Here is a 72,089-nt window from a genome sequence, read left to right as displayed (position 1 = left end):
GGCCTAGACTCTTCATCAGAGAGAGGTCCTGAGGTGCTGCTTGGCCTGCTGTGTTCATCCAGCTCCACACTTTGTTATCTTGGATTCTCCAGTATCTGCAGTTCCCATTATCCTTGTTAACAGGTGGTTTATTTTAAGGCTTTCTGTGTGGAGGGAAGAAGCCATTGTCTTTGAGCCAGTGTTTGTGTTATTCTAATTGCTGGGAATATTTCTCGCTGTGCAATATAGAGGGTGATGCATCACAACACTCGGTTTCTTGTTCAATTCCTTTTTTGAGTGAAATCCAGGTCACTGATCACATCATGAGTTTTATATTAGATACAGCCTTCCACAGTTCAGTGAAATGAAAGTGTTGAAGTATTGATGTCAGCAGAGGTTGACTGAGCTCGGAGTTTTCTCTCTGGAGAGAAGGAGGAAGAGAGGTGACCTGATCGAGGTGTACAAGGTAATGAGAGGCATGGATAGAGTCGATAGCCAGAGACTTTCCCCAGGGCAGGATTGACTGCCACGAGGGGTCATCGTTTTAAGGTGTTAGGAGGAAGGTATAGAGGAGACGTCAGAGGGAGGTTCTTCACCCAGAGAGTTGTGAGCGCATGGAATAGTTTACCAGTGGTAGACGTGGAAGCGGAGTCATTAGTGACATTTAAGCGACTGCTGGACATGCACATGGACAGCAGTGAATTGAGGTGAATGTAGGTTAGGTTATTTTATTTTTGGATTAGGATTATTCCACAGCACAACATCGTGGGCCAAAGGGCCTGTACTATGCTGTACTTTTCTATGTTCTGTAACCACAAGATTTTCACTGTTTTTATAAAGCAAACTCTATCACTGTCAAGGGATAACGGGAACTGCAGATGCTGGAGAATCCAAGATAACAGAGTGTGAAGCTGGATGAACACAGCAGGCCAAGCAGCATCTCAGGAGCACTGAGATGTTGCTTGGCCTGCTGTGTTTATCCAGCTTCACACTTCGTTATCTCTCACTGTCAATTTCACTTTAAAGTCAGAAGCGACATGAGACCAGGTTACAGTCCAACGGGTTTTTTTGAAATCACAGGCTTTTGGAGAGCAGCCCCTTTGTCGGGTGCAGTGGGTGAGAAGAGTACACAGACAGATTTTATAGGCAGAGAGATCAAGGGAGGAGAGATCAAAAGATCATACAACTTGTATGAGTGAAGTGTCAGATAATAAGTCTGCAGATGATCAAGAGTGCTAAACACTGTGAGTAAAGTGTTTACAATGTCAATATCAGTGCTGTGCTGGCATGACAATCAGGCAGTGATAGGAATATACAAAAGGTGCCATCTCAGGTCAGACACTGAATTGTAGGTGTGAGGCTTTATTCAGAATCTGTCTCAGAGTTTTAACCTGGAATCAGGTAGGTTGGTTTAATCCGAAAACAGGAATTTAAAAGATGCTGCATTGACTGACTGTGACTACAAATTGTGTGCTTTTTGAACTCACTGCACCTGACGAAGGGTCTGTGCTTTGAAAGCCCGAGTGATTCCAAATAAACCTGTTGAACTATAACCTGGTGTCATGTGACTTCTGACTTTGTCCACCCTAATGCAACATCAGCACCTCTACATCAATCTCACTTTAATGCAACACTCCCAGGATGAGACATTCCACTCCAGTACATCCCAGATGTCCTCGTTCTTCAAGGTGGAGAGGAGAGTATGGGTGGGGAGGTAGGGAGGGGATAGGTCAGAGCGGGGAGGACGGACAGGTCAAGGAGGTGGGATGAAGTTGGTAGGTAGGAAATGGAGGTGTGGCTTGAGGTGGGAGGAGGGGATAGGGGAGAGGAAGAACAGGTTAGGGAGGCAGAGACAGGTTGGGCTGGTTTTGGGATGCAGTGGGGGGAGGGGAGATTTGCAGTGGTCGAGAACGCCCTTGACCGCGTCTCCCACATTTCCCGCAACACATCCCTCACACCCTGTCCCCCGCAACAACTGCCAAAAGAGAATCCACCTCGTCCTCACATACCATTCCACCAACACACGGATAAAATGAATCATCCTCTGACACTTCCGCCATCTACAATCTGACCCCACCACCAAAAACAGTTTTCCATCCCACCCTTGTCTGCCTTCTGGAGGGACCAGTCTCTCCGAGACTCCCTTGTCTGTTCCACACTGCCCTCCAACCCCACCAAACCCGGCGCTTTCTCCTGCAACCACAGGAAGTGCTACTCTTGTCCCCACACCTCCTCCCTCACCCCCATCCCAGGCCCCAAGATGACTTCCCATATCAAGCAGATGTTCACCTGCACATCAGCCAATGTGATATACTGCATCCGCTGTACCCGTGGTAGCTTCCTCTACATTGGGGAAACCAAGCGGAGGCTTGGGGACCGCTTTGCAGTACACCGCCGCTCGGTTCGCAATAAACAACTGCACCTCCCAGTCGCGAATCATTTTAACAACCCCCTCCCATTCCTTGATCGACATGTCCATCCTGGGCCTCCTGCAGTGCCACAGTGATGCCACCCGAAGGTTGCAGGAACAGCAACTCATATTCCGCTTGGGAACCCTGCAGCCCAATGGTATCAATGTGGACTTCACAAGCTTCAAAATCTCCCCTCCCCCCACTGCATCCCAAAACCAGCCCAACTTGTCCCTGCCTCCCTAACCTGTTCTTCTTCTCCCCTACCCCCTCCTCCCATCTCAAGCCACACCTCCATTTCCTACCTACTAACCTCATCCCGCCTCCTTGACCTGTCTGTCCTCCCCGCTCTGACCTATCCCCTCCCTACCTCCCCACCCATACTCTCCTCTCCACCTATCTTGTCCTCTATCCATCTTCAGTCCGCCTCCCCCTCTCTCCCTAATTATTTCTGAATCCTCTCCCATTCCCCTTTTCTGATGAAGGTTCTAAGCCCGAAACATCAGCTTTTGTGCTCCTGAGATGCTGCTTGGCCTGCTGTGTTCATCCAGCTTCACGCTTTGTTATCTTTGAGTAGGTAGGTACCTAGTTTCAGATCTTGACTACAAAATTGGAGGGGGGGGGGAGCGCATAAAGAAATAAGTCTTTCCACCAAAATAAAACAAAGAAGAAAAAGAGAATTGAAGATAAAATCCACTTATTCCATTTTAGAGCCATAGGCTTGAGGACCCGAAACCCTCCAAAACCCAGAATCCCTGTCCCAGACCCAACAGAAAACTCCGCATGAAGTCACAAAGAAGCGGCCCCAAGGAGACCCAGACTGACACAAATAGAAAGCGGTGCTGAAAGGAAACCCCTCCCAGGATGGACCAGGCCAACAATGCTACAGCCAAGATGGTGCACACGTCTCAACAAAAACCCAAGATAACAAAGTGTGAAGCTGGATGAACACAGCAGGCCAAGCAGCATCTCACTGCTTGGCCTGCTGTGTTCATCCAGCTTCACACTTTGTTACCTTGGATTCTCCAGCATCTGCAGTTCCCATTATCTCTGATCTCAACAAAAAGCTAGGCCATTGCAATCCGGGACCTGAAGCCACCCAGGCCAAAGCGGCCGAGTCAATGGGCTCTCTCCCCAGGATGAGGGTTGCTGCCACACGAATGGCTGGATCCACTCTGCTGCTGCTGCAGCAGTTTCCTGGAACCTCCTTCCCCATCCACAGCTGCCAAAAGGGCGAAAGTTAAACTTCATGCTGAGCCGACTGTAGGAATACCTTAGCAATGTTGCTGCGAGACTCCTATTCATCATGTTCAATACCATCGCCGGGACCGAGCTCTTCACCAATAATCTAAGCAAAAGAAAACAGAATAAAATGGGGGAGAAAAAATAAGAGAGTGAAAAACATTAAGAAATGTGGACGGAGCGCACAAGCCCAGCACTCAGAAGCCCTCTTTCAACGTGGAGGTCATCATATAATAGAACACACACACACACACACACACACACACACACACACACACACACACACACACACACACACAAAGGCAATTCTTTACTCTAGTGCGGAGCTGGAGGAAGACAGCAGGCCAGGCAACATCAGAGGAGCAGGAAAGTTTCGGGTCGGGACTCTTCTTCAGATTGTCTCCAAACTGCGTTATCTCTGACTCCAGCAATCTGCGGTTCTTGCTGTCTCTCAATTCCTTACTCCCTTCTTCGTCAGAGACTGCATTCTAACCCGAAGCAGAAAACTGCATTTCACGGTTGCGAACCTTCTGCATGAGGTTTCCTCCCCTGACTGCAGTGTTTGTGAGCCTTGGCTACTTCCTCCCACCACTCACTGTCAACCGCCCTGGCGCTGTGGCCCCAAGTATGAGGCTTTGCTTTTTCTGGGTAAGGAGACCAGAATTATGCATACAACTGTGGGTCAGTACAATGTGGGGGCAGGACAAATGGGTTCTGATTAAGCACATTTAACTACTCGGAAATATGGTAAATGCAGCAGAAATTTCCACAAAGCTTGCATTCGGAATCTTTCTAAAAGGTATTTCATAAAAACTATGCTTTTCATACCATTACATCTCCAATCAAACAGCTTGTTTTCCTGATCCAAGTCCTTCAGGAATACAGGCAATTGTTCTTCATACTGTTGCTCATCAAATGAATTGTGAAACGTTCTTCAACAGTATTATGAATACAGACATTTTTAATTCACATTCCTCATGACAAAACCTGCCTAGATCAGAGTAGATTAACAGGGCAATAGGAACATGTGACAGCCATTCAGATCATTGACAACCCTCCTCCATTCAGCTCAGCCCCAGCTACAGCACTGTAGTTGATAACGTAGCAGAATGCGCAGATACATGGCAGGTGGAATTTAGGACAGAGAAGAGTGAGGTGAGGAGAAAGGGATGTTGGGAATCATTATAGAGTGAATGGCGCAGTTCTGAAGAGTGTGCAGGAACAGGGGGATCTGAGGTGCATTGATCATTGAAGGAGGCAGCACTCATTGAGAAAACTTTGAGCTTCACAATTAGAGGTATTGAGTACAAGTGGAGGGAAGTCATGCTGAAGCTTTGAGCCGGTTAAGTCACAGAGAATTGCGTGAGGTGATGATCACCCACACTTTAGGAAAGATGTGTGGGTCCTTGTGAGGGTGCGGAGGTGTCTTGCTGGAATGTTTGCAGGAATGTCTTTTTTATTTGTTCAGGGCATGTGATGTTGCTGGAATTGCCCATCCTTAATTGTCCAGAAGGCAGTGAAAAGTCAGCCACATTGCTGTGGATCTGGGCTCACATGTTGTTAAGGACGGCAGATGCCCTTCCCTCAAGGACATTTATGAACTGCGTGTATTCTTACGATAATCAACAGTGATCTCTTGGTTGCTTTGGACCAGTTTTTTTATTCTTGGTCTTACTGAAATAAAACTGTACCACGTACTGTATTGTGACTGAAACTGATGTGCCTTCAGCATATGCTTGGGGCCCTGGATGTCATCCAGTAACTTTATCACTGCCTGACCTTCAATTTTGGTAACAGGGTTCAGTTGGAGAAGCTAAGGTCATTCTGCTTTGAGCAAAGGAGTTTTCCTGAAATATTTCTCCTTAGTGTGGGACCCTTGAAGGACATAACTGGGGAACTGGGATGGGTAAGTGGAAATTGCAGATCATTTAATCAACATGGATCTTCACAGTAAGGGACACTATAAACATCCTAATTATAACAGATAAGGAAGGAGCAAATGGGAGGAAAGATCTTGTGACAGTCTAGCACAAGGCACAAAGTATTTAACAAACTAATGAGTTTAAAGGCAGACAATTTGCCTGGATATGATAGCCTGCATCCCAGTGTTATTATAGCGCTATTATATCCTCTTATACCACCACCCCTGCCAGCACATTCCAGGAATCTCCCACCCTCTGTGCAAAAATTTGCCTCGCACATCTCCTTCAAACATTACCCTTCTCACCTTAAACGTGTGCCTTCTAGTACTTGAAGAAAAGTTTTGTACAGCTGCAATGTGACTTGCCAACTCTTTTATACTCAGTGACCCAACAGATGAAGGCACACATACTGTAAACTTTCTTTACCACCTTATCCACTTATGTTGCCACTTTCAGGGAGCAATGCACATGCACACAAAGATCCCTCTGTATATCATTGTTCCAAAGGGCCTGCCTTTTTACTGTGTACTTTTCTCTTGCATTTGACCTCCCAAAGTACATCACCCCTCGTTTATCCAGATGAAAATTCATCTGCCATTTCTCCAGCCCCTTTCCAACTGATCTATATCCTGCTTTGATAACCATCCTCTCTATCCACAACTCTACCAATTTCCTTGTGGTCTGCAAACTTATTAATCAGATCACCAACACTTTCTTCCAAATCACTGATAAATATTACAAACAATAGGGATCCCATTACTGATCCTGTGGAACACCACTGATCACAGACCTCCAGCCAGAGAAACATCCCTCCACAACTACCTTCTCTCTTTATGCCTAAGCGTATTTTGTATCCGACTTGCCAACTCACTATGGATCCCATGTAACTTCATCTTCAGGACCAACCTACCATAAGGGGCTTTGTCAAATGCTTTAGTCAAATCCATGTAGACTAGTGCGGTGTGGTGGTTCAGTTGTTAACACTGCTGCCTCACAGAGCCAGGGACCTAGGATTGATTCCACCCTCAGGCGACTACATGGAGTTTGCACATTCTCCCGGTGTCTGCATGGATTTCCTCTGGGTGCTCCGGTTTCCTCCCATAATCAAAAGATGTGCAGGCTAGCTGGATTTGCCATGCTAAATTGCCTGTAGTGTTCATGCATGTGTAGATTAGGTGGTAATAGGGGTAAGGGTCTGGATGGGATACTTGTAGGGTCAGTGTGAACTTGTTGGGCCAAAGGGCCTGTTTCCACACTGTAGGGTTTCTAAATCCACTGCCTTACCTTCTTAAACCATCATCATCACTTCCTCAAAAAAACTAAAAAAATTGGGACAAGACCTTCCCCACATAAAGTCATGCTCACTATCTCTCATATTGGCAGGTGACAGGAAAATTGGCAGAGTTCTGGATAGTGAGGAAGGTTGTCAAATGATACAGCAGGATGTAGATCAGTTGGAAAGTTGGGTGGAGAATTGGAACTTGGAATTTCAACTGGACTGTTGTGGTGTGACACATTTTGGGAGGTCATATGGAAGAGGGCAGCACGGCAGCTTAGTGGCTGTCACTGCTGCCTTGCAGCACAAGGGATTCGATTTGATTCCAGCCTTGGGTGACTGTCTGTGTGGGGTTTCTACACCTCTTACTCTGCTACAATGATGACTGTATTGGTGCGGCATCGTGCTCCACAAGGACCTCAAAAATTCTTCCACTTCACCAACAGCTTTTATCCCGACTCAAATTCACTTGGACAATCCCTGACACCTCTCCACCTTCTTGGACCTCTCTGTCTCCAACTCTGGCAACTGGCTTTGCGCTGACATCCATTTCAAACCCACTGAGCCCCGCAGCTACCTTGATTATCCCTTGTCTCATGCACTCTCTTGCAAGACTGCGATCCCGTGCTCCTAATTCCTCCGCCTCTACCGCATCTGCTCATGGGAAGGGCAGTCCACTCCTGGACATCCCAGATGTCCTCCTACTTCAAGGACCGTAACTTCCCCTCTCCTGTGATTCATAATGTTGTCAACTGCATACCACCCTTCTGCCCTCAAACCACCATCTCCACAAGAACATTAAGGAAAGAATGCCCCTGGCCATCACATACCAGCCCACCAATCTCCAAATACAACACATCATCCTCTGCCATTTTCTCCTCTTGCAGTTAGACCCCACCAGCACAAATACATTTCGTTCCCTATCCTTATCTGCTTTCCATAGGGACCACTCACTCCGTGCCTCCTTCGTCAGCACTGCACATCCCACCAACCCTTCCACCACCCCCCCCTCAAGCCGCTTTCACAGCAACTGCAGAATGTGCAAACCTGCCCCTACACCTTCCCCCCTCACCTCCATCCAAGACCCCTAACAATCATTCCAGATCCAGCAGGAATTCACTAGTATGTCTTCTAACCAGGGCTGTTATATCCTATGCTCTAGCTGTGGGTTGTTCTATATCAGAGAGGTCAAGTGCAGACTTGGTGACTGATTCGTGGAGCATCTGTGTTCTGTACACTCCAAGCAACACCACATTCCAGTTGCCAGCTATTTCAACTCCCCCTGCCACTCCCTTGGTGACACATCAATTCTGGCCCTGACCCACTGTCAAATGAGGCCACATGTAAACTGGAGGAACAACACCTTATATTCTGCCACGTGAGCCTACAGCCCAATGACCTCAACATAGAATTCACCAGCTTCGAAATCTCCCCACCCCAGCCCTCCCTGTCATTCCCGCCTTCTTGACCTGATATAACCTGGTCATCTTGCTTTTCACCTCTCCATTCCACCCTTCCCATTGACCAATCTCAACAACCACCGACTTGCATCCACCTATCACCATCTCACCTACCATCCTCCAGCCCCACACTCGCCCCCCCATTTATTTCTGAGCTCCCATCCGCCTCCCCAGTCTTCGTGAAGGGTCAGGACCCGAAGCATCGACTTTCCTCCTCCTCAGATGCTGTCTGAGTTGCTGTGCTTTTCCAGCTTCATAGCTTATCGAACATATCTGTCATGATTGTATTAAATGGGTGGATCTGGATCAAGGATCTGAATAGCGGGACTGTTCCCACTTTGTGAGGATGGATGTATGGGCCTTTCCCAAATTAACTGTCTGGCCAGCCATCGGCTTCACTTCCACACCACAAACAAGGTGTTGTAATGCATCACCCTTTATTTCACAGTGAGTATATATTCCCAGCAATTAGGAAAACAACAGATATGCAAAGGCTAGAAAATAATGGCTCATTTCCTCCACAAGAGAAACCTGTGAGTGGGTCAAATTTAACAGGAAAATAAAACTTTTTCTTAATTGTATATTTGGTCAGTCTGTTTTCCAAATGCAAAAATACTTTTGTGGAAATCAGAATGGTGTTTCATTTTCAGTCTCTGGATGATAAAATGGACCAATTTTAAAGTACTTCATTCTAGAGTTTCAAACACATTCGGTGTCCCATTGGCAGGTTTCTCAGTGAATATATTGCCCTTCATATTGTACACAGTCTAGGATCGATACAATTATATTTGTCCAGTTGTATTTTCATGGTACAGAAGTCCGAACTATTAACACATGGATTGAAATTTTTCCAGTTGTGGTAAAAAAAATTCTCTGTACCTTTACACAGTTTAAACATTCTCTTGTCAGCAAATAATTCAATCTGAAAGGAACTGAGAGTGAGAGAGCCCAAGTCCAATCTCACATCTGACAATGCTCATGATTTTACATGTAACAGCTTCAACACTCTGTGCTCTGCAACACCTCCCATTCTCTATAAATTTGTTTCACATCAACTTTAAACATTCTGATGAGCATGACTGGGATCAACAAATGTAATCCAGTGCTGTGTGAAGATAGAACATTATGGAATGAGACCTGTCACCAAAATCTTCTCAATCACACTTTGGAGCCAATTTATTACAGACAAGCATAGAGAAAAGAAAGATTGCTGAATGACCCAATGGAGGGTCTCCCACCCATGTACAATTGGAGTTAGTCCAATGTGTGTGTGTAGTACGGGGACGTTTAGATCATATCACCAGAGGAATCACTAAAATCTTTCCACTCTTCCTAAAATCCATGCATCATAAATGAACCCAGCACAGTGAAGTCAAACCGTTGCTTTATAAGTATTCACTATCGCTTCCTTGCCTTTGTGCTCTCTGCAATTTATTTAATTGGGTAGTGACAGGAGTGCAGTCCCTTGTGAGAATCAAGATCCCCCTCCCTAAGATTATGTTGTGACACTTTGAACTGAACTCACGGTAAAAAAGCTTATTAAACGAATTAGACTAAAAATATCTGAACAGTGAATTTAGAACAATGTCAGAAAAGGCAAAACCCACGTGACTGTCGAAGTTAAGAGAGCTGAATAAAGCTCCATGTCAAAATGAGGCAGTGTGGGTTGGAGACAAATCCTTCTCACTGCTGGTGGAGGGCAGTGTTTATTAACAGGACCATCGGGGTCTGAAGAGAGGAGATTGGGGAAGTTGTTCAAACACCAAATACTGACACATACGCAGACTGAAATCCAATGTGTACCAGATGGGAGATCAAAAAGTTTAGAACCATACAATAGAAATAAGCACATCTCACTGTTTGATGTCTGAACGATTCAGAACAATTTCAAATTTTCTTTTGAAAGGCAACTTCCATTAGCCCATGTCCATTAAACCAACCAATATAAAAGAAAGTTTTGTCAAAGGGTCTGTTGTCTGCTTCCAAAGCCTTCATCAATTGGAACACTCGGCCTTCATATTGTTCGCTGCTAAGGTTACTCCCATCACTTTCATCAAATGCCCTGCAACAGAATTAAGACAATGTACGTTTACTCTGGAGCATTTAGAGAGTGAAAAGAAGAGCAAGAGCAGGCCTTTCAGCTCCTTCAGCACTTAAAGCACCGTTTGAAATGATTGTAATCAAACAGAACATCAGATGTCACAGTGAAACGATGTATTTTGGGTGAGGCACTGGTCAAAGAGAGTGAAAGCGTCCTTGACACTTCGAAAGCCTGTGTTTTCACACAGACCTGTTGGGCTATAACCTGGTGCCATGTGATTTTTGACGCCGTCCACCCCAGTCCAACACCAGCGCTTCCACATCAGAAAAACGCAAAATGAAACATTTGTGAGAATGACGGAAAGAACATGAGCCACCTTTGGGTGAACTGAATCATTTGAACGGGGAGTTACAACCATGTTCTCAGAAGAAGAAGCTAAAGGATTTGTAATGTATCGATTCATGAAAAGGTTCACATTGACCAGCTTCTGCACCTGATGTCAACAGCCCCATGAATCGCAGAGGAGAGTATAGGTGGGGAGGTAGGGAGGGGATAGGTCAGTCCAGGGAAGACGGACAGGTCAAGGAGGTGGGATGAGGTTAGTAGGTAGGAGATGAAGGTGCGGCTTGGGGTGGGAGGAAGGGATGGGTGAGAGGAAGAACAGGTTAGGGAGGCAGAGACTGGTTGGACTGGTTTTGGGATGCAGTGGGTGGAGGGGAAGAGCTGGGCTGGTTGTGTGGTGCAGTGGGGGGAGGGGACGAACAGGGCTGGTTTTGGGATGCGGTGGGGGAGGGGGAGATTTTGAAGCTGGTGAAGCCCACATTGATACCATTGGGCTGCAGGGTTCCCAAGCGGAATATGAGTTGCTGTTCCTGCAACCTCCGGGTGGCATCATTGTGGCAGTGCAGGAGGTCCATGATGGACATGACATCAAGAGAATGGGAGGGGGAGTGAATAGTTTGCGACTGGGAGTTGCAGTTGTTTATTGCGAACCGAGCGGACGTGTTCTGCAAAGTGGTCCCCAAGCCTCCACTTGGTTTCCCCAATGTAGAGGAAGCCACACCGGGTACAGTGGATGCAGTATACCACATTGGCAGACGTGCAGGTGAACCTCTGCTTAATGTGGAAAGTCATCTTGGAGCCTGGGACAGGGGTGAGGGAGGAGGTGTGGGGGCAAGTGTAGCATTTCCTGCGGTTACAGGGGAAGGTGCTGGGTGGTGGGGTTGGAGGGCAGTGTGGAGCGAACAAGGGATCACGGAGAGAGTGGTCTCTCCGGAAAGCAGACAGGGGTGGGGATGGAAAAATGTCTTGGGTGGTGGGGTTGGATTGTAGATGGCGGAAGTGTCAGAGGATGATGCGTTGTATCCGGAGGTTGGTGGGGTGGTGTGTGAGAACGAGGGGGATCCTCTTTGGGCGGTTGTGGCGAGGGCGGGGTGTGAGGGATGTGTTGCGGGAAATGCGGGAGACGCGGTCAAGGGCGTTCTCAACCACTGTCGGGGTAAAGTTGTGGTCCTTGAAGAACTTGGACATCTGGGATGTGTGGGAGTGGAATGCTTCATCCTGGGAGCAGATGCGGCGAAGGCGGAGGAATTGGGAATAGGGGATGGAATTTTTGCCGGAGGGTGGGTGGGAGGAGGTGTATTCTAGGTAGCTGTGGGGGTCGGTGGGCTTGAAATGGACATCAGTTACAAGCTGGTTGCCTGAGATGGAGACTGAGAGATCCAGGAAGGTGAGGGATGTGCTGGAGATGGCCCAGGTGAACTGAAGGTTGGGGTGGCAGGTGTTGGTGAAGTGGATGAACTGTTCGAGCTCCTCTGGGGAACAAGAGGCGGCGCCGATACAGTCATCAATGTAATGGAGGAAGAGGTGGGGTTTGGGACCTGTGTAGGTGCGGAAGAGGGACTGTTCCACGTAACCTACAAAGAGGCAGGCATAGTTGGGGCCCATGCGGGTGCCCATGGCCACCCCCTTAGTATGTAGGAAGTGGGAGGAAACGAAAGAGAATTTGTTGAGGGTGAGGACGAGTTCGGTCAGGCATAGCTGGGGCCCATGCGGGTGCCCATGGCCACCCGCTTAGTCTGTAGGAAGTGGGAGGAATCGAAAGAGAATTTGTTGAGGGTGAGGACGAGTTCGGGCAGGCATAGCTGGGGCCCATGCGGGTGCCCATGGCCACCCCTTTAGACTGTAGGAAGTGGGAGGAATCGGCAGGCATAGCTGGGGCCCATGCAGGTGCCCATGGCCACCCCCTTTTGGTTTAGGTGGTTCTCTGGCTTGAGGAGATAATATCACGAATAATTTGAAATTATTTTGTATTTTGCCATCTTCTATGTATCCAATGACTCCCCAGGGTGGAGTGAGGGGAACAATTGTTTCTGCAGAAAAAAAAAGAAACACAGTTGCAGCATTTTACAAGGTGGTAAGTAGTAGCATTGCATACAGCGATTTCGAAGTTACAAATTGGGGAAGGGTGATGAATTGGCTAAGAGCGCACACATCTATCATTCTCTGGAAATACCTGTCGCCCTTGATTGACAGCTCTGACTGTGAGCACAACTGTCAACGTCAGTATATTTATTTACACAAGTTTAAGAGATTCAATTGACTACAATAAAGGCTTTGAAGGGTTTTGATGACTGCCACTGTTCACTTCGGTCAGAGAAAGAGGAGTGTACGGTGGGTAAATAGGCAATAGTGCCCCATAGCACTGGGGAATTGAGGGACTACGGAGTTTGTTTGAGGGGCATTCCTTACCTGGGGGATTGTGAGAAACTGTCATGGTTGCTTGTGGCCTGGATGGGATGTTGTTTGGGGGTTGGAGGTGCTGGGATGGGGTGCAGTTGGGGGTTGTGTTAGGACAAGGGTGCAGTGTCTTTCTGCTTTTATTGGAACTGGGGAGAAAAAGCCGCTTCCAATCTTTTTCCCAGGTTCATGGCCTGGCTGCAGCCGAGAGCTGACTCCAGAATTTCTTCATTTTTTTGCCCAGGGCGCAGGAGACAACTCTTAGCCTTCAGTTGAGGATGAAAACCCAGTTCTGAATCCCAAGATTTTTCAGCCAATTTCAATACATTCACATTTTCAAGTGTCATCACAAGGTTGTCCCTTTCAATGGAATCAACTCCTTCCAATATGTGGAGCCTCAACACTGATATCTGGAGCATCTAATAATTATGCACAGCCAAATGAAAATGCTACTTTCATTTCTATTTCCTGTTTTCTCTTCATGAACCAATCCTGCATCCATGCTAATAATTTACCTCCAGTGCTCACTTTCAAATTAGTCTTTTGTGAATAAACTTATCAAAAGACTTTGGAAGTTTGAGTATTTTTCACATATTGATTCCCTTTTTTCCTAACTCACTAATTACAACCTCAAAAAACTAAATAATTTCACAAGGATCTTTAAACATTATGCATTTTGATCAGATGTTGTGTTTCTAACTTTATTATTCAGCTTTCCTTAACTATCAGTTCCAATTTTCTACCAATACCCTGTCGTTCTTTGCTTTCTGTCACCTTTCTTGGAAAAACAATCTTATTTCCATTTCCTCATTTCCATTTTATAGAAATTTGTGCAACAGCTGACAGTGGAGAAGGTTATCTAAAATTCCAAAGGGATCTTGATCAATTGGACCAATGTGGAGTGGAAGTTGGAAGTTAATTTGGAAAAAGACGAGCTCTTCTATTTTAGAAAAGCGAGCCAGGGCAGGACCTGCGCTGTTATTGGTAGGGCCCTGGGTCGTGTTGTCAAACAGTGAAAACTTGTGGTTCACATACAGAGTTCTTTAAAAGTCACAGACAGACTGGGTGGTGAAGAAAGCATCTAACACGCTTGCCTTCATTGCTGAGGCCAGTGAGTACAGGAATTGGGACATCAGGTTTTACAGGATATTGGTGAGGCCTCTTCTGGAGTACTGTGTGCAGTTCTGGTCACCCTGTCAGAGGAAGGATATGATTAAATTGGAAAGGGTACAGAAATGGTTTCTCAGGATGTTGCCAAGTCAAGAGGTTTTGAGTTATAAGGAGTGGGAGAATAGACTGGGACTTTTTTTCCCTGGGAGGAGGATGAGAGGTGACCCTATAAAGGTTTCTAAAATCACCAAGGGCATCAATATGGTAAATAGCAAAGTCCTTTCCTGAGGATGAGTGTGCTCAAAAGATGGGGGCATGTTTTTAAGGTGAGAGGAGAAAGATTCAAAAGGATCCCAAGCGGCGCCGTTTTTACAAACCGGGTGGTTCATCTGTGGAATAAACTGCCAGAGGAAGTGATCGATGCAGGTTCAGTTATAACAAACAAAAGATATTTGGACAGGTCCATGAATAGGGAACGCTTAGAGGGATATGGGCCAAATGCAGGCAAGTGGGACTAGTTTAGTTTGGGAAACTTGGTCAGCATGGATGAGTTGGAACAAAGTGTCTGTTTCTGTGATATATGACGAGAACGCTTTTACTCTATTTCAGCATCTGGCAGGTTTTGGATAATTACATTTGGCTGTTCCGTTTTTCAGAACCCTCAGCGTTGGCAGTCCTGCCGAAGGGTTTCAGCCTGACACTTTGACTTCCCTGGTCCTCGGATGCAGTCTGACCTGCTGTGATTTTCCAGCTCCATATTTATTGACCCTTAGGTTTGGCAATCACATTTGGCAATTTTAGGTCCTGTAAATTTCACCAAAATGTTTTGTCTTCTCAAATGAACTCTGATCGGCTCTCCTGTGCTCACCATTTCCTTTAAATTTTTTCCATTATTTTTCTCTCCTCTTTTGGTTTGAACTTTCTCTGCCTGCATGCTCCTGAATAGTAGAGTTGCAGAGTGAGCTGGCCAAGTCCTGTGGAGAACCAGAGTGAACAGGCCCAGTCCCACAGGGACCAGAGTGAACGGGCCCAGTCCCGCAGGGACCAGAGTGAGTGGGCCCAGTCCCACAGAATTGTACCGAGGCGCTTGTACTGGAGGTGTCACATTCAGAAGGCAGACATTGTGAAGGTTTTTCACTGCTCTCCTGCAATGGAGTGTATGTGACAATAAACTGATTTTGCATTGAGTAAGTTTTATTTGGTTTCCCTGTATTTCTGGTGTCCAATTTATATCTTCCACTTTGAAGACTGAGACAAAATGTTTTTTTCACTTACGCCTTGAATGTTCCTCACAGGAGAAATATCACAGCTAGGGAATGATAGAGGCAATGTCTCTTTTAGTTCCTCTTTACATTTCTACAAAAGCGAATTCACAAACTGTTTATCCTTCTTTGATAATAAGGTGTGGCGCTGGATGAACACAGGAGGCCAAGCAGCATCAGGGGAGCAGGAAGGCTGACGTTTTGGGCCTAGACCCTTCTTCCGAAAATCCTGTCAACCTTCCTGCTCCTCTGATGCTGCTTGGCCTGCTGCGCTCATCCAGCTCTGCACCTTATTTTCTCAGATTCTCCAGCATCTGCAATTCTTACTATCTCTTTTATTCCTTCTGATGTCTTTGGTCACACAACTCTTTCTGAAATACTCTCAATTCTGAGGTTTATTGTTGTTATTTGCAACCTTAGAAAATTATTCTTTTCATTGTAATTCTGTCATTAAATTCAGTAACAAACTGTTGATGAAGCTTTCTTGCTGAATTTTTAATTTTGTGTCTGTTCTTAATTATATTTTTAAAAGTCTCACAAAGTTTGGTAATGGCCGTACAGTTTTGTCCCGTTAACAAATTTATTTTTACCAATCCTCTTGTCATGCCAATGTCATTGTCTTTCACTGTGTTCAATGTTCTTGTCTGGGACCAAATAATATCATTTTCAAACTTATTGTGCAATTCAGTTCTATTCTGATCATTGTTTTTTCATTGAAGTTGTGAGCTGTAAAGCAATGAATACAAGTTTGGGAAGTGAAATATTTGAAGTCTTCCCACAGGCATTTGTTATTCCTAATCTCCATCGATACTGATTTTCCTTCTGAAAATTCTGAACCAGGATCCTTTCTCACCACTGCTCTTTGTCACCCTTTAATTTCAGGGCAGCTCCTTTCATATTCCCTTGATTTTTGTGAAAGTTCGCAGACTCTAGAATATTTACTTCCCAGCATCGGTGACTTTTCATTAATACATCTAGGGTATTGGATTTGTTTTTCTTTACTCTATTGATGTCGCCAGTTCATCTCATGTGCTTTGCATGTTAAAATAAAGTGTCTTTAATTTTCTTCCTGATAATCTTTACATTGACCTTATTCACTGATACACTATTCCCATGAGATGCTCTGTCTCTTGCTGTGCCACTTGACTTGCCCTTTCCCAGCTCACTCCTCTGCCCCGTTGCCTTGATTTTGGTCCTGACGTTAGAAAACATTCCTTCATCCCACTTAATTCTGGCCGGATAACTTTGTCATGCCCAATGTCAAATGGGAGATCATGATTGGAATGGGAAAGTGAACTTAGTGTCCCACTGCATGCATGTGGGGACAGCTTCCACAGATTCCAGTGGGTTAGTAATGGAGGGCACAATGCGCAACATCCTGGAGCACATACTAAATCCAGCAAATCTGGAATCAATTGGTCAGTGTGTATCTCCACACAGAAAGTTTCAAATGAGCCAGGCCAAATAGTGAAGTGTTAGCTCCTATTCCAATGTCACATTGACAGAACAGCAAACAGGACTTTAATCCAAAACAGTACCTGAAAGTCTATCGAGGCCAGTCTTCACTTCATTTTTTAAATCCATTCCAATGACTGCTGTTTCAACCCATGGAGAAGGCTTAAATGTTACTTCTTCATAACCCTCGAACAAGAAAATAAATTGTATGAGCACATGATATGGCTGAAGTGTCGCTGTAAATAATTCTGTTTGGAGGACTGTCCCAAGCGTCTGGATGAAACATTGGCATCAATCAAACTTTGAGTTTGAAAGAGAATTGGGAGATTTTGTAGTAAATCTTGCTGTTAATTCATCTTGTTTTCCATTCAACTATTTCACCTTGGTCATTTTTTGCATAATGGATCATTTTCTCCCTTCTGTTGTCAGTATTAAAACAACAGGATGTTGTTGAAAATCTTCCATACGAAGTTAATGCAGATGTACGTGAGACCAAGAGAAATTTCAATGGAATTCAATTTGGGCCTCATTTCTCTTTCAGAATTTGGGACAAAAACAAACCAATTTCAACAGAATATCCAACAATAGACACAGGAGCGAGGCAGAAATATTGGAGCTGCTCTTTGACTTGAACTTCACGTTCTTACTTTGTTCTGATACTTTCTCATCTCAGTCCTAAATGGCTTGTTCCCTTATTCTGAGACTGTGTTCTGTGATTCTCGAATCCAAGCCAGCAGTAACACCCTTCCTGCATCTACCCTTGCCAGCCCTTTAAGAGTTTTGGAATTGTCAATGAGGTGACCGCTCAGTCTTACAATCTCCACAGAGTATGCACCGAATCTGTTGTCAATGAGACCTGAGGATAAGCTTCAGTTCCCTCACATGTTTCATAACTGAGGTGTGGGCTCCTTCTTGGCTACAGGTTAGAGAATTGAAAGCAGTCATTAAATAATTTCCACTGGTACAAAAATGACAAAATGCAATGAACCTTGAACTGTACTCACGTTCTCCATAATGGTGGACTCTGGTTCGGAACAATCAGTTTCTTCACAGAAGTTGTCCACTTTTTCCACGACTTCCCGAGCAGCAACTTGATGTCCGAAGAGGACAGACACAGTTAAAAAGAGTGTCAGCATCTTGGTTTCTGCTCCGATCCCTGTTGAACGCACTGAATGACTATCAGCACCTTCAGCAGGCCAAGCAGCATCAGAGGAGCAGGAAAGCTGACGTTTCAGGAGTAGACCCTTCTTCAGAAATGCATTTCAGAGTAGCAGGTGGCTCCCCTTTTCAAATCTGACAATTGTTCACAAGCTATTCAGTCTCCCTGCAAATAATATTCAGCAGAAATTAAACTAACTATATCATTGCCATTGTATTGTTTTTCCCTTCCTGGGACATGATTATTATTGACAGGCTAACATTTATTACCCTTTCCCTGTGTCTCCTTTAGCAAGTTGTAATGTCGACCTGCTGTAGTCTGCATTGTGACTATTTGTAGGGAGATGGTAGGGTGACCTTTTCTGGATAAGAAACTGGTTAGACCTCAGTCGGAGGATTGTGCACAGTCAGTGGTGGCACATTAGCAGAGGAATGTAGGACAGTGTGCAGAAGTGATTTCTAAGAATGGTCCCAGGAATTAGAAACTTCACTTATGAGGCCAGATTGAAGAAGTTAGGAATGTCCTCCTTGTAGGGAAGAAGGCTGAGCAGAGATTTGATGGATTTTTAAAAATCATGAGCGAGCTGGATTGAGGAGGTAAGGTGAAGATGTTCCTGCCATGAATGGAACAGAAATGAGAAGGCGTAGATTTAACATACATGTCTATCACTTGCTAATGCATATGACTGTCCGCTTCACACATTCCATGTCAGTGATGACGGCAGCATGGGTCCTTGTGCGGCTGATGAGGCTGATCCTGGAAACATACCTCCAACCACTTTTGGCAGGTGTTTCTGGGATTTGGAAGTGGTCGCTGACCTTGAGATCATTGGCATTCCTTTCTCTGGAACCTTTTGTGTACTTCATCTTCCTGACAAGTGTTCTCAGAGAATTGTGTGGCTTCATATTGGAGATTCCTCCAAGTCAGTTTCTTCTGAATGTAGGTCTCCTATGTGTTGTTATCTATGTTGTATTTCTTGAGGGAAGCTGTCAGTGAGTCTTCAAAATGCTTCATTTGCCCTTTTCTTCTTTGCCCAGCTGAAGGAAGGTACCCGAAGAAGATTTACTCTGATAGTTGGATCATGGACATCTCAAGCACATGGCTGGCCGAGGGGGATTGGTTCCGGATGATCATAGCCTCGATGCTGCTGCTATTGGCTAAACCAAGGCTGCTGAAATTAATAGACCTGTCCAAGGTGATGTGGATAATCTGCCCCAAACAGTGTTGTTCATAACTCTCAAGGTTCTTGAGGTGATGTCTGTTGGTAGTCCAAGGTTTGGAGCCCGATAGAGGAGTCAGAGGAAGACTGCCTTGTACACAATTGTCTTGGTGTCAGCGCAGATGTCATGGTCATCATCGACAGCTCTCATCCTTATGTGTCCAAAGGTGACTCTCTCAAATTGGATATGATGTTGGATGTCTGCATTAATATCAGCCTGAGGTGAAAAGTACCTTCCTGTTTAAGGGAAATGTTCCAAGTTTGAGAGTTTTTTGGTTGTGATCTTAATGTGGAGATGGGTTATAACTTCATCTAGAGTGGATTGGGAAGGACATTTAAGTTTCTTGAGATTGAGGCTGAGACAAATTCCTCAGAATGTTTCCACAAAGGCATGTGATGAGGCATGAGGATTCTCTTCAGAGAGAGCGCAGGCAACAATTAACATCAGCGTCCTGAGGTCAGTGTCATTTTCTTCTTGGGTTTCAAACAGTCCTGGGTGAAAAGTTGACAATGCCCACAGCACTAGGAATTTAATTCTTAACAAGATGGTGATTGGCGGTGACGAAGGTGGAGAAAAGGGTGGGGCTAATGACCCATCCCTGCTTGACCCCTGCCTTAACATCAAAGGATTCTGCCATATTATTGTTGGTGTAGACTGTCACCGACATCTTGTTGTTGAGGAAACAGAGGGCCTTGATGAATTTCATTGGAGAACCATTGATTGACTGAGTTGAAATCCTCAGATAGATTGATGAAAGTTGCACAGAATGCCTAGTCATGTAGAGTGGTTAGTGTTGTCCTGGAAATTCTCTTGGAGATGCTGAGCAGAGAAACCCATGTTCACAGTTGTATGGTTTGATAAGAAGCTTTACTGGTTTTCAGGGAAGGTTTCCTCTCTCACGGGTGATGATCTTCTTGCTGATGCAGAATGGGGAGACTCCTCGTTGGTTAAATAATATTCAACTTCTTTATTCCTCTTGTCAAAGAGCGTAACGTGAGACTTTTCCACATCTGATTCCATTGATCAAGTGTTTTACCCACTGGCTTAGTCTATTACCCACTGCAGTTTCTTTGGGCTGGCCTCATCACTTGCCTTCACACCTGTTTTTGCATCATTCGTACACTTGGCTATATTTTTACCTTGCTCATCCAAGTCTTTGAAATATAATAGCTCGTTTTAGCTCATCATAGTTGTATTAATTTCCAATTCACTCTTCCCATGAATGCCATGATTGGCTTATATGACAAAGAGTCATGCAAATGATTTATTCAACTCTTAGCCAATTCTTGGCTCCCCATTATTGTTTCCTCAGCCACATTCTCTCTGAGACTGAAATTCATTTTGGATTCTCTCTTCCTTTTTTATTTATTTGAACGAGCTTTTGTAGTCCATCTTGATATTGCATGCATATTTTCCCTTAAAGCTTATTTACTCCCTCTTTTTGGGTGTTCAGTTTCGTCCTGTTGGTTTTTCAAACTTTCATAAACTCCTGGCTTACCACTAATCTTTACCATGTTAAATGTTTTATTTAAAAATTGAATTATTAATTACCCAAGACTATGGGGAATAGTCACTCCCTGGTGCATGTTCCATGGTCTCACCTCAACCAATTAGAATTGCAAGGCCATCCAATGCATATTTTATCCTGTGAGCCTCTCAGCCCTTCGCACATTCACCATCTTTTTGTAAGATCTCGGCAGATTTCACTGTAAATTCAATTCTACATTTCTGCCTATCCCTGTTAACACTTTATCCTCCCTTTCTCAACAAGAATCAATCGACCTCTGCCTGAATATTTTTCTAAGACCCTGCTTTCGTCAACTTTTGAAGAAGAGGGTTACAAAGCCTCACAACCCTCTGTGGAAAATGCTTTCACTTCAGCTGTGTCTTAAATGGGTTAGCTTTCTGAAAAAAATACTAAGAGGGCATCTTTGTTTTGAACCTCATGGGATGGGAGGGATATTTAATTAAAGTTTGACATCAGTTTTTACTGTGGAGGAGAAATGAGGCTCGAGAACAAATATTGATATTTTGAAAACAGTTCACCTTTCAGAAGAGGAAGTGCTGGAGGTCTTAGAAAATATAAAAATAGATTAAACTCTGGGATCCAATCTAGTACATCCAAGAGTTTGTGTGAAGTTTGGGAGGAAATTCTGGGCCCCTTTCAGAAATATTTGTAGCATCTCGACCCACAGGTGAGGTGCCAGATGAATGGAGAGTGGCCAGTGTTGTGCCTTGGTTTATGAAGGGATGTAAGGAGAAGCCTGGGAACTATATACCTGTGATTCTGAGTTTGGTGGTGGGTAAATTGTTGGAGGTCGTTCTGAAAGAAATAATTTATATGCCTTTGTTGAGGCAAGGAATGATTAGGAATAATCAGCCTGGTTTTGTGGAAGGCAAATCATGTCTCACAAACTTGATTGAGATTTTTTAAGAAGTAACCAAGAAGACTGATGAGGGCAGAGCTGTAGATGTTGTTTAATTCGACTTGATTAAACCTTTGACAATGTTTCTCATGGCAGACCCCAATTAGGAAATTTGGATCTCATGGGATTTAGGGTGACCTTGTCAATTGGATGCAAATTGGCTTAACGGCAGAAGACAGAGAGTTTTACTGGAGGTTTGTTTTAAGAACTGGAGGCCTTTGAGCAGCTGTATTCCCCAGGGATCAATGCTGGGTCTGCTTCTGTTTGCTATTTACTTAATGATTTGGTTGGAAATATCAAAAGCATTGATCATAAGTTTGTGGACATCACCAAAATTGGTGGTAAAGTGGACAGTGAAAAAGCTTTCAAAAATTACAAAGAGATCTTGATCGATTGGATCAACGGGTTGAGGAATGACATATGGAGTCTAATTTGGATAACTGTGAGATATTACATTTTGGTAGATAAACACTGGCAGGACTTGTACAATTAAACGTAGGCCATGGGAAGTGATAAGGAACAGACAGGCCTAAGGGTTCCGGTGTTTAACTTTTGACAAGGGGATTAACGTGTTATTTTGCATGCTTGCCTTCATTGCCCTGACCTTTGAGTTTAGGAGTTGGGACGTTGTGTTGAAGTTGTACAGGAGATCGGTGAGGCCTCTTCTGGAGTACTGTGTCCAGCTCTGCTCACCCTGTTATTGGAAGGATATTATCAAGCTGGAGAGGGTCATAAAAGATTTACCCAGATGATGCCAGAAATGGAAGTTTTGAGTTATATGGACAGTCTGGATAGATTAGATCAGATTAGATTAGATTCCCTACAGTGTGGAAACAGGCCCTTCGGCCCAACAAGTCCACACCGCCCCTTGAATCATCCGACCCAGACCCATCCCCCTGTAACCCACACACCCCTGAACACTATGGGCAATTTAGTATGGCCAATCCACCTAGCCTGCGCATCTTTGGGCTGTGGGATAGGCTGGGACTTTTTCCACTGCAGCATGGGAGGTTGAGATGTGACTTTTTAGAAGTTTTTATAATTGTAAGGGCTATAGATCAGGTGAATAGCAGGTGTATTCTTCTCATGCTGGTGGATTTCAAGCCTAGAGGATATATTTTTAAGATGAGAGGAGAAAGAATTAAAAAAGACATGGGGCAACTTTTTTACAGAGATGAACTTCCAGAGAAAGTGGTAGATGAGCGTACAGTTACAACATTTAATAGACATTTGGATAAGTACATGATTAAGAACAGTTTGCAGGGATATGGACGAAGTGCAGGCAGGTAGAACCAGGTTAGTTTGTGATTAGGGTCTGCATCGCCTGGTTGGACCGAAGTGTCTGTTTCCATTCTGTATGACTCTACGAGTATGATTCTAGGATTTCTCTTTTTACATCCATATTTATTTTGTAAGTCATTCCATCCTTTTTGATTACAGTTGTCAAGCCAATTGATCTGTTTTCCCCCTCCCTCCTTTTGCGAATGCAGTTGCGAAATTTGCTAGCATCGATTTCACTACGGCCAGTATAGAATTTAAGGAATTTTGAAAAATCATAACTTGTGCTTCCACTCTCTCAGCAGTTATTTTGCTTAAAACCCACTGATGACGTAGGTCGACAAACAGATGGGGTCCTGTGAAATGCATAAAAAATGCCAGGCAAGAAGTTAAAATACAGGATGTCAAGGGTTGTGATTTCTGGATTATTCCCAGGCCATGCACCAGTGAGGATAGAGATAAAAAGGTAAGCCACATAAATGTGTGACTGGCGTAGAGGGCAGGGTTTTCAGTTCTTGGATCATTGGCATCTCTTTTGTGGTTGAGGGGACGTGTACAGGAGGGTTGCACTTGAGCCAGAGTGTGTCCAAAATCCTTGCGGGGAATTTAGCCTTTGTTACCTGGGAGGGTTTAAACTAGTTTGGCAGGCGGTGAAATTCTGAATAAGAGAGGGGCCATTGAGAAGTCAAGGGAAAATACATTAGACATTGAGAGCTAGTTTATTAGTCAGCATAGCCAGGGGCACAGGAAAGGGAGGGAAAAGACTTCTGGTTTAAAGTGCAGAGATAGTAGGAGCTGCTGATGCTGGAGAATCTGAGATAACACGATGTCGAGCTGGATGAACACAGCAGGCCGAGCAGCATTAGAGGAGCAGGAAAGCTGACATTTCAGGTCGAGACCCTGCTTCAGAAATGGGGGAGGGTGAGAGGATTCTGAAAGAAATAGGGAGAGAGGGGGAGGCGGATAGAAGACGGATAAAGAAGATAGGTGGAGAGGAGATAGACAGATCAAAGATGCAGGGTTGGAGCCTGTGAAGGTGAATGTAGGTGGGGAGTTAGGGAGGGGAAAGGCCGGTTCAGGGAGGATGGACAGGTCGAGGAGGCGGGATGTGGTTAGTGGGTAGGAGATGTGGGTGGGGCTTCAGATGGGAGGAATGGTTAGGGAGGCGACGATTAGCTGGGCTGGTTTTGGGATGCGGTCAGGAGAGGAGAAATTTTGAAGCTTGTGAAGTCCATGTTGATACCCTTCGGCTGCAGGGTTCCCAAGCGAAATATGAGATGTTGTCCCTGCAGTTTCCGGGTGGCGTCATTGTGGCACTGCAGGAGGCCCATGATGGACATGTCGTCCAAGGAGTGGGAGGGGGAGTCGAAATGGTTCGCGAATGGGAGGTGGAGTTGTTTATTGTGAACCGAGCGGAGGTGTTCTGCAAAGCGGTAGCCAAGCCTCTGCTTGGTTTCCCCGATGTAGAGGAGGCCACACCGGGTACAGTGGATGCAGTGTACCACATTGGCAGATGTGCAGGTGAACATCTGTTTGATCAGAAAGGTCTTCTTAGGCCTTGGGATGGACGTGAGGGGGGAGGTGTTGGGGCAGGTGCAGCACTTCCTGCGGTTGCAGGGAAAAGTGCCAGGGGTGGTGGGGTTGGAGGGGAGTGTGGAGCGGAAAAGGGAGTCACGGAGAGAGTGGGCCCTCCGGAAAGCACACAAGGGTGGGGAGGAAAAAATGTGTTTGGTAGTGGGTTCAGATTGCAGATGGTGGAAGTGTTGGATGATGATGCGTTGGATCCAGAGTGGGGTGGGGTGGTATGTGAGGATGGGTGGGGGGGGATTCTGCTTTGTTTGTTATTGCAGGAAGGGTGTGTGAGGGATGAGTTGCGGGAAATGTGGCAGACATGGCCGAGGGCATTTTCGACCACGGTGGAGGGCAAGTTGCGGTCCTTGAAAAAAGAGGACATCTGGGATGTCTGGGAGTGGAATGCCTCATCTCGGGAGCAGATGCAACAGAGGCGAAGTAATTGGGAATAGGGGATGACCTTTTTGCAGGAAGGTGGGTGAGAGGAGGTGTATTCTAGGTATTTGTGGGAGTCGATCGGTTTGAAATGTATATCGATTTCCAGGTGGATGCCAGAGATGGAGACCGAGAGGTCCAGAAAGGAGAGAGAGGAATCAGAGATGGTCCAGGTGAATTTAAGGTTGGGGTGGAAGGTGTTAGTGAAGTGGATGAACTGTTTGAGTTCCTCGTGGGAGCACAAAGCGGCGCCGATATCCATCTGGAAACTGACATCCATTTCAAATCTACGGACTCTCTCAACCACCTAGAATACACCTCCTCTCACCCACCTTCCTGTAAAAAAGCCATCCACCGTGTCTGCTCCCGAGATGAGGCATTCCACTCCCAGACATCCCAGATGCCCTCTTTTTTTCAAGGGCTGCAACTTCCCCTCCACAGTGGCCGAAGTGACCTCGACCATGTCTCCTGCACTTCCCACAACTCATCCCTCACACCCTCTATCAGCAATAACAAACATAACATTTAAGGTTGGGGTGGAAGGTGTTAGTGAAGTGGATGAACTGTTTGAGTTCCTCGTGGGAGCACAAGGCGGCGCCGATATCCATCACATACCACCCCACCAACGTCCGAGTCCAATGCATCATCCGCCAACATTTCCACCATCTGCAATCTGATCCCACTACCAAACACAGATATTTCCTCCCCACACTTACCTGCTTTCCGGAGGGACCACTCTCTCCGTGACTCCCTTGTCCGTTCCACACTCTCCTCCAGCCCCACCACCCCCAACGCTTTTCGCTGCAACCGAATCAAATGCTACACCTGCCCCGACACCTCCCCCCTCACCCCCATCCCAGGCCCCAAGAAGACCTTCCAGATCAAACAGATGTTCACCTGCACATCTGCTAATGTGGTATACTGTACCTGCTGTTCCTGTTGTGGCCTTTTCTACATCGGAGAAACCAAGTGGAAGCTTGGCTACTGTTTTGTGGAACACCTACGCTTGGTTCGCAACAAACAGTTACACCTCCCAGTCGCAAACCATTTCAACTTCTCCACCCACTCCTTGGACGACATGTCCATCCGAGGCGTCCTGTAGTGCCACAATGACATCATCCGAAAGCTGCAGGAACAGCATCTCATATTTCGTTTGGGAACCCTGCAGCACAAGAGTATCAATGTGGACTTCACAAGCTTCAAAATCTCCCCTCCCACGACTGCATCCCAAAACCAGCCCAGCTAGTCCCCACATCCCTAACCATTCCTCCCATCTCAAGTCCCACCCCCATCTCCTACCCACCAACCTTATCCCGCCTCCTTGACCTGTCCATCCTCCCTGAACTGGCCTATCCCCTCCCTAACTCCCCACTTACATTCACCTTCACTGGCTCCAACACGTCTCTTTGACCTGTCCATCTCCTCTCCACCTATCTTCTCCTTTATCCAACTTCTATCTGCCTCCCTCTCTCTCCCTATCTATTTCAGAATCCCCTTTCCCTCCCCCATTTCTGAAGAAGGGTCTCGACCTGAAACGTCAGCTTTCCTGCTCCTCTGATGCTGCTTGGCCTGCTTTGTTCATCCACCTCTACATCGTGTTATTGCTGGTGAAAAGTGTATTTATTTCAATGCACAAGGCCTGACTGATATTGCAGATGTGCTCAGAGCATGGATTGACTCTGGGGACTGTGTTATTATCGCCATAACAGAAATGTATTGAGAGAAGGGCAGGACTGGCAGCTCTATATTCCAGGATACAGAAGCTATAACTCAGTCCAGCTAGGCATTATTAAGGATGAGATTGCAGAGTACTTGGAAATTCAGGGTAAAGTAGGACTGTGTCAGCATGGCTTCATCAAGGGGAGATCATCCCAGACAAATCTGTTAGAATTCTTTTAGAAGGTAATGATCCACTTAGACCAAAGAGAGCCAGTGGATGGGATCTATTTGGATTTCCAGAAGGCCTTCAACAAGTTTCCACACAAGGGGATGTAAAATAAGATAAGAGTCCATGGTGTCAGAGGCAAGATACTGGTATGACTGAGGATTGGCTGACTCCAGAAAGCAGAGAGGGAGGAGAAAGTCATGTTTTTCAGGATATTAGCGGGTGACGAGTGGAGTTCCATAGGTGTCGGTGTTTGGACCACAGCTATTTACATTATGCATTAATGATCTGGACAAAAGAACAGAGAGCATTGTTCCTAAGTTTGCAGATGACAGAAATAAAGGTGGAGGTACAGGTCGTGCAGAGGAAGTGGGGAGGCTGTAATGGGCTTGGACGGGTGAGTAGAGTGGGCAAAGAATTGGCAGATGGAATACAATGTGGGAAAGTATGAGGTGATGCACTTTGGTAAGAAGAATAGAGCTGTAGACTATTTTCTAAACGATGATAGACTTCTGAAATCTGAGGCATAAAGGGATTTAGGAGTCATTGTTCAGGTTTCTGCTCAGGTTCATGTGAAGGTTCACTTGACAGTTTCGGAAGGCAACTGCAATGTTAGCATTCATTTCAAGATGGCTAGAATACAACAGAGATGGATTGCTGGTCAGACTGCACTTGGAATATCTTGAGCAGCTTTGGGCTCTGTATCTGAGGAAGGATGAGTTGGCGTTGGAAGGGGTCCAGAGCATGTTGACAAGATGATCCTGGGGGTGAAGGCCTGGTCATATGTGGAGCAGTTGAGGAAATTGAACTTGATGGAGTTCAGAAGGATGAGGCACAATATCGGTGAAACACACACAAGAGTGCAAGGCCTGGATAGAGTGGACATGGAGAAGCTGTTTCCACTAGTAGGAGAGACTAGGACCTGAGAGTTCAGCCTCAGAATAGAATATGATGTGTAAAAGTCTCACTTTATGCGATTTGGCAAGAAGAATAAAGGAGTTGAATATTATTTAAATGGAGAAAGACTACAAAAAAAAATACAAAACAGAGGGTTTGAAGTGTCATCAGTCATGAAACATAACAGCTCAGCATCCAAGCTCAGTGGGAAACAGGGAAGAGAATTGGAATGTTGGCCTTTCTATCGAGGGGAAAGGGATAGAAAAGTAGAGGCCATGAGACTGTTGTGATTGCAATGAGTTCAGCCAGGTGGACATCAAAGAATATGAGTTCCCTGATTGGGTCTATTAGCATGGCCCTGTCAGGGAACTCTTGCTGGCAGATATAAACAAGAGTGCCAGACTTCATGTGCATGCCGAGAGCGGCTGTGCGGGAGCTGGATCAGTGCCAAGGACTCTCCACATGTAAATAAAAAGCGATAGAGGACAGGATACCAGCCTCTGTGGACTTATTTCAGTGGCAATGAGAGAAAACCAAGTCCTGAAGAAATTTGTTCACAACAGTCGTCTTTCTCTCTGTAACCAGCCAACAGCCCTGTGGCCTGGCGAGACTCTGACTAGTACTTTTCCATCACCAACACACTGTTACATCAAAAACACCAGCTCAAGACTTCCTGGAAGTACCCAAGATCAAAGCACTGGCACATTATTGACCACATCATTGTTCAATTCCAAGACCAAAAGGATGTCCTCATTGCCATAGCGATGACCGGTGCACAGGAGTTCTGGATATATCACTGGCTCATCAGCTCCACAAAGTCCACTGGACACCACCACGAACAGCTGAAGGTGACAAAACACTTCAGAAAAAAAACGCAATGGTGAGCGGCTTCAAAAACCAGGCAGACTTGCCAACTTCCAAAAATGTCTTCACCAAAATCTCCAAAGTGTTCACTCTAATGGAGTGGAGGAAATCTGGAAAGAGCTGAAGACAACCATCATGTCGTGCCGTGAAGAAACCGTCGGCTACGAAAACAGGAAAACCCCAAGACTGGCTCAACAACAATGACCACATCATCCAAGTCTACATCAACAGGAAGAGGAAAGCTCTCCATACCTGGCAAAACAACGCCACCAGTGAGACAAAGAGAGGAACTCTTCAAAACAGCAATGACTGAGATAGAAAGAAGGGAGAGAGAGAGAGAGAGATCAGAAACTAATGGTGGACTGAGAAAGCTAAAGAGCTACAACTCCTTCCTGACAAGTTTGAAACCCGGGTGTCTTCAGTGCCACCACAGCAATATACAGACCCAATACCCTCGGCGCCAAACCCATGTGGAATAAGGATGGAACTCTTCAGAGACAGAGACAAAACATCACCTTTTGATAGACAGAATACAACAGTAGAACACCTTAAACAATGAGACAGTCGTTGACAGGGACTTGCTTGAGGAAATCTACTGATTCCTCATCAAAGATAATCTTGGATCCACACCCATGTGTTGAAGAATAATTCTTCACGTGAAGAATGGAATAACTGCAGGAATATGGGAGATTCCAGCCTGAGATTTTAAAATTGGAGGAGCAGAGATTACCACCATCTTCATCAACTGTTCCTGAAACTTTGGGACAAAGAAGAAATCCCTGTGGATTTGAGGAATGCTACCATCACCTCCATCCCCAAGAAAAGAGCAAGTGGACTGTGGGAACTACTGAGGAGTCTCCCCACTCTGTATCAGCAGGAAGACAATCACCCAGAAGTGAAAGTACCCAGGAAGGTACTTCTCACCTCAGGCTGGTATCAATGCAGAGATTCAGCATCACATCCAATATGGGAGAACCAAATAGGGATGAGAGCTGTCGATGACCGTGACATCTGTGCTGACACCGAGACACTTGTGGACAAGGCAGTCATCCCCCGAATCCTCTATTGGGCTCCAAGCCTTCAACAACCTATAGACGGCACCTCAAGAGCCTTGAGAGCTATGATCAACACTGTTTGGGACAGATTGTCCACATCAGCTGGGAGGACAGGTCCATTAATTTCAGCAGCCTTGGTTTAGCCAATAGCAGCAGCATCGAAGCTATGATCATCTAGAACCAATCCCCCTTGGCCAGCCATGTGCTTGAGACGGCCATGATCCAACTATCAAAGTAAATCTTCTTCGGGTGCCTTACTTCAGCTGGGCAAAGAAGAAAAGGACAAATGAAGTATTTCGAAGACTCACTGACAGCTTCCCTCAAGAAAAACAAGAAGATATCAACACATGGGAGCCCTTTGTTCAGAGGAAACTGACTTGGAGGAATCTCCAATATGAAGCCACACAATTCTTTGAGGACACTTGTCAGGAAGATGAAGTACGCAAAAAGTACCAGAGAAAGGAACGCCAATGATCTCAAGGTCAGCGACCACTTCCAAATCCCAGAAACACCTGCCAAAGGTGGTTGGAGATATGTCTCCAGGATCAGCCTCATCAGCCGCACAAGGACCCATGTTACCGTGATCACTGACATGGAATGTCTGAAGCGGACAATCATATGCATTAGCAAGTGATAGACATGTATGTGAAATCTATACCTTCTCATTTCTGTTCCTTTCATGAACAGGAACATCTTCACCCGACTTACTCAATCCAGCTCACTCACAATTTTGAAAAGTCCATCAAATCTCCGCTCAGCCTTCTTCCTTACAAGGAGAACATCCCAAACTTCTTCAATCTAGCCTCAAAAGTGAAGTTTCTAATTCCTGGGACAATTCTTGGAAATCCCTTCCTCACACTGTCCTACATACCCCAGCTAATGTGCCACCCCTGACAGTGCACAATCCTCCCACCGAGGTCTAACCAGTTTCTTATCCAGAAAAGGTCACGCTACCATCTCCCTACAAATAGTCACAATGCAGACTACAGCAGGTCGACATTACAACTTGCTAAAGGAGACACAGGGAAAGGGTAAGAAATGTTAGCCTGTCATTAATAATCATGTCCCAGGAAGGCGGAAATAATACAAACACAGGAGGCACTGATCCAGGTGGTCATGTTTCTGCTGCATAATACTTGCAGGGAGACTGAACAGTTCATGAACAAATTACAGATGTGAAAAAGGGAGCCCCCTGCGACTCTGCAATGCATTTCTGAAGAAGGGTCCAGGCCCGAAATGTCAGCTTTCTTGCTCCTCTGCTGCTGCTTGGCCTGCTGTGTTCATCCAGCTCTACACATTGTTAACTCTGAAATGCAGGCCTTGTAATTGTCAAGATATAAAAGCAGACTTTGGTGTCAGATTTGCCCCTGGATGCTGGTTTTATTTCAGTGAACACTTTGTGGTTCAGATTTCAGGGCTATTGACCATGATCTTGTATTGGAGCGAGGTACAGAGTTGGTTTGCCTCCTTTACATGAAGACAGCCACAACCCCCTCCCTGCAACATTTACATGATATTTACATCTTTTGAGGCTGAACTCATGTCAGGTGAAGAAAAACAGTGAGAAAATGTAAAGCCAGTCACCCTCCTCTTGATCATTTGTATAAAACAGGTCCATTTATTTCACTATTTGTAGTTTTTATCAAATGATATTTAAAATTTACCTGCAATTCTTCCTGATTTGTTACTACCTGGAAAATTTGCAAGGCAATTTGCATGTTGCTTCCAGCTTCAAAGCTAACTGCCACCAACTCCCATTAATTTGTGTTAATACTTGAAGAAATTAAGATCTGCAGAGGCAGCATTGAAGAATTTGATGAAGCAACAAGTAATGGTATTGTTTGTCGAAGCAGTGTTACGATGTGCTGTATTTTTCCGCCTGCCCCGAGATTCTACAGTGGTTCCAACAGATCGAAAATTAGCAAAGATGACCATATCTACTCCAAATGGTTTTCCTGATGGCTAGTTTGTTTGACAAGTTTGGTAACAGTACAGTCAGAAGAATAATGAGGTGCATCAGGCCGTCAACAAAGACCTCCGCAAACAATTATCGCCATCAATCGACAGCTCATCACTGCACAGTAAGAAACTGCCAAATTGCTTGTGAAAAGTCTCAGAGATGCAACAAGATGTTCCCAACGTCGAAATGCATCTGAGCAGCCTTCTCCCTAATTGCTGCCACACATCTCACCATCACCCACTTTGGCCAAACCCCACTAAGAATCCAGCCACAGTTACTGAACACCCCCATTTTACAGCCTGTCTTTTCATGAAGGATCCTGCAGAACTCACCCAGTAAAGGAACCCCCACAAAAAGGGGCACGGGGAATTTTCACAGAAGCAATGCCCACCTTTTACAGCACTAGCACCAATGTCCCAGTAAGGCGAAGAGTTTAATTATCCCAAAGTCATTGTGAGGAGCCACAGAGAGAGTGTAAAAGTAAGGCAAGTGGGTTAGGTGGCAGGTGGAGGGGGTGTCAGTTCTGTGGGTGCACGTGGAACAGGGTGGCAGGTAGTTGAGTGATCAGAGTGGCAGATAGATAAGGTGCAGTGTGGCAGGTGTTTAAGCATTCTGGGTGGCAAATATGTAAGGGGGTAGGGTGGCATGTGGATGAGCGATCAGGGTGGCAGATTGGGAAGGGCGGGCCGTGGCGGTGGGTGAGTGATCATGGTGGCAGATAGGGAAGGGTGGAGATTGGCAGATGGGTGGTTTGAATGACAGGTGGAATAGGCATTTGAGTGATGAGGATATACTGGGGTAGTGTGGGGAGCTAGGTTGTGTGGGGGTATTTGGATCACATAGGGTTGGGGTTAGTTAATTTGTGTGGTGGTGTCATGTATGCATGCCAGGATAGTCTGGCAGAAGGCAAGGGCAGTTGGGTAAGGTCATGTAGGTCCGAGGTACGATATGAGATGAGTTAGGGCAGGCCACTGCTGTTTGACCGGTGATGAGATGTGCTCGCATGGGTAGCTGGGAATGTAGTTGAGTGGTAGTTGGATCAGGCTGGGGAAAGTCAGATCAGGATGGTGTGTAGTTGAATAATGGGTGATCATTGGGAGCAGAAGGGCTGATCTGGTGGTGATGGGGTTAGTTGTCTGGTCAGGAGTGTGATTGGGTGATGGTAGAGAGACAGGGACACACAGGATAAGTTGAATAGTGTGTTGTAGTGTCCTCGTGCAGCCAGGGAATTGGTGGACATCAGAGATGGGGGTAAAGTGGGAGTCAAGTGGCTCACTGTATCATTAACCAGGAGTTCGAACTGATTTTTATTTATCCGTGCATTATTTCCTCGGCAGCCTGTAGGCCAGTGATCCAGATCTCTTCAAATTCTCCCAATCGAGCTCAGGCTGAGAGACCTTCTTGAAGGCTTCAGGAAACAAGATTGGATTGGGACTTCTGAGGGAACCTGATGTGTACCTTTTGGGTATGTCCCATCTCTGTCTACCCATGGAACGGTCTGGGCCCATGAATCATCACAAGGTGTGTAACAAAATAATGTTCCCATAATTCCTCAGCTTCAGTGTTTCTGTATCATGTGACAGCCATGCCTGAGGGCAAGCCATATTCAAAACCATTCTCCAAAACGGTATAAAAAGATCCGTGTTCTCTGCTCAAACCTCAGATCCACCTTAAGGTGCTGATAGTCATTCAGTGCGTTCAACAGGGATCGGAGCAGAAACCAAGATGCTGACACTGTTCTGAACTGTGTCTGTCCTCTTCGGACATCAAGTTGCTGCTCGGGAAAAGGTGGAAGAGGTGGACAACTTCTGTAAAGAAATTGATTGTCTCTTACCAGAGACCACCATTTTGGAGAACGTGAGTACAGTTCAAGGTTTATTGCATTCTGTCATTTTTGTACCATTGGAAATTATTGAGTGACTGCTTTCAATTCTCTAACGTGTAGCCCATAAGGAACCCACACCTCAGTTATGAAACATGTGAGGGAACTGAAGCTTATCCTCAGGTCTCATTGACATCAGATTCGGTGCATACTCTGTGGAGATTGTAAGAGTGAGAGGTCACCTCATTGACACTTCCAAAACTCTTAAAGGGCTGGCAAGGGTAAATACCGGAAGGGTGTTGCTGCTGGCTTGGATTCTTGAATCACAGAACACAGTCTCAGAATAAGGGAACAAGCCATTTAGGACTGAGATGAGAAAGTATCAGAACAAAGTAAGAATGTGAAGTTCAAGTCAAAGAGCAGCTCCAATATTTCTGCCTCGCTCCTGTGTCTATTATTGGATATTCTGTTGAAATTGGTTCGCTTTGTCCCAAATTCTGAATGAGAAATGAGGCCCAAACTGAATTCCGTTGAAATTTCTCTTGGTCTTACATACATCTGCGGAAAGTTCATGTGGAAGATTTTCAACAACATTCCGTAGTTTTGATACTGAAAGCACAAGGGAGAAAATGATCCATTATGCAAAAAATAACCAAGGTGAAATGGTTGAATGGAAAACAAGATAAATTAAGAGCAAGATTCACAACAAAATCTCCCAATTCCCTTTAAAACTCAAAGCATGGCTGACACCAATGTTTCATTCAGACACCTGGGACAATCCCCTAAACAGAATTATTTTCAGGGACACTTCAGTTCCATCATGTGCTCATGCATTTTATTTTGTTGTTTCAGGGTTATGAAGAAGTTACATTTAATCCATCCCCATGGGTTGAAACAACAGTCCATGGAATGGATTTGAAAGATGCAGTGAAGGCCGGCTTCGAGCGACTTTTCAAATATTCACAGTTCAACAACGATAATGGTACGGTTTGCTGTTGCTTCAATGTGACATTGGAATAGGAAATAACACTTTACTATTTGGCCTGGCTCATTTGAAACTTTCTATGTGGAGATGCACACTGACCAATTGATACCAGATTTGCTGGAATCAGTTGTTTCTCCAGGATGTTGTGCATTGTGCCCTCCATTGCTTACCCGCTGGAATCTGTGGAAGCTGTCCCCACATGGGTGCAGCGGGATCCTAAGCTCACTTTCCCATTCCCATCACGATCTCCAATTTGTCATTGGGCATTAAAAAGTTATCCGGGCCAAAACTAAGTGGGATAAATTAATATTTTCTAACCTCCAGGATGAAAGTCTAGGCAACGGGGCAGAGGAGTGAGCTGGGAAAGGGCAAGTCAAATGGCACAGCAAGAGTCAGAGAACCTCGTGGGAATAGCGTATCAGTAAAGAAGGTCAATGTAAAGATTATCAGGAAGAAAATGAAAGACTCTTTAGTTGAATGTACAAAGCTTTTGTAGCACGTTCGATGAACTGGGGACATCAATAGAATGAAGGAAATCAAATCCAAGACCCAGATGTATTATTGCAAAGTCACCGATGCTGGGAAATAAATCTTCTAGAGTCTGCGAACTTTCACAAAAATCAAGGGAATGTGAAAGGAGCTGCCCTGAAATTAAAGGGTGACAAAGAGCAGTGGTGAGAAAGGATCCTGGTTCAGAATTTTCAGAAGGAAAATCAGTATCGATGGCGATTGGGAATATCAAAGGCCGGAGGGAAGGCTTCATATATTTCACTTTCTATACTTGTCATCATTGCCTTACAGCTCACAACTTCAATGAAAAGACAATGATCAAAATAGAACTGAATTCCACATTCAGTCTGAAAGTGATATTATTTGGTCCCAAACAAGAACCTTGAACATAGTGACAGACAATAGCACTGGTGTGAGAGGAGGGTTGGCCAAAATAAATTTGTTAATGGGTTTAAGCCGTATGGCCATTACTAAACTTTGTGAAACATTGAAAAATATAAATAAGAACAGACACAACATTAAAAATTTAGCAAGAAGGGCTCATCAACAGTTTGTTCCTGAATTTAATGACAGAATTACATTGAAAAGAATCGTTTTTTAAGGTTGCAAAAAACAACAATAAATCTAACTTTTGAGAGTATTTCAGAAAGCGTTGTGTGACCAAAGGCATCAGAAGGAATAACAGAGATAGTTAGAACTGCAGATGCTGGAGAATCTGAGTTAACAAGGTGCAGAGCTGGATGAGCACAGCAGGCGAAGCAGCATCAGAGAAGCAGGAATGTGTTCATCCAGCTCCACACCTTGTTATCAAAGAAGGAAAAACAGTTTGTGAATTCGCTTTTGTAGAAATGTAAAGAGTAACGAAAACAGGCGTTGTCTCTATCATTTCCTAGCTGTGATATTTCCCCTGTGAGGAACATTCAAGGCATAAGTGGAAAAATATTCTGCCTCCGTCTTCAAAGTGGAAGATACAAATTGTACACCAGAAATACAGGGAAACCAAATCAACTTATTTAATGCAATATCCTTTTATTGTCACATACACTCCATTGCAGGAGAGCAGTGAAAAACCTTCACAATGTCTGCCTTCTGAATGTGACACCTCCGGTACAAGCGCCTCGGTACAATTCTGGGATACAGCAGAGGGATAGAAGTTGTTGTTTAATGACGGAATTGGAAATTAGTTAAAAATAGGAAACTATGCAGGGGTTAACATTCCACAGTTCGAAGGTAAGTTCTAAGGCAAGGATTGTGTCCTCACGCCGGTCTCTGTCCAGGACTCACTGCCTGGGTACTGCTCCGGGGCAATTTCCCGGGGGCTGCTGTGGGGCTTCAAATATATGCTGCTCTCTGGTCCCAGGCCACATGCTGCTCCAGGCTCACTGTTGGCAGTGTTCTGTGACTCACAGGGTGTGCCTGCAGACCCCAGGATACAAGGGCACTCTGTTTTTGCTGGTTGCTATGTGGGACTGTCCCCGTTCGTGGGACTGGGCCTGTTCACGCAGGTCCTCCTTAGGACGTGGCCAGCTCACCTTGCAAACCCACTATTCAGGGGTATGTGGGGAGAGAAAGTTCAAACCACAAGAGGAGAGAAATAAAAATGGAAAAAAGCTAAAGAAACTGGTGAGCAGAGAATCACTGACCAGAGTTCATCTGAGAAGACAAAAAGTCTTGGTGAAATTTAAGAGACCAAAAATTGCCAAACGTGATTGCCAAATCTAAGGGCCAATAAATATGGAGCTGGAAACTCACAGCAGGTCTGACTGCATCTGAGGCCCAAGGAAGTCAATGAGTCAGGCCAAAACTCCACAGCAGGTGTGCCAACTCTGAGGGTTCTGAAAATTGGAGCTGCCAAGTGTAATTATCCAAAACCTGCCAGATGCTAAAATGCAGTAAAAGCGTTCGCGTCATATATCATGGAAACAGACACTTTGTTCCAACTCATCCATGCTGACCAAGTTTCCGAAGCTAAACTCGTCCCACTGACCTGCATTTGGCCCATATCCCTCGAAGCATTACCTATTCATGGACCTGTCCAAATATCTTTTGTTTGTTACAACTGAACCTGCATCGATCACTTCCTCTGGCAGTTTATTTCACCTATGAACCACCCTCTGTGTAAAAACGGTGCCGCTTGGGATCCTTTTGAATCTTTCTCCTCTCACCTTAAAAACAATCCCTTTCTTTTGAGCACACTCACCCTCAGGAAAGGACTTTGCTATTTACCATATCGATGCCCTTAGTGATTTTATAAACCTTTATAGGGTCACCTCTCATCGTCGTCCATTCCAGGGGAAAAATGTCCCAGCCTATCCTCCCACTCCTTCAAACTCAAAACCTCTTGACTTGGCAACATCCTGGGAAACCATTTCTATACCCTTTCCAATTTAATCATATCCTTCCTCTGACAGGGTGACCAGAACTGCACACAGTACTCCAGAAGAGGCCTCACCAATATCCTGTAAAACCTGATGTCCCAATTCCTGTACTCACTGGCCTCAGCAATGAAGGCAAGCGTGTTAGATGCTTTCTTCACCACCCAGTCTGCCTGTGATTTTTAAAGAACTCTGCATCTGAACCACGAGGCTTCTCTGTTTGACAACACAAACCAGGGCCCTACCAATAACAGAATAAGTCCTGCCCTTGGGGGAGAGATGATGGGAACTGCAGATGCTGGAGAATTCCAAGATAATAAAATGTGAGGCTGGATGAACACAGCAGGACAAGCAGCAGCTTTTCGAAAACACAATAGCTCATCTTTTTCCAAATTAAATTCCATCTGCCACTCCTCAGCCCATTGGCCAAATTGATCAAGAACCCTTTGGAATTTTAGATAACCTTATTCACTGTCAACTCTTGCACAAATTTCTATGAAATGTAAATGAGGAAATGGAAATAAGATTGTTTTCTGTCACCTTTCACAGAAAAACAAAGAACTGCAGGGTATTGGTAGAAAATTGGAACTGATAGCAAAGGAAAGCTGAATAATAAAGTTAGAAATACAACGTCTGATGAAAATAAACAATGTTTAAAGATCCTTGAGAAATAATTTAGTTTTTTGAGGTTGTAATTAGTGAGATAGGAAAAAGGGAATCAGAACATGTAGAATACTCAAACTTCCAAAATTATTTGACAAGTTTATTCACAAAAAACTAATTTGAAAGTGAGCATTAGAGGTAAGGTATTGGCGTGGATGAAGGATTGGTTCATGAAGAGAAAATAGGAAATAGAAATGAAAGTAGCATTTTCATTTGGCTGTGCATAATTATTAGATGCTCCAGATATAAGTGTTGAGGCTCCACATATTGGAAGGAGTTGATCCCATTGAAAGGCACAACTTTGTGATGACACTTGAAAATGCGAAGGTAGAGAAATTGTTTCTCTTGGCTGGAAAATCTTGAGATTCAGACCTCGATTTTGATCCTAAACTGGAGACTAAGTTTTCTCTCCCAGGCCCTGGGAGAAAATGGCAATAAAGACATTCTGGAGCCAGCTGTAGGCTGCAGCCAGGCCATGAACCAGGGAAAAGGTTTGGAGGCAGCCTTTTCTTCCCAGTTCCAATAAAAGCAGAAAGACCCTGCACCCTTGTCCTCACACAGCCCCCACCTGCACCCCATCCCAGCACCTCCCAACCCCCAAACAACATCCTATCTCGGCCACAAGCAACCCCCACAGTTTCTCACAATCCCCCAGGTAAGGAATGTATGACAAAAGGGTTTAAAATTCTGTTTCTTTCTGGGACTCCTGAAACAAAGGAAGAAAGGTTCCTCTAATGGTTTTCTTGGACGTGTCAAAGCTTCTGTGAAGCTGACCCTTCATGTTGCGAAAGATGTAGGAGCTGACTCAGTACAATAAATCAGCTGGAGGATTCGATCTGTCTTTGATGTGAACCAGCAGAACAGAAGTTGAATGCATTAGCTGATAGAGAATCTCTGTGTGTGCATCAGCTAAAAGCACTGAATCTTGAAACAGTGTGTGAGGTATCCAAGCACATGGAAGATGTTTTTGAGAGTTCTGGAGTGTGAAGGTGACACTGGGTCCTGTCTCAGCAGGACTGCCATGATGAGCTGAGAAGAAATGTCTCGGCGGTGATCTGCAATCACTGGATCTTGGATGGTGCGAAGCAATTTCATAGACCCGCTACAGTGTGGGAACAGGCACTTCGACCCATCAAGTCCACACCAACCCTCAGGGCATCCCAACCAGACCCATCCCCCTGTAACTCACCCAACCTACACATCCCCGATCACTGTGGGCAATTTAACATGGCCAATCCACTTAACCTGTACATCTTTGGACTGTGGTAAGAAACCGAAAGCACCTGAAGGAAACCCACACAGACATGGTGAGAATGTGCAAACTCCACACAGAGTGGAATTGACCCCTGGTCCCTGGCACTGTGAGGCAGCAATGCTAAACACTGAGCTACTGTGCCACCTGCTCAATAGCTATGGAAAAACCATTATTGGGTAATATTTGAAGATCACTTATGTCCAGCAAAGACGAGATGAACTCTTTTGGAGAAAAGTGCATTTTTGAGACACATTGGCACTTTATGCATTGCCAAGTTTTTGCTGAACATATTGTCTGAGAATTCAGTTACATTTACTTTTATTGCATCAGCTATTTAAAATGTGAAAATTGGTCATTTCCAGTGAACACCACTTCCCGGTTAGCTCATGCGTACTTGTCTTGAGTTAGTTTGCTTCTTATGGAATGTGTTTGCAAAAGCAAATTTTTTTCCATCAGTTTCTTTTGGCAGGATGATTTGAGAAGTTTAAAATTTCCTCGCTGTATCAATCTCTAAGAGTATCGTACCCATGTGTTTGACATTTCTTGTGTCACCTCTTTTGTCAACGTGACTCAACCGAGAGTCAGACTGTGATTCATGGGGCTGTTGACATCAGGTGCAGAAGCTGGTCAATGTGAATCTTTTCATGAATCAATACATTACAAATCCTTTAGCTTCTTCTTCTGAGAACATGGTTGTAACTGCTCATTCAAATAATTCAGTTCATCTGAAGGTGGCTCATGTTCTTTCTGTCATTCTCACAAATGTTTCATTTTGTGTTTTTCTGATGTGGAAGTGCTGGTGTTGGCCTGGGGTGGACACGGTCAGAAATCACATGGCACCAGGTTATAGCCCAACAGGTCTGTGTGAAAACACAGGCTTTCGAAGCGTCAAGGGCACTTTCACTCTCTTTGACCAGTGACTCACCCAAAATAAATTATTTCAGTGTGACATCTGATGTTCTGTTCGATTACAATCTTTTCAAACAGTGCTTTAAGTGCTTAAGGAGCTGAAAGGCCTGCTCTTGCTCTTCTTTTCACTCTCTAAATGCTCCAGAGTAAATGTACATCATCTTAAATCTGTTGCAGGGCATTTGATGAAAGTGATGGCAGTAACCTTAGCAGCGAACAATATGAAGGCCGAGTGTTCCAATTGATGAAGGCTTTGGAAGCAGACAACAGACCCTTTGACAAAAGTGTCTTTTACATTGGTTGGTTTAATGGACAGAGGCTAATGGAAGTTGCCTTTCAAAAGGAAATTTGAAATTGTTCTGATTCGGTCAGACATCAAACAGTGAGGTGTGCTTATTTCTATTGTATGGTTCTAAACATTTTGATCGCCCATCGAGCACATATTGGATTCAGTCTGTGTATGTGTCAGTACTTGGTGTTTGAACAACTCCCCTCATCTCCTCTTTTCAGATCCCGATGGCCCTGTTAATAAACACTGCCCTCCACCAGCAGTGAGAAGGATTTGTCGCCAACCCACACTGCCTCATTTTGACATGGTGAGTTTTATTCAGCTCTCTTAACTTCGACAGTCACGCGGGTTTTGCTCTTTCTGAAATTGTTCTAAATTCAGTATTCATATTTTTTAAGTCTAATTATTTTAAGAAGCTTCTCTCTTGTGTGAGTTCAGTTCAAAGTGTGACAACATAATCCTGCGGAGGGAGATCTTGATTCACATGGGGGACTGCGATCCTGTCATTACCCAATTGAAATAAATTGCATAGAAGACAAGGGTAAGGAAGTGACAGTGAATTTTCTAAAGCAATGGTGTGGCTTCAAATAATGTACTGCATTCATTTATAATGCATGGATTTGCAGAAGAGTGGAAAGGGTTTAGTGATTCCTCTGATGATATGACCTAAAAGTCTCCATACTGCACAAATACGTCAGACTAATCCCAATTGTACATGGGTGGGAGATCCTCTATTGGGTGACAGGGATTCATGTGTTCAGCAATTTTTCTTTTCGTTTGCTTGCTTTCAATAAATTGGCTCCAAACTGAGATTGAGTAGATTCTAGTGTCAGGTCTCGGTTCCAGAATGTTCTACCTTCACACAGCAAAAATTTTATTTGTTTATCTCAGTCATGCTCATGAGAATGCTTCATATTCCTGTGTAAAGATGCAGAGGACTTTTTTTCCACAACTGGAAAAATTTCAATCCGTGTGTGAATAGTTATACATTCTGTACAGTGAAAATACAACTGGACAAATATAATTATATCGATCACAGACTGTGTACAATATGAGGGGCAATATATTCACTCAGAAACCTGCCAATGGGACACCGAATGTGTTTGAGACTCCAAAATGTAGCACTTTTAAATTGGTCCAGATTATCATCCAGAGACTGAAAATGAAACACCATTCTGATTTCCTCAAAAGTATGTTCACATTTGCAATACTCACTGGCCAAATCTGCGATTTCGAAAAGGTATTATTCCTATTAAATTTGATCCACTCACAGGTTTCTGTTTTGGAGGAAATAAGTCGTTATTTTCTAGCCTTTGCTTCTCTGTTGTTTTCCTAATTGCTGGGAATGTGTACTCACTGTGAAATAAAGGGTAATGCATTACAACGCTTTGTTTGTGGTGTGGAAGTGAAGTCGATGGCTGGTCAGACAGTTATTTTGGGAAAGGCCCATACATCCGTCCTCACAAAGTGGGAACACTCCCGCTATTCAGATCCTTGATCCAGATCCAATACTGAATACAATCATTTGAGGCGTCGGTACCAATGTGGGATGCCATCCCTCTCACTATCATATCAAGAAGGAGCGAGGCTGCAAAAGCTTGTGTCTGCAAACATACTGTTGGACTATAACCCGGTGTCGTGTGATACAATCATTGCAGATATGATTGTGGCTCAACTCCACATTCCCATTCATTAAGAGGCCCATGAATGGAAGATTCTTCAATGTTGTGTATGGATTCATTCCAAGCAATCTCACCCCACATGGATTCAAACTCCAGAGTCATCCCTCATCCTTGGAATTGGCCCACCATCACAAGTGATGTACAACATTCCTGAGATGGCTGCGGCAACCTCCATACCCTGAGGCCCACTCTCCATGATTCACCTTGCCTTGTGCACACTCTGACCCGTGCCCCTATCAACAGCGCCTCACGTTGGCTCAGAGCTGCAATGTTCCCCACACTAATGTACTCCTCCGGCTCATCTGGTATTCTAACAGGAAACATTTTCTTTTCATTTCGAGCATTAAGGAACACAAGATGAAACAATTCACATTTTTCTGGAACCTTCCTCCCCTTCCCTATGACTCCATTCCCTGCCTGAAACCCACCTCCTGTCTTGTATTCATGATCACTTCTGACCTTCGACTCTGATGTTGAACTTCCTGTACTAAGCAAAGGATTCTGTTTTGTCCCTCTGCAGCCCCACCTCAAAAGATTGCAGGCACAACATGACATTGAACTCTTCTTCCATTGTTTTCTCCTCTGAGCCCATATCATTGGGCAAGAGCCCACTCCCACCTGGCCTGCACATCCCTGGACACTATAAGACATTTTCCCATGGCCAATCCACTGAACTGGCACATTTTTGGACAATGGAAGGAAATCCATGCAGACACGGGGAGAACATGCAAACTCCACGCAGATAGTTGCCCAAAGGGAGAGTAGAAACTGGGTCCCTGGTGCTGGGTGGCAGCAGTGCGAACCACTGTGTCACCGTGCTTACCTTCTTCATTTAGAACTGTCAATGTGACATTGATGACCTCAAGTCTCTGCACCCCCTTCCCCATTCCAACCCATCTGCCACTCAACTGAGTGCCCTCTGTGCTCTCAGATCTTGCCCTGGCTTTCTGCCCAAACCTGTCAGGAAGGTTGGTACCTTGTTTCCTGGTGTACGGATCTCTGCTTTGCAGAGACTGAGTGCCAGCTCTCACATATCTCCTGGACCGTGACCCCTCCACTGAATACCACGCCATTGTGTCCACTACAGTGACTGATCTTATTTCATCTGGTGATTTCTGACCCTGCCTCCAACTTCACAGTCACCCAACCCTGCTTCTGTCTTCTTCCCCAAAGGCACAGTCAGGATCGTCCAGATGATGCTTTACGTCGTTTCGAAATTTCTAGTTTTCGGGCTCCAGCCACCTCCTCTTCCCCATGGAAGTGCAATCAGCAGTTTCTCCACCTACTGAAGGGAACTTGTGTCACATCTGATTGTTTCTCTCCTCAAACTGCTTCTGTCATCGAGAGTTCCTGCAGTGAACTATTATTCACAGGGGTCACTGGTTGGGAATTTATAAGCACAAAGTTCGTAAGACCATCAAACCTAGGAGCAGAAATTGACCATTCAGCAATCAAAGTCTGCTCTACCAGTCAATGAACTCGCGTCTGATTTGATCATCTTTCTTGCCTTTTGTTCAGGATCCTTTTCTGAATGAAAAATGTTGCAAATTGAGGAGTGATAGATTCAAGACAGACGTCAGAGGCAGGTTCTTTACTCAGAGAGTGGTGAGGGCGTGGAATGCCCTACCTGCCAATGTAGTTAACGCAACCACATCAGGGCCATTTAAACAGCCCTTGGATAAGCATATGGATGATGATGGGACAGTGTAGGGGGATGGGCTTAGATTAGTTCACAGGTTGGTGCAACATCGAGGGCCGAAGGGCATGTTCTGCACTGTATTGTTCAATGTTCTATGTTATATATTCTATGTTGTATGTACCTGTTCATGCTCTGAGTTCATCAGCCTTACCTGTCAGCCATCTCGTACAGAGAGATGCAATTTAATCAAACAGACATTCCTCGCACACTGTCCTGTCCCAGCCTGACCTGTCTCTTCAACTTGCTATTTCTGATTCCTGTGTCTCCTTTCAGCCTCACACTTGCTTCCCTGATGTTGAGGACCCCGCACCCCTCCCTTACACTGCCAATCTCATTTCAACCCTTCCTTGTAGCACCATATTCTCCATAGCCCGTATTCGAGCTGAGGCCTACCTGGCTGAACGCGTTACAATCACTGCATCCCTCACCCTCTGGGCCTGAGGATGTAGGCGAGTTCTTTTCCCTGCAGTCCCTCCGAAGGTTCTCTTCCTCAATTTAAGTCGAGTGGGATTCTTTTGCTGTCTCGAGTCCACATATAGGCAGCAACTACAGGCCTGGATCCTGGTAAACATTTCACCGTTTGGCCGAGGCTTCCCCTTGCTTTGCGGTTTTGGGGCTGACCTGGAGTCCCTCTGATCAGGAATTGCGCTGAATGAGGGTGTGCAATTGGCTCCACTGAAGTGGCATTCCTCACGCTCAGTCAGCCTGGCAAGGGTGTCCACTTCCGCCAGAATACCCTACAACCCATAAGCTCCACATGCCATATTTTCCAATAACAAAGCCAGCTGTAGCACCTGTTTCAACTCCAGTTGGGCCTCAGCTCGTAGGCACTTGTACATGGCCACATCATTAAACCCACAGACTAACTGGTCTCTTACTGTGACATTACGAGTTCCACCAAACTCACAATCCTCTGCAAGTTGTCTTGATCTGGTCAAAAATTCCCAGAAGGGTTGCCCTGGTTGATGAGTTGCCAGTAAAACTGATAGCCTCTCAGAATTAGAGCAGGCTTGACTTGTCATATTGCTGAACTAAATCCATCAACTCTTGAAAGCCTTTAAGATCTGATGCCTCCAGGAAAGCCAGGTTCCTAATAACTGAAAAATCTGCAGGTCAACCAGCTATCTGGAAAATTACTTTCTGCTTTTCATCTGCCCCAAATTGCATTTTTTCAGCATCCAATAATGGCAGGATACCAGAAATGCTTCGCCCCAACTCATAGATAACTGTCGTGAGTAAATTTCTTCATGAGCTTGATTTTCTCTCAGGGCCAATGAAGTAACTCAATAGAGGCTGGTATCCCTTCACCAAGTCAGCCTAAATTTACATGGAGAGAGCCCTGGACACTGATCCAGCTCCGTTACAGCCAGCTCTCAGAGTGAGCAGGATGTCTGACATTCCTCTTCTTATCTGTCAGGCAAGATTCCCTGATTGGACCAGGCTCTGAGATCCACCTGGTTGACCTTGTTGTAATCACTACAGTCCAGATTCAAATGCAGCAACATCCGGACAATATCCAGGCTTGGGCTCGTATGTGACATGTAACATTCGCACCCCAGAAATACCAGGCTATGGCCATCACCAGTAAGAGACTGTCTACCCACAGCTCCTTGACAAACGATGGCCTGACCATCGCTGTAATCCCCACCAACAACAAAAAGACAACTGGACTTGCTAGGTAAGCGTAGCGGTTACAAGAGCAGGTCAGAGGTTAGGAAACCTGCAATGAGTAACTCACCTCCTGACTCGCCAAAGCCTGCCCACCATCTACACGGCACAAGTCAGGAGTGTGGTGGAATGCTTCCCACTGGTTCGGATGGGTGGAGCTCTAATAACACTCACGCAGCTTGATACCACCCAGGATAAAGCAGCCCACTTCCTCTACCAATGATATTAGTACGACCCACAAGATGCAAAGCAGAAATTCACCGAAGATCCTGCATCAAAACCTTTCAGCTCACTACTACTCCCATCCAGAAGGCCAAAGGCAGCAGATACATGAGAACATCACCATCTCCGGATTCCCCTGAAATCCACTCACTGTCCTGGCTTGGAAATATCTCACCCATTCCTTCACTGTTACTGGGTCATAATCCTGGAATTCCCTCCCCAAGGGCAGTGTAGGTGGACTGTAGCGGCTCAAGAAGGCAGCTCACCACCACCTTCTCAAGGGGCAACTAGGGACGGCCAATAAAAGCAGCCTCACAGGCACCGACACTCACATCCCACAAAGGAAGAAATAAAAATCAAAATTCTCATTAAAACGACCAAGGAATCCCAACTCCAAACTTGACAGGATGCCCTGAAATATTGTCTTGTTGAAAAAATAGCGCAAAGGGACAGAATTTTGCAGGAAGACAGCCTGGCCTGGGTGTGAAAGTCCCCTGGGACTGGACCCTGTGGTGAGAAGCTCAGAAAGGACAAGGGGGTTTTGGGGCTGAGATGGGGGGGTTAGAAAACCTGAAAGCTTTCCCCAGAGATTCCTGCTGCCCTCAGCCTGGAAAGATCTCAGCCCAGGTATGGCAGCTGAGATACAGTCATAGAGCTGTACAGCATGGAAACAGACCCTTCGGCCCAACTCATACTTGCCAACCTGACAGCGTAAATTAATCCAATCCCATTGGCCAACATTTGGCTCAAATCCCTCAAAATCCTTCCTATTCATGACTCATCAGGTGTCTTTATTCGTTCATGGCATGGGGATGTCATTGACCAGGTAGCGTTTATTGTCCATCCCGAATTGCAATTTAGAGCTAGCCACATTGATGTGGACTGGAGTCACATGTCGGACAGACCAGGTCAGGATGGCAATTTCCGTCACCAGCCTCCACGACCCATTCCATGCACACATCACACTCTGCCCACTTAATATCTTTCCCCTCTCATCCTAAACCTATGCCCTGTCGTTCATGGCTGACAGAATTGCAAGGCGAGAGCTTTGAAACTGAGGACAGGACAGAAAGCTGCAGGAGAAAGCTCATCTTTCCAGCCACAGTTTATGAGAGAATGTTCTAGCGAGAAGATGACCGATGGGGAACTTAGCAGATACAAGGGAAAGCAATATACCCCAGATACCTATGGGACGACACACCGGACACCGCGGTGCGCTTAGATTGGGGCCTCTGGGTCCACCTTGTGCACTCGGTGATATTCGCAGATAACGATCAGCTCATGATGTACAGGAAACCCAGTGGGAGTCCCACATTGTGTTATCTGTGAATGGAGATCACTGACGGTTGATGGGTTTTCCCCAATAATGGGGACATGGTGGTGGATGAACATAGAACATAGAACACAGAACAATACAGCGCAGTACAGGCCCTTCGGCCCTCAATGTTGCGCCGACATGTGAACTAATCTAAGCCCATTCCCCTACACTATCCCATTGTCATCCATATTCTATACAAAGACTGTTTAAATGCCCCTAACGTGGTTGAGTTAACTACATTGGCAGGCAGGGCATTCCACGTCCTTACCACTCTCTGAGTAAAGAACCTGCCTCTGACATCTGTCTTAAATCTATCACCCCTCAATTTGCAGCTATGACCCCTCACAGTGTTAACTTTCATGAATAGAGTGATTGAGTTGAAGAGCCATGAAGTGATTCTCCAGCTATACAAAAGCCTGGCTAGGCCAGGTGTGGAGTATTGTGTGAAGTTCTGGTCACCTCATTACAGGAAAGATGTGGAAGCATTGGAAAACTTCCAGGGGAGATTAACCAGGATGTTGCCTGGTAGGGAGGGAAGATCTTACGAGGAAAGGTTGAGAGAGCGAGGGCGTTTTTCTTTATAACGACGAAGGATGAGTAGTGATTGGATAGAGGTGTAAAATATGATCAGAGTAGACAGCCAGAGATTTTTCCCTTGGGTGGAGGTAGCTATTCTGAGGGGGCATAGCTTTACAGTGAGTGGAGGTAGACGTAGGGGAGACGGCAGAGGTAGGTTCTGTATTCAGAGAGTGGTTGGGGCGTGGAATGCATTGCCGGAGAGGATGGTGGAATCGGCCTCATTCGGGGCATTTAAGTGGCTATTAGAAAGGGATATGGATGATATTATAAGGTAGGGGTGGAGGTTCAATCGCCCTTAGATTTAGGTTAAAAGTCCGGCACGCCATCGCGGGCCGAAGGGCCTGTACTGTGCTGTACTGTTCTATGTTCTGTGGTGGTGAAATATCTGAATGAAAACAAACCAGCTCGCACAGCAAGTCACAAACTTCACAGTGAATGTTATCTCCAACACTCTTTTCATTCATGAGGAAGGATTTGGCAGCCTCTGATTGCTCAAGTGAAATCAAACCCATTAAGAAGGGGGCGGGGGGGCATGAAACACAGGCCCAACAATTGAAATAAACAGGGCATAAAAACTGTTCAAAAAGCAAATTATGTTGGGAATGCCTGAGCCAATACAGATACACAAGAGACAACTCCACCCCAGTTCTTTAAGATTTACGCACAGACAATTAAAAACTAGAGAGTCACCAGAACTCATGAGGAAGTATGAACAGGTATTTCAGCCCTTCCTGAGAAACAACAACAGATACAAGGGGTAGACGCACCTCAGAAAGGCAAAAGACCGGGTCTATATTCTGGGATGAAACCAGACTTCCAGGCAAACGTGCAGACACATCAAGTGATTCACTGTTAGCAAACTGAGAGCCATCAGCAACATTTCAAGATGATAAAACCAATTAATTCCATACCTCTGATTGGGCAAGTCCTTGGAAAGTTCCAGAAGGTAGCCAGGAGGGTATCCAAACGCAACCGGGCAGGTCAGGATGAGACCCCATTCTCCATCTGACCTGGAGGCACATCAGGATAAGGCAGTAACCAGGGCAACTCGCCCTCCAACCAGAGAGAGAATCAATCCGCGCAGAGTGGGACAGACAGAACAATTTGACAGACCAGCAAATGGTACAAGTACCCGGGAAGTATTTCAGTTTCTAAAGAATCAGATCGATAGAAATGGAGTTGGTAAAATTATAAAGTTTAACTCTTCACGTTGTTGTCTTCCAATAAATTTGGGGCCTGGTTGGCTGACTGTGTCCTCGTGCTGTGTTGTCCTTTCCTGATACACGCTCAGGAGCCTGGGTACATTAACATGGTGTCCACTGGGCAAGGAGTTTGCAGGGACTTGGAGACAACCTGTTCTTTACAACACCAGATATCTCCAGTATGGGGAGGGAAGAGAGTCACAGAGAGGGTCAAAGTGAATAAGGGTGAGGTCTTGAGATACAAGCTGTGGTGAATGTCTGGTTCTTGTAATTGGAATTGATTTTGAGCTCAAGCAGTACAAACACCAGAGGGTGCCATCGTACTGGAAAGACTGGGAGAGCAGATTGAGCCATTGGGAGGTGCTGTGTTAAAGTGAAATTGACAGGGACAGAGATTGCCTGACAGAAACAGTGAGAATCATGTAGTTAGTTACATACGGAGCTATTTTTAATTCACTCCTGGGATGTGGGTGTTGCTGGCTGCGAGAGCATTGATTGCTCATTCCTTGTTGCTATAAGAAGGTGAACTACCTTCTTGAATTGTTTGTAACATAAATTGGATGGACCGGGACGATTCTGAAGGATGGTGGTAAGGAGATTGGCCAAATGAAGCAAAACTCAAAACTATTGAAAGAAACCTGAACTGGTTCCATTGGAAGCAGTTCACAACAACAGGACTCGAATGAGGACAGCCAAGACAGTTGAGTGGTTCTGAGGCTTTGGATATGAGAAACAGTTTATCCTGTTTCACACAGAAATGATATCTTCTGAAAGCACAGCATTAAATTGCTCAAAGAAAGACAGATCATTCACGACAACAATTAATCAGCCCTCATGGCCAGAGGGGACACGTTTGAACAATTTGGACACTGTAGGAAAACATAAAAATTGAGTTTTACTGCTTCTTCTCAGTGACAAACGCACAGACCATCCATCGCAAAAGAACTATGGACTTTGAGTCAAGGGTTCGAAGATGGGTTGCCCACTGGATCACGTGCCGTGTCAGCCGTTTCCCATTACGGGTCACATTTGTCCTTTTCGTAAGGCTTGCTACAGTGACAAGTTGATGATTTTTTATCAGCCAAACCAGGAGGCCAACTTTTACAGTATCCAGGTGAAGTGTGTTTCATGTGGATTGAAGGTGAAGCTTCAGACCTGGACTAAATCCATTTAACTGAAACAAAGTCAGGCTGGTGAGAGGCTCAGAGGGGAACTTGCAGTTGGTGGTAATCCCCTGTATCTGCTGTCCTTGTCTGTCTGGGTGGAAGTGGTGGAGGGTTTGAAAGATTCACTCTGAGAAGATTTGGTGAGTTTCCAGAGCACGTCTTGGGGAGTATTCCATGACACTTCTGACTGACTTGTGCCTTCAACAGGCTTTGGGAAGTCAGGAGGTGAGTTATGTGCTGCAGAGTTCCAAGCTTCTGACTTGCTTTTGTAGACATTGTCAGAATATGACGAGTCCAGTTTAGGTTCGAGTCAATGGTATCCCCTCGGATGTTGATAGTGGGGGATTCGGTAATGGGACAACATTGAATTTCAAAGGACGATGGTTTGATTGTCTCTTATTGGAGATACGTAGACTACGAGGGGCAGTATGTCGCTCACTGGGTAACAGCGACAGGGAACCATGTTCAATTTCACCTTTGGTGGACTCTCTGTCTGGAGTTTGCACATTCTCCGCATGTCTGTGTGGGTTTCCTCAGGATGCTTTGGGTTCCTCCCACAGTCCAACGATGTACAGGTTCGGTGGATTGGCCATGCTAAATTGTCCCATAGTGCCCAGGGTGTGCAGGTGAGGTGGAATAGCCATGATAAATAGAGGATTACACGGATAGGGTGGGGAGTGGATCTGGGTGGATTGCCCCCCTGGAGGGTCAGTGTGAACTCCATGGGCCAAATGGCCTGCTTCCACACTGTAGCGATACTGTGATACTACTGGTAACAGTGTCTTCCCACCAGTTCTATTTATTACATCCACCTGTTTGCATTCTTCACCTTCCAGTTCCAGATCATTTCTATCTACCCCAGTTATTCTATCACGTACCAACAATGCTGCCCCGTCATCATCGCCCCTTGCCTGAGGACCCCAGGTATAACTCTGCACTTTTATAACAAGACCATGAGAAATAGGAACAGGAGTGGGCTGTTCAGCCCCTCCAGCCTGCTCTCCCATTCAATAGGATCATGAACTTGCAGGTGAAGCTACGATAGGTGGGAAAGTAAGTTGCAATGAAGAAATTAGAAATTTACAAATGAATGATTGAAATTTGCGAGTTTAACCTGGATAGGTGTGGAGTTCCTCATTTTGAACAGAGGAATAGAAAGGTGACATTGTCAAATGGAGAGAAACCTTCGGAGTGCTTTGTTGCCAAAGGGGTCTGGGCATCCTTATGCATCATTTACAGAAACTAGTGTGCAGCGACAGCAAATGGAATTTTTGGCATTTATTACTGAAGAAATGCAATATAAAAGTTGTGAAGAAGTGCTCCACCTGTACAAGTTATTAGTGAGAGTGCGCCTGGACTGTTATGAAACTGAAAGCCATTGTCCACACATCAATCTTTCAGCCACATCTGTAACTCCTTGACTTTATACCTCCCAAGGCCAGTTATCCCCGTGGGTCAGGTAGACAGTGGGCCAAATACCCTCCATTAATGCAGGATTATTGTCTGAAATGGAAGACCTTTACTGTTAATCATCAGTATTTCCACGGAGTGATTTCACTGAAATGTGGAAGGCTGTATCTCATATTAAAGCTGGGACGGGGTGAGTGACCTGGATTTCCCTCAGAGTAAAAATTGAACATGAGTCTGTGTGTTGTGATTCATCACCCTCTTTATTTCACAGCGAGAAATATTCCCAGCAATTAGAAAAACACAGACAAACACTGGCTCGAAGACAATGGCTTCTTCCCTCCACATGGGAAACCTGTGAATAAACCGCCTGTTAACAGGAATGATACTGAAATAGATCATTTCTTCAATCACACAGTCGGTCAGCCTATATTGTGGGTGTGAGGAGCTCCTGCTGAGAGAGAAAGGTAGGAGTTAATAGGAGCACTTGGGCAGGAGCATTATCAGTTGATGGTTCATTGTCATGGATTTAGAGATTTTCTATAAGGGATGCAGAGATGTGCTGTGGATTTTCCATGAGAAATTCAGATTGTGTGTATTAGATCTGTGTTGAGATCCTCTGGTCTGGCTCAAGGAAACTGCCTTCGGAAAATGTGCAAGAAAGGAATCTGTTTCACGAGGTTCCTAGAACAGTGTGCTAAGCATTAGCTGTAGAGAGGCTTTCAGAAAATAGCTGTGGTGACAAGAGTTGAAGTAGACTGGGAAATTAAAGTTGAAGTGTTGAAGCTGCAAGGGAGTTTTGTGTGCATGATCAAGTTAAACTGACTGAAGCGAAAACATCAAAGTGCTTTCTGAGAAAACAGATACAGTTCAAAGAATGTCAGGTGTTCAGGAATAGATGGAAAAGCAAACCCAGCTGCCTGATTCCACCTTAAACATAACAAAGTGTGAAGCTGGACGAACACAGCAGGCCAAGCAGCATCTCAGGAGCACAAAAGCTGACGTTTCGGGCCTTGGCCCTTCATCAGAGAGGGGGATGGGGAGAGGGTTCTGGAATAAATAGGGAGAGAGGGGGACGTGGACCGAAGATGGAGAGAAAAGAAGATAGGTGGAGAGGAGAGTATAGGTGGGGAGGGAGGGAGGGGATAGGTCAGTCCAGGGAAGACAATCTTCCTTTTTGGTTTGTGTTTAATGTTTCCCTCTCACCAAAAGGTTATTCCCTGCCAAGAACTTTCCACACAGAGGCCAAATCCCAACAGTAAGCTATTCCGTTCTTGGATAAGGAGACCACAATAATGCACCCTCCTCCAGGTTAAAGCCAATATGTACTTCATACATGATTAAAGTAGTTTAAGACAGAGCTGAGCACATTTTACTTTTATACGTCTGTAAAGGTAACAGAACATCACAGAAAAGAAATCATTTGGAAGTTTTAGCAAAAGCTATTTCCATTAGCCCACTTCTGCTGTAGAAATTAAGAGCAAAAAATCTTGGCTCAAAGGGTTGGTTGTCCTCTTCCAAGTCCTTCAGGAATTCAAGCACATGTTCTTCATATTGTTTATCCTCCAGTTTCCCATCCACTGCCCTGCAACAGGATTATGAACACAAACATTTAATTCACATTCCTCATGACAAAACCTGCCTGGTTCAGAATAGATTAACTGGACACTATGAAGAGATTATTCGGGACACTGAGGACCCCCCCACCAGCTCAGTCCCAGCTCTGATAATGTAATCGATAACCGAGAAGAACGGGCAGGTACATGGCAGGTGGGATTTCGGACAGAGTGAGGTGAGAGGGGAAGGGATGTTGGGTATCATTCCAGACTGAATGGCACAGTTCTGAAGAGTGTGCGGGAACAGGGGGATCTGAGGAGCACTGATCATTGAAGGAAGCAGCACACATTGAGAAAGCTTGGGGAACATTGAGCTTCACAACTAGAGATATTGAGTACAAATGGAGGGAAGCCATGCTGAGCCTTTGTTAGCCACTGTTTCGGTCACAGCTTGAGAACTGTGTGAGGTGATGATCACCCCCACTTTAGGAAAGGTGTGTGGGTCCTTGTAAGGGTGCACAGGCGTCTTACTGGAATGGCTCAAGGGATGGGAGATTTTAGCAGCAGGTTCAGGTTGGAGAAGCTGGGCAAGTTTATCCGTGGACGTTGGTTGGAGCTGGACCAGATTATGACATGAGTTGGTTAAGGTAGATAAGGAAAAGCTGGATGTGAGTTTGCTCGCTGAGCTAGAAGGTTAGTTTTCAGACGTTTCGTCACCATTCTAGGTAACATCATCAGTGAGCCTCCGACGAAGCGCTGGTGTTACGTCCTGCTTTCTATTTATCTGATAAATAGAAAGCACAAGGAAGAGCTGTTCCCACTGACTAATGGTCTATCAAAGAGAGGGAACAGCTTTTGAAGGAAGATTTTGAAAAATCTTTATTCATGGGCCTTGTGTATCATCAGCGACAGGAGTATTTAGTACTCATCCCTAATTGCCCCTTGTGAAGGTTTCAATTCGCTGCCCTCCTAGACTACATCTGTCTATTTGGTGTAGGACCACACAATCCCGCTCGGAAGGGTGTTCCAGAAAAGTGATCACGAAAATCTGAAAGAACAGTGCCACATTTCTAATTCAGGATGGTGAGTGGCTTGGGAGTGAACTTGCAGGTGTTGGTGACCCCATGTATCTGCTGCCCTTGTCCTTCCAGGTGAGAGGGGTCATGGGTTTGGAAGGTGCTAAGGAGCATAAACAGGAAGTGCTGGAGAAACTCAGCAGGTATGGCAGCATCTATGGAGAGAAGAACAAAGTTAACATTTGAAGTCCAGTTACCCCTCATCACAGATTATTTCTTCACAGATGCTGTCAGTCCTGCTGAGTTTCTCCAGCACTTCCTGTTTCTGGAACATGTTTCCAGCATTAAAGCTCTTTGTTCTTATTTGCTGTCTAAGGATTCTCGGTGAATTCCTGCAGTGTATCTTGCAGATACTAAACACTGCTGCTACTGAGTGTCAATGGCGGAGAGAGTGGTTGCTTGTGGATGTGATGCTAAACAAGCAAAAGGACTGTGGATGCTGCAAATCAGAAACAAAATCAGAAATTGCTAGAACAGCTCAGCAGGCCTGGTAGTCTCTGTGGAGAGAGATCAGAGTTCACGTTTCGAGTTGAATGCCCCTTCCTTCGAACACACCCCAAGATGTTAACGTTGATTCCTCTCCACAGATGCTGCTGGACCTGCTGAGATTTTCCAGCACTTTATGTTTTTATCCTCACTCTACCATTACTATTGAGTCAGGGGCCAACCCTGGCTCAATGGAGAGTGTGTAGGAGGACATGCCAGGAGCTGCAACAGGCACACTTGAAGATGAGGTGTCCACATGGCGAAGCTACAGATCAGGGCTATTTGCATGGTAAACAGATAGGCAGCAAGTGAAAGGCAGAGCTAAGGGATCCCTCAGCTGAAAGTTCAGATCTCAGCTCTGTAGCCCTGCCCCATCCAGTCGTGAATGGTGGTGGACAATTCAACAACTCACTGGAGGAGGAGGCTACACTGATATCAGTGATGGAAGAGACCACCGCATGAACGCACAATATAAGGCTGAAGCATGCGCAGCGATCATAGGCCTGAAGAGCTGAGTGGATGATCCATCTGGGCCTGCTCCAGATCTCCCCAGCATGACAGATGCTCATCTTCAGCCAATGTGATTCCACCCTCTTGATATCAAGAATTGGTTGGGGGCACTGGATACTGCAAAGGCTATGCTCCCTGACAACACCCAAGCAGTGGTACTGAAGACTTATGCTCATGAACTTGCCGCTCCCCTCGCCACGCCCTTCCAGTACAGACGCCACACCGCTACCTCTTCTCCTTTCCTTCCTATTCCTGAACAACTTATTTAACACCCAGCCTTGCTCTGCCTTGAGCCTGATCTCTATCACTGCTACAACATCACAATTCCACATTATAACCTGCATTTGTAACTCCCCAGCCTCATTCCCAATTTACTATGGATGCACATTCTCTCTGTTTTGAGCTTCCTTGCTTTCCTCCCTTAATCCGACTTCACTTATTAACTGAAGGGTCATACCAGACTCTAAGTGTGAGCTTACTCTCTCCACAGGCGCGAGCAGAGCTGCTGAGTTATTCTGTTTACCCGTCATCAGCCTGCTTCCATACATTCTCACATATCTCTGGTGTCGGTGGGATGTGAAGTGTGGCCTAAGGTTTGGACACTACCACCTCAACAGAGGGGTCCTCTGCTGGGTTCGACAGTCTCTCGGCAACCAGACTCACCTGACAAAGTACCAACCAGCAGATATGTTTCCAAATTTAACCTTTGGATCTGTAGGTGCAGGAAAACTCTTGACTTGAGGAACTACATTCACAAAGACATCATGGTTCTGTAAAATTATTCCATTTTCGATGTATCCGCGAATTCCCCAAGGGGCAGTGACAGGAACAATTGTTTCTGTAAATAAAAAACATTTTACTCGGATATTGTTGAATGCATTAGTTACAGTGAGTCAGAGGTTGAAGGTGATGGGGACAGGGTGACTTTGCTGAAATGGGGTAAACACTGATGGACCTGACTGCACAACATCCTCACAGGGTGACACAGCGTTAGGGGAGGCTTTTTATTTGATTGCACACTGGTAGGGCACGGGAGTCATTGACTGGGTCAGCATTTATTGCCCTCTCCCTAGTTGCTCTTGAGAAGGTGGTGGTCAGCTGCCCTCTTGACCCGCTGTAGCCTGTGTGCTGCCCCTGCATTGGCACTTTGGTCATTACACTGACCTGCTCCTTTCACCCCTACCCGCAGGTTTTCCCTCCTCGTGGGAACTTTTATCTTTCAAATGTTGGGACTGAATTTGCTTCTATCACCATTTCAGACAGTACTTTCCAGATCACAATGCCGCAGTCTGACCAAACCGTAGCTCGCTTTGCTCTCTCATGTGTGTGTGAGAGAGAGAGAGAGAGAGAGAGAGACAGAACTGGCAGCAGTTTCACCTGAGTTTTATTCTATTCATTCACAGGCTGAGGGCATCGTTGTCTCAGCATCAACTAGCTGAGCTAACCGGCCCCCTTATCAACAGTAAATTGTTTTAACAAATGTTCCCTCTGGTCTTTTTAGCCAATCACTTAAATTCACATCCTCTGATTATTAACACCCTGCCACTGGAAAATGTTTCTCCTCCTTCATCCTTTGTGGATTTGAAAATCACTCTCAAATTATAGACTCTATCCAGTGTGAAAGCAGGCCATTCTGCCCATTGAGTACAGATTGACCCTCCGAGGAACATCCCATCCAGACCCACCCGCTACCCTATCCCCGTAACCCTGCATTTCCCGCGGCTAACCCACCTAGCCTCCACATCCCTGGATACGGGCAATTTAGCACGGCCAATCCACCCCAACCTGCACATCTTCATGACTGTGGCCGGATACCTGAGCAGACCCACACAGGCACGGTCCGCACAGACAGTCGACCGTGGGTGGAATCAAACCCGGGTCCCTCGCACTATGAGACAGCAGTGCTAACCACTGAGCCGCCATAGAATAGGAGAATCTCTGCAGTGTGGAAGCAGGCCATTCAGCCCATCGGTTTCACCGTGCCTGTGGGTCTTGCTCTGAGATGCTCTTTGGCTCTGACTACGACGGAGGCTGTTTGCAGCCAGCGCTGAGCTGGAGTCACGATGAACCCTCTCTGACTTTAATGTTGTGAATTCTCGACATCTCACCCGATGGCCCACGTCAGTCAGATCCCCCACCCCCGCCCCCAGCCCCCGACCCCTCCAGAAGATTCTCCTCACTGGGTTTGAAGTAATCCTCCCACTTCCCAGGTTGTTGGGCTGTAGAACTTGCGTTTATCAAAATTGGATCTGAATTGACAATGTGATCAAGCAACCCTCTGGGGTTCACATTAGCAAATTGCCTGGGCAATGTGCCAGTCCGTGTCGAAGGTTTCAAGCAAGTTAGTGAATAAAGGATCGTTTTACATTCCGTTGTAATGTAAAGAAATACATAATGTACCTTCAGCATTGTGAAAAGCTGCATAACTGAGAAGCGTTTTCAATCCGATCTCCTCTGCTTCCTGCAGACCCATTCCATCAACCTTTGTTCCAATCCATTGGACGTGTTTATATTGCATCTCTTTATAATTCTAAAGTAAGGAGAGAAATTTTGTTGTCATGTGAGAAAACTCAACTGTCACCAAAATACACCTGTTGAGAGAACTGTCCTAGTTTTTTGGACAGTGAACTAAAATGGGGAAAAGATACTCCCTGAGAGAAAGGAAACACTGTAAGTTTTTCCCTCCCCACCCACATCTGCTTTCTGGAGGGACCACTCTCTCCATAACTCCCTTGTCTGCTCCACACTCCCGGCTAGCCCCACCACCCCTGGCACCTTTCCCTGCAACTGCAGGAGGTGTGACACCTGCCACTCCACCAACCCCCCCACCCCCATTCCAGGGCCCAAGAAGACCTTCCATATCGGGCAGCACCGTGGTTCAGTGGTTTATGTTGCTGCCTCACAGCTCCAGGGACCTGGGTTCGATTCCAGCCTTGGGCTACTGTCTGTGTGGAGTTTGCAAAGTCTTCCTGTGTCTGCATGGGTTTCCTCTGGATTCCTCCCGCAGTCCAGGCGAGGGAAATTGGCTGGAGGGATGTATGGATTAGGTGGGTTATAGGGGGGTGGGTCTGGGCGGGATGCTGTGGGGTTCGGTGTGGACTTGTTGGGCTGAAGTGCCTGTTTCCACACTGCAGGGATTCTATAATTCTATCACACAGATGTGATATGGTATACTGTGACCTCCTCAAAAACAGGGAAACTGAGCAGAGGCTTGGGGACTACTTTGTGGAATATCTGCACTTAGCTCATGACAAAGAACTGCACCTCCCCGTCACAAACCATTTCAAATCCCCCTCCCACTCTTTAGACGACATACCCATCCTGGGCCTCCTGCAGTGCCGCAATGGTGCCGCCCGAAGGTTGCAGGAACGGCAACTCATATTCCGCTTGGGAACCCTGCAGCCCAATGGTATCAATGTGGATTTCACAAGCTTCAAAATCTCCCCTCCCCCTACTGCATCACCAAACGAGCCCAGCTCGTCCCTGCCTCCCCAACCTGTTCTTCCTCTCACCTATCTCTTCCTCCCACCTCAAGCCCCACCCCCATTTCCTACCTCCTAACCTCATCCCGCCCCCTTGACCTGTTCATGCTCCCCGGACTGACCTATCCCCTGCCTACCTCCCCACCTATCCTCTCCTCTCCACCTATCTTCTCCTCTGTCCATCTTCTATCCGCCTCCCCCTCTCTCCCAATTTATTTCAGGATCTCCTTGCCCTCCCCCATTTCTGAAGAAGGGTCTGGACCCGAAATGTTAGTTTTCCTGCTCCTCTGTTGCTGCTTGACCCGCTGTGTTCATCCAGCTCTAAACCTTGTTATCTCACTGTATGAAGACAGTTGCAGTTTAAGAAATGAGTTAGTGAACACAACGTGAGTTCGAAATTGCGTGTTGCTTTATTTGAGCAGTGAGGATGAATTCCAAAACAAAAAAATCAACTCTGCCTGTGTTTTATCAGGGCAATTTTTCCCAGTGACAATCTTTTCATAGAAGATCATAGAATCCCTACAGTGTGGAAACAGGCCCTTCAGCCCAACAAGTCCACACCGACCCTCAGAGCACCCACCCAAACCCGTCCCCCTATTAGCCATCCAATCTGCACACCCCTGAACACTCTGGGCAATTTAGCACATCCAACCCACCGAACCTGCACATCTTTGGACTGTGGGAGGAAACCGGAGCACCCGGAGGAATCCGACACTGACACGGGGAGAATGCGCAAACTCCACACAGACAGTCACCTGAGGGTGGGATTGAACCTGGCTCCCTGGCCCTGTGAGGCAGCAGCGCTAACCACTGAGCCACTGTCTTTTGAAAGACTTTTTACTCAGCATCTGTTGTAATAGACTCAGGAGGGTTCAGCACAGTAAGAAGCATTTGACTGGTTCCTGAACAAGGAATTAGCCATTAACACCAAAGGCTACTGAGATAGCTCCCTTTGTAACAACCAACGAGTGATATCAATGTTGAGTTATGCCATTTGGGATTAAAAAAATGTCCCAGCCACTTTCTAAATACTGATAAATCAAGTCACAGCTGAAGTACCTAACTGTGCAGTTTATTTAGAGAATACAGCAACACATAGGAAGAACCTACACGGCAATTTGAGGATGTCTTTAAGCAATTGCAGTTTGATGACTTGACAATTCGTCTGGCCAAAAGTGAATTCCTAACAGCTTTTGTGCTCCTGAGATGCTGCTTGGCCTGCTGTGTTCATCCAGCCTCACATTGAGCTTTTGTGCTCCTGAGATGCTGCTTGGCCTGCTTTGTTCATCCAGCCTCACATTTTATCATCTTGGAATTCTCCAGCATCTGCAGTTCCCATTATCCCAAAAGCAAGGCTGACTTACTCGGGCATAACAAATGACAAGGACAAGTATTGCCAAGCACAGGAAAACTGAACACTGTGATTGCATTCTCCGTTCTTTAAACTAAATGGGAAATCCTAAACTGTGGATTATACAGAAACTTGCATTGACCTTTAGCACAGTAACTATTACTCTAACAGATTTGTTTGCAAAACAGAATGACAAGCAGTGTTTGAGAAAAAGATAAAAAACTAAACATTTCTCCTCGACATTCATTGGTATTGCTGTTGCTGAATCCACCAGAGTTCTGGGTTTTACTGTTGATCTGGACGAGCCAAATCAATACTCTAGGGACAAGAGAAATTCAGAGGTGAGGAATTCTACAGTGAATAACAGGTCTCCTTTCTTCCCCATGCTGGTCTACCATCTGCAAGGCACATCGCAGGAGTGTGAGTGACGATTTTGACTTTCCCGTTCCAACAACACTCACGAAGCTTGACACTATCTTGGAAAATGCAAACCATTTGATCCTTGTGCCTTTCTTCTCCCCATCCCCCTTTTCTGATGAAGGGTCTAGGCCCGAAACGTCAGCTTTTGTGCTCCTGAGATGCTGCTTGGCCTGCTGTGTTCAACCAGCCCCACACTTTGTTATCTTGGGTTCTCCAGCATCTACAGTTCCCGCCCTCTCTGATTCTTGTGCCTGTTCACCTTCATCAACACTCACTCTCTTCTCCATCAATGTCTCATGGTAGTTGCGTGGACCAACATCACCATTTAATGTCCCTCAAAACTCAAGAATTTCTGCAGTGAATATTCAAGGCAAGTACATTCTTTGCTCAAAAAGCAGAGCAAAACCGCATACAGGACTACAGTCTCGTCAAAGCAACCTGTAGCAATGCAGCAAGACCTTCCCCTTCTTGCTCCTCAGCTCTTTCAATAAAGGCTTCTATTCAATATTCCTTGTTTAAAAACATATTTTTTCAGACGATGTCGGTGACATTGGCGAGCCCTTCAGTTGTTGCTTATCCCTAATCCTTTGATCTGAGTGATGTGCCAGGCCACTTTGGAGAACACTTGGGAATCGTGCACATTACTGTGGCCAGCTCAGCTAAACATAGCAGATTTCCTGTTCTATAGAATATTGCATTAATTGTTCATACTTCCGTGGTCACCATAGCTGAGATTTTCCAACCCGATTCCAGCGACCATTGTGGGATTTGAACACATGTCCCCAAAATCATGACATCAAAGTAAAATACCGCAGGCGCTAGAAATCTAACATAAAAAGCCAAAGTGCCAGATAAACTCAGCAGGCCTGGCAGCATCTGCAGAAAACGAGTCAATGTTTTGAGTGCAGGAGAAATAAAGTCATGTCAGACTAAAATCACCAAGTTTGTTTCTCTCTGCACAAGTGCTGTCAGGTCCGGTGAGTTTCTCCAGCATTTTCAATGTTTATTTCTCCAAAGCATCAGCTTGTGTGTCCGGATTATTGATCATGATGCCATCATCTCCCCTGTCCTGACTATCTATTGTGCCTTAAAACTGACTTGCTGAGCTTAATGTCCTGGGACAGCCAAATATCCCAGAACAGCAACACGGCAAACTATTTTTGTACCGATGAAAACAATTCTGATTACATTCTTTCATGAAAGTAAATAACTTTACGATATTCCCACTTTATACTCCATCTGCCCAAGTGTTGCCCATTCACAACCTTTCGAGATATCTTGGCAGATCCTTATGGTCCTCTTCGCAGCTGAAATCCCCAGCTGGCTTCATATCATCAACAAACATAAGTCCTCTCACACAGATGGTAAATAGCTGAGGTTCCACCACTGATCCATGTCAAACTCCTCCAGATTACAGCCGGCCAACTCCTGTTTAACTTTACTCTTTGCCTATTCCCTCTTTAAATCCCAGCTGCCCAGGTTCCCTGAACAATCTTGTTCTTGGATTTGCCCATGTCATTTGTTCCAACATGGCTCCATTAGATTCTACTCCCTCTGCACTAACTTCTCCAGCCTTTTAGCTGGAAACAGGGGCAAGCAACAAAACCTTCAGATTGCTCAATAGAGCCTGCACAGAATGTTATCTCCCTGACTGAAACAAACCCATCACATAAGGGGGTGTTCTTTCTCACCCTGAACATGCAGGCTGTATTCCTCCACAGTCTGCTGGCCACAGTCTGTCTGCCCCGAACCCTGCTGCCCTTGTTCTCTATGACTGATGTCACATTAACCTGCCTGTCGTTCCTTGTTTTCGCTCTCGCTACAGTCTTGAACACCAATGTTACAAATTGTCACATTCTAAGCTGCTGGCACTGTTAGAGAATTCGGGCAATATAGAAGATCACACACCGTTGCATCCAGTAATCCGACAGTCAACATCCTTCAGGATCCTACACTGCAGGGCACCAAGTGTGAGGAATTTATCAGTATTTAACCATGAAGATTTTCTCACATTTACTCTCTTACATTGATTACTTTTATTCTAAAGCACCTTTTCATCTCTGACTTTCTATTATTCATGTTTCAAAACTAATTCAGTGTGAAGACAGATTCAAAGAATGTGTTTTATCTCTCTGCCCCTTCACTCTTCCCTGTCATTTTACTGTCTTTGCTTCTCAGCTTTAATGTCTTTTCTGGTTGTGGGATCTCTCATAATATGTAAATTCCTATCTGGTATGTTCCGAAAGTCTACTACTCCCTTTTTGTATCAATATTATGTCAGCATTTGCTGTAATCGATATCTTTCCAAAATCCACATTGACTGGAATTGTCAGAAACATCCCTTCCTTAATCCAGTAATTAATTTGGTAAGACACCAGTCGATCAATTTTCCCACACAATTTGCGTTTTTCAATGCAATATGATGGCCACACAAAGGAATAATTTGCTCTCGACACCTTTTTCTGCCCACGAACCTATCCATGGTGACCCCAACATGGTCAGAGAGCAGTATCTCACAGCTGCCTGTACCTGCTGTATACAACGTGCTGTATCGGCCTGACTTTGCCGTTGCCCAGGAGTGGGGATGGGGGAGTGGGAAGGTTCCACTCAATGCCAGACTTTGCCTCTTCCATCTAAACATCAGGACCTTCAGCCTGTGATCAGATGCTTTTGAGAAATGGGGTTAGGTTGGGTGAAGACACAAGCACGAGGAGAGCTCCCTGATCCTTGTGTTGACCTCACCATCACCGTCTCTCTGAGCACACATCCCCCTCCCTTCATCCGCTGCTGGGGATGGAAGCTCTGATATTCTTACTGCACAAGCTGGCAGTGGGAGGCCGGGCAGGCTTGGCAGCTCACAGAGAAAGTGTTAACGAGACCCGAGGAGTAATTTCAGGTCAGTCACATGTTAAAGGGGTTTGGGATGTGCACTGTTGGTGCACTGCAAATTCTGGCCTAAAAACCTCATTAAATAATTTCCACTGGCACAAACACGACAGAACAAAGTAAACTCTCAACTATACTGACCTTGTCCTGAATGACTTGTACTGGCTCTGGACAGTCTATCCCATTACAGAGATTGATCGCCTTTTGTTCTAAATCCTCTGCAGCAATTTGATGCCCAAAGAGCACCAACACAGTTAAGAGGATCCTCAGCATCTCAGCGTTCTCTCAGATCACTGTTGAACACACTGACTGACTCTCAGCACCTTCAGGTAGATCTGCAGATTGAGCACACAGCTACATCTTTATACACTGCCTGATGAAGGTGATTATGAATAGAGTTTAGCCTCAGGGTGGAAGAGCATGTGATGGGGAAACACTCCAGCTGATTAACTATGGAAAATATTCTTTGTTCCAACATTGGTATGGATTCAGAAACTATTACTCCACTGTGTGTGGGTTCATGGGAAATCTGAAACCTGGGAAACATGTTTTTGAATTGCACTGACCCTTCCTCTCCACTGGTTAAAGTATCCAGTGAATGGCATAACTATGGTCTCAATTTGTTTCTAACTATTTCAATGGATCATGGGCTATGAGGAAAAGGCAGGAGAATGGGGTTGAGAAACATATCAGCCATGGCGGAGTAGACGCGAAGAGCTGAATGGCCGAGTTCAGCTCTTTTAACCAAAGATGTGCAGGCTAAATGGGTTGGCCATGCTAAATTGACACACAGTGTCCAGGGATATTGGTCAGATGGGATAGACAAGGTAAGGGCGGGGTTTACGGGGATAGGGTGAGGGGTTAGGTCTGGGTGATATACTCTTCAGAAGATTGGTTCTGACTTGATCGTCCAGTTGGCCCCTTTCCATTCTGCAGGGATTCTGTGATTCTCTGTTTTATGGTCTTACAATTTATATTAATTACATTGAACAAAAAGTAGAATATGTTGTTCTGAGGAAGAGACACCTGACCTGAAGCATTAACTCTGATATTTTTCTTCACAGATGCTGCCAGACCTGCTGAGCTTTTCCAGCAACTTCTGCTTTTCTTCCTGATTTACAGCATCTGCAGTCTTTTTTCGGTTTCTATGCAGTATTGGTATGAGCTGATGATACAAATATAGTCGGGAAGGCAAAGTGGGTGGAAAGTATGGCCATATGAATGCAGCTCCAAAAGATGGAGGGTCAGAATTTGCTCAAATTCTTGAGAATACTCACTTTTCAAGCACTTCCAAATTCAACTGAAGACGTTTCCCTTTGGAGCTTCTGACCTCGCTGGATTTACCTCCGTGTGTAGTCATTCTTGCTCTGAACAGAATCAGTAATACGTCAGGAACCTCAACTTATACAACCCCTTCATTTCCCCCAACCCTGCCCCCGTCCCATCCAATGCCTTTTGTCAATCATGGTTGAGTTGTAGCTATTTAATGATGTCCTACAAGAACTAAACAATCCCATGGCTTCTCTTGCACATCTACAGACCTTGGCAGTCTCTTGTGCCCGTTTGACTGGAGGGAAGTTGCCATTTTCGTTTGGGACATCTTTAAAACCAACTGTTTCCATCAAAGTGAGGACGTGCAGGAAAGCCCTCTGTATTCCCAAACAGCTCCCGAGGTGATCAGAACACTGTTCAGAGATGAGATCACCGTACTGCTTTGTAAACTTCATGTAACTTCCCTACTAAGTGCTTGAAATAGCACCGTTTATCAATGCATTTCTTAGTCCCAATTTCAGAAACAAGTAAGCAGGATTGGAGGTTTCTTTTTGGATCAGAGACCCAAGTGATTGAAGGCAATTTCTGGTTTTCCCATTCGCCAGCACTTTGTCTCAGAAGATAACTCATGTCCTGGCTGGTCCTGGGTGTCTTTGGAAATTTAAAGGAAGCTGCCAGCAGAAAGACTTAGAGATAATAGGAACTGCAGATACTGGAGAATCTGAGATAACAAGGTGTTGAGCTGGATGAACACAGCGGGCCAAGCAGCATCTTAGGAGCAGGAAAGCTGACATTTTGGGCTTAGACGCTTCTTCAGAAATGGAGGAGGCGTAGAGGGTCCTGAAATAAATAGGAAGAGAGGGAGAGGCAGATCGAAGATGGATAGAGGAGAAGATAGGTGAAGAGGAGACAGACAAGTCAAAGAGGCGTGGATGGAGCCAGTAAAGGTGAGTGTAGGTGGGGCAATAGGGAGAAGATAGGTCAGTCCAGGGAGGACAGACGGGTCAAGAGGGAGGTATGAGTTTAGTAGGTAGGAAATAGGGGTGCAGCTTGATGTGGGACGAGAGGATAGATGAGAGGAAGAACAGATTAGGGAAGCAGAGACGAGCTGGACTGGTTTTGGGATGCGATGGGGGAGGGGAGATTTTGAAGCTTGTGAAATCGTCCAACTCCCACAGCTACCTAGAATACACCTCCTCCCATCCAACTCCCTGCTAAAATGCCATCCCCTATTCCTAATTCCTTTGCCTCTGCCGCATCTGCTCCCAGGATGAGGCAGTCGACTCCCATACATCTCATATGTCCTCGTTTTTCAAGGACCGCAACTCCGCCCCCAGCAGTGGTCGGGAACGCCCTTGACCATGTCTGCCGCATTTCCTGCAACTCATACCTCACACCCTGTCCCCACAAAAACAACCAAAAGAGAATCACCCTCGTCCTCACAGACCACCCCTCCAACCTCAGAACCAACGCATCATCCTCCGACACATCTGCCATCTGTAATCCGACCCCATCACCAAAGGCATTTTGCCATCCCCCCCCTTGTGTGCTTTCTGCAGGGACCACTCTCTGCGTGACTCCCTTGTCCGCTCCACACTCCCCTCCAGCCCACTACATCCGGCACTTTTCCCTGCAACCGCAGGAAGTGCTACACTTGCCCCCACACCTCCTCCCTCACCCCTTTCCCAGGCACCAAGATGACTTCCCACATCAAGCAGATGTTCACCTGCACCTCTGCCAATGTGGTATACTGCATCCGCTGTATCCATTGTGGCCACCTCGACATCGGGGAAACCAAGCGGAGACTTGGGGACCGCTTTGCGGAACACCTCCGCTCGCTTTGCAGTAAACAACTGCGCCTCCCCGTCACAAACCATTTTAACTCCCCCTCGCATTCCTCAGACAACATGTCCATCCTGGGCCTCCTGCAGTGCCACAACGATGCCACCCGAAGGTTGCAGGGACAGCAACTCATATTCCGCTTGGGAACCCTGCAGCCCAATGGTATCAATGTGGATTTCACCAGCTTCAATATCTCCCCTCCCACTACTGCATCCCAAAATGAGCCCAGCTCACCCTGCTTCCCTAATCTTTTCTTCCTCTCACCTATCCCCTCTTCCTACCTCAACCGGCACCCCCATTTCCTATTTACTATCCTCATCCTGCCCCCTTGACCTGTCTGTCCTTTCTGGATTGACCTATCTCCTCCCTACCTCCCCACTGACACTCACCTTTACTGGCTCCATCTCTGCCTCTTTGACTTGTCTGTCTCCTCTCCACTATCTTCCCCTCCATCTATCTTCCATCCGCCTCCCCAGCCTCCGTGTTTATTTCAGAATCCTCTCCCCTTCCCCCATTTCTGATGAAGCATCTAGGCCCGAAACGTCAGCTTTCCTGCTCCTAAGATGCTGCTTGTCCGGCTGTGTTCATCCAGCAGAAAGAGTGAACTCATTGCTGTTCTGACACAGAGGGTGGGGCCCAAGTCATCGATTGCTCTTGTTGTAATTTTACTTTGTCTGGGAAAACTGCTGGAATCTGCTGTCCATTTCAAACTGACCTTTTGAATTTGATCATCCTTTCTTTGATTTTGCAATGTGTCTTCACCTGTCTCCAATGCCATTCAGTATTGTTCTGCCTCACAGCCAAAGCATTCATCTCTCACCTTTGTATTGTCCATACCTCTCGAAAACATCTTTCCAAAGCTGAGCTCGGTATGATGTTTGCCAAACAATAGATTATCTATATTTTGAGAACAACCTGAGGTTGTAATGCATGCAACTTGTTTTATTAGAAGAGGAAAAAAAACACAATTCATTTCATTTCCAAAGATTTGAAATTCATTGTTCAAACAATTTTGAATTTTTCATGATAATAAAATGTGAGGCTGGATGAACACAGCAGGCCAAGCAGCATCTCAGGAGCACAAAAGCTTTTGTGCTCCTGAGATGCTGCTTGGCCTGCTGTGTTCATCCAGCCTCACATTTTATTATCTTGGAATCTCCAGCATCTGCAGTTCCCATTATCTTTGAATTTTTCATGTTGTGTGAACAACACCCGAATTTTCATCGAGTCCTCTTTAACAATCGGCTGAGCTCTGGCCTTGGTGCAGTGTAGGGCAGTGGGTAGCTGTGATTCATTATACGGGGTGTCCCTGTCTCCTGCCCATTTCTCAGCTGTTTCTACCCTTATCCTCATTCATACCAGATGCAGCTACTGACTCACAGATTCTCCTTGTACTAGTGTTAACTCATCTACACCATTGTAAATACAAAGTGGTGATGAACATTTCTCCCTTCTGGTTTTTATCGTTCTTCTGAACCATCGACTAACTGATTCATCAAGGATCGTACCTTACAGACAATATCCTAGACACCACCATCACCATCCCTTCATATATCCTTTCCCACTGGCAGGACAGATCCAGCAGAAGTAGCATCACAGTGACATACGTTCGCAAGGCAGTAGCCTGGGAGTCCTCAGCTTTGCCTTCGGACCCCATGCAGCCTCACGGCTTCAGGATAAACATAGGCAAAGAGTTCACCCACCGATTACCACGTACTGTCCTCCATTGGCGGATGAATCGGGGCTCCTGCCTGTTGAGCAGGTCCTTGGAGGAAGCACTGAGGGGAGCAAGGGTGAAAAATATCTTATGGGTGAGGGGTTTCAATGTTCACCATCAAGAGTGGCTCAGCAGCAGCACTACTGATTGAGCTGGTCAAGCTCTGAAGGACATAGCTGTTCGACTGGGGTGTCTGCGGCAGGTGGTGATGGAACCAGAAATCAAAACATTGCTGCAGTGTGGAAACAGGCCCTTCGGCCCAGCAAGTCCACACCAACCCACTGACCATGCCCCCCCACCAGACCCACCCCTCTGTAGCCCACTTAACTTACACACCCCTGAACACTGTGGGCAATTTAGCACGGCCAATGCACCAAGCCTGCCCATCTTTGCACTGTGGGAGGAAACCGGGGCACCCGGAGGAAACCCACACAGACACGCAGAGAATGTGCAAACTCCACACTGACAGTTGCCAGAGGGTGGAATCGAACTCAGGTACCTAGTGCTGTGAGGCAGCAGTGCTAATCACTGAGCCACCGTGCGACTCCCAACAAGAGGGATGTTCACTATTGATTGTACAGTGTTCCGCACCATTCGTGACTCCTCGGATACTGAGGCAGTCCATGCACAATGCAACAAGATCTGGGCAATACGAGATAACAACGCGTGAAGCTGGATGAGCACAGCAGGACAAGCAGCATCTGAAGAGCACAAAAGTTGACATTTCCGGCCTAGCCCCTGCAGCAGAAAAGGGGGATGGGGAGAGGATTCTGAAATAAATAGGGAGAGATGGGGAGGCGGATCGAAGATGGATAGAGGAGAAGATAGGTGGAGAGGAGACAGACAAGTTAAAGGGGCTGGTACGAAGGCCGTAGAGGTGAGTACAGGTGGGGAGGTAGGCAGGGGATAGGTCAGTCCGGGGAGGATGGACAGGTCAAGGGGGCGGGATAGGGGCTAGTAGGTAGGTAACGGAGGTGCGGCTTGAGGTGGGAGGAGGGGATAGGTGAGAGGAAGAACAGGTTCGGGAGGCAGGGTTGAGCTGGGCTGGTTTTGGGATGCACGGCGGGGAGGGGAGATTTTGAAGCATGTGAAATCCACATTGATACCATTGGGCTGCAGGGTTCCCAAGCGGAATATGAGTTGCTGTTCCTGCAACCTTCAGGTGGCATCATTATGGCACTGCAGGAGGCCCAGGATGGACATGCCATCTGAGGAATGGGAGTGGGAGTTGAAATGGATCACGACTGGGAGGTGCAGTTGTTTATTGCGAACCGAGCATAGGTGTTCTGCAAAGCGGTCCCCAAGCCTCCGCTTGGTTTCCCCAATGTGGAGGAAGCCACAACAGGTACAGCAGATGCAGCATACCATATTGACAGATGTGCAGGTGAACATCCAGACCCCCTCCAATGCCAGCACTCTCTTTCTTAGATATGAGGCCCAAACTGCTCACAACATTTCCAAGTGTGGCCTGACCTGAGCATTAGACAGACACAACAGTACATCCCTGCCCTTGTACTCTCGTCCTGAAATGAGTGCTAACATTTTATTTGCCTTCCTAACTACCAACTAATCCGGCCCGTTAACCTTTAAACAATCCTGATCTCGGATGCCAATGTCCTTTTTTGATTCAGATTTCCAAAGACTTTCACTGTTTACAAAATGGTCTACACCTCCCCCCTTCCTCCCAAAGTGCATAACCTCTCACTTTACAAAATGTTGTGTTCCATCTGCCACTTCTTTGCCCACTCTCCGACCCTGTACAAGTCATTCTGCAGCCTCGCTGCTTCTTCAATGCTACCTGTCCTTCCAGCTGTCTTTGTGGCATTTGCAAACTTAACAACAATACCCTCAGTTCCATCACCCGGTCAGAAATATATAACGTGAATAATTGTGATCCCTGTGGAAGTCCACAGGCCTGGCTGCCAACCTGAAACGCAGTCCTTTATGCCCAACCTCTGCCTTCTGCCAGTCAGTCAAACCCTTACCAATGCCACGAGCCTTGCCCCTAACACCGTGGGCTCTTAACTTGTGGAGCAGCCTTCTGTGCAGCATCTCATCAAAGTAGATCCAGGAAATGGAAATTGACGCCCCCCCCGCCAAACCCCGGCAACCCCCGTTTGTCCTTTGTCCAACTGAGTCTTTACCGCCTCAAAGAATTCCGACAGGTTTGTCAGGCATGACCTCCCCTTGAAGAAGCTGTGTTGACTCAGCCCTATTTTATCCTGCACTTTGAATTAATCTCATTGTCAATGATGGGCCCTAAATTCTTATGAATGACTGAGGTCCTGCTAACTTAGCTACAGTTTCCTGTCTCCTGCCTCCCTCCCTTCCTCAACAGGGTGTTACAGTTGCCATTTTCCAATCCACTGGGACGCTCCCTAACTCCAGTGATTCCTGAAACATCACACCAATGCCTCCACAAACTCCTCAGTGAGCTCCTTCCGAACGCAGAGTGTAGTCCATCTGGTCTGAATGTTTTATCTACCTTCAGACCTTCCAGCTTCCCCAACACCTTCTCCTTCATTAGTAGGAACTGCAGATGCTGGAGAATCTGAGATAACCCAGTGTAGAGCTGGATGAACACAGCAGGCCAAACAGCATCAGAGGAGCAGAAAGACTGACGTTTCAGGCCGAGACCCAACCTTCTCCTTGGTGATGGCACACTCCACTCACCTCTCCCCTGAGTCTACTGAAGTTTTGCTGTGCTGCTTGCGTCCTCCACTCTGAAAGTGATGCAAAGTACCTGTTTAGTTCCTCCACCATCTCTTTGTTCTCGATTACTACTTCCCCAGCTTCAATCCCCAGCGGTTTAATGTCTCCTCTTGCCTCTCTGTTGCCTTTTATATATCTAACAAAACTCTTGCAATCTGCTTCTTTAACACTTTCTAGCTTTTTCGCCATATTTTATCTCTTCCCTTCGTCTGGCATTTGTCATCATCCTCTGCTGGTTTTTAATGGTTTCCATGTCCTCTGGCTTCCCATTAATCTTCACCACTTTGCCTGGTTTCTCTTTTAATTTTATGCTGCCCCTGACTTCCCATTATTCCTTTAGCATGTTTCATCTTCCTTGGGATGAATGTCTGCCGGGTCTCCTGCATTATCGAGAGAAACTCCTGCCATCGTGCTGTCTTCGTGCTGGTCCCATGAATGAATTTTTTTTAAACTTTTAAATTATCTGGTCCCTTCTCATAATGCCACGTAACTCACTTAACCCTGCTGAACACATTTATTGATCATAATTGTTTCTTCCCCCAGGGAATTGGTGAAGGGGTAACCTATGTTCAGAACCATTTTTCGATGTATTCCCTGTATAGGTGCGATTTTGAGACATTGAGACAGAAACTCCTCTATGAGATCTGTCAGCAAAACCTGTCATAATTTGGCATTTTAATTCAAAGTGCAGCTAAAGGGAAAGTTTTCTCCTCGGTAAAAGTGGCAGAATAGAGTTAGGAACTGCTCTGGGCTGTCCCTTCATTCCGACCCTCTAAACTGTCCGAGTGCCACTCCAGCTTCCACTCCCATCTCATCGCCACTCCCCGCTTCAGGCTTCTCTTCCCCTTCCCCAGTTGTAATCTCTCCCGGGCCTCTCCCTGGACCACATTCCTGATACCAGGGGCCATTCCCTCCACTCTCAGGTGGTATCCTCATGCCGTGTGGTATCACTGTCCCACCTACCATCCACCTCCTGGCTCCTGCTTGGCTCAGGTTTTACCACAAGAATTGTCACTGTTCCAGGGAGTAAAGAGCCTGGGGAGAATTCCAGGTACATTTTGTGTCTCAAATCTCCATTTAGTCAAATTCAGGGATTTGGATGGTCAGGTGCAGATGAAGTCACTTTAGGTTTCCAAATGATGTTTTCCTTCATCTCTCATGATTCAGCATTAAAATGTTCCATCGCCTTGGAGATGTTGTTGAGAAAAGGGACCAATTGGTGAATTCTGCATCTCTTAGTGCATGTAATAAAATTAGCTCAATACCTCGCTCATAAACAGCCATGTTGTAAAGGTTGGTCAAATCTGAACTTCCCAATATTCACTGAAGGAAGGACAGACCCAAAAAGCAGACCCGAAGCTAAATTCCAATTGTCCATTCGTG

The 72,089-nt window shown here is 45.7% G+C and overlaps 1 protein-coding gene and 1 long non-coding RNA gene across 2 annotated transcripts; one reads left to right on the top strand and one right to left on the bottom strand.

Moving 5' to 3' along the window:
* The first annotated feature begins 33,328 nt into the window (after positions 1-33,328).
* On the top strand, positions 33,329-40,927 carry LOC132209525 (uncharacterized). The gene is made up of 3 exons (XR_009445655.1): positions 33,329-33,502; positions 34,320-34,449; positions 40,342-40,927. It is a non-coding gene; the product is annotated as an uncharacterized LOC132209525 (long non-coding RNA).
* Positions 40,928-51,640: 10,713 nt separating this feature from the next.
* On the bottom strand, positions 51,641-63,507 carry LOC132209523 (uncharacterized). Its single transcript, XM_059645164.1, has 4 exons — positions 63,305-63,507; positions 57,425-57,554; positions 55,688-55,862; positions 51,641-52,981 (listed from the first exon to the last, which is right to left on the bottom strand). The coding sequence occupies exons 1-4, from the start codon at positions 63,434-63,436 to the stop codon at positions 52,816-52,818; spliced, it is 603 nt and encodes a 200-aa protein (XP_059501147.1). The 5' UTR covers positions 63,437-63,507; the 3' UTR covers positions 51,641-52,815.
* Between the last annotated feature and the right edge of the window lie 8,582 nt (positions 63,508-72,089).

Source organism: Stegostoma tigrinum, chromosome 4 (assembly GCF_030684315.1).
Source record: "Stegostoma tigrinum isolate sSteTig4 chromosome 4, sSteTig4.hap1, whole genome shotgun sequence".
In the NCBI taxonomy this organism is placed as follows: domain Eukaryota; kingdom Metazoa; phylum Chordata; class Chondrichthyes; order Orectolobiformes; family Stegostomatidae; genus Stegostoma; species Stegostoma tigrinum.
Note: the sequence above shows the minus strand (reverse complement) of the source record. Positions and strands in the feature narration are given on the sequence as shown.

Coding starts and splice junctions, on each gene's coding strand:
- LOC132209523 (XM_059645164.1), bottom strand. CDS start 63,436: ATGCTGAGGATCCTCTTAACTGTGTTGGTGCTCTTTGGGCATCAAATT. Junction 57,555..63,304: donor TACAAGTCATTCAGGACAAG/GTCAGTATAGTT, acceptor TCCTTACTTTAG/AATTATAAAGAGATGCAATA. Junction 55,863..57,424: donor AGCTTTTCACAATGCTGAAG/GTACATTATGTA, acceptor TTTTATTTACAG/AAACAATTGTTCCTGTCACT.